We start from the raw sequence: 72,089 nt of genomic DNA, 5'->3' as shown, positions 1-72,089 counted from the left end.
TCTGAAAATAGTTGTGCAGCGACGCTCCCCATCCAACATGACAGAGCTTGAGAGGATCTGCAGAAAATGGGAGAAACTCCCCAAATACAGGTGTGCCAAGCTTGTAGCGTCATACCCAAGAAGACTCAAGGCTGTAATCGCTGCCAAAGGTGCTTCAACAACATACTGAATAAAGAGTCTGAATAGTTATGTAAGTTATGTTGAATATTTCATTATTATTTTTTACCTGTTTTTGCTTTGGCATTATGGGGTATTGGTTGAAGATTGATGAGGAAAACAACAACAATTGAATCAATTTTAGAATAAGGCTGTAACGTAACAAAATGTGGAAAAGGTCAAGGGGTCTGAATAATTTCCGAATGCAATGTATGTCTGTATCTTTCTCAAAGGCTTTTCAATTATGTTGTTCACACCATAAGAAACTTCCGATCCCTTATTGCGATCCTTCCAGCTGATTCAATTAATCAAAGCTCGACGATGAGCTGGTTATTTGAATCAGCTGTGTAGTGGTAGGGGGAAGAAAATAAAAAACGTGCACCCAGGTTGGTCAGGACCGAGTTTGGGAAACACTGCCTTATTGGACGGTAGTGTTCCATTCAGAGCCCAATGAAACTGAGCAGGAGGACTGAACTCAGCTGAGCAGGACAGAGTGAGGTCTGACCAGAGATGTTAGAGAAAGCGAGACACCCCACTTCCTCTTTTTTTCCAGGTTGGGCCACTCTGGTCTACTTATACCCCCGCCATACGGTCTGACGCGGGAAATCATGCTCAAGCAAAAGAGGGAATGACCAATTACACAGACAGGAACTTTGACTATTTTTTTCAATGGTAAACTGCTTGAGTAAGACATCTTCATTAATCCACCATGTTTGGTGTGATGCTGATTCATACAGTACATCTACATTTTAGTCATTTAGCAGAGGCTCTGATCCAGAGCGACTTACAGGAGCAATTAGGGTTGAGTGCCTTGCTCAAGGGCGCATCGACAGATTTAAACCAGCAACCTTTGGGTTACTGGCTCAATGCTCTTAACTGCTAGGCTACCTGCTGCCCTAGAGGGGTCTAGAGTGGTTATCTAGAGGGGTAACCTTCATTGTGGTGTTTTCTGGACCATCTACAACAACCATATTCTTCAAATGTGTCTCAGTAAAACATTAATCTCATAGTCAAGAACAAGAGGAAAAATTAAACCAGCTATAGTGGTCAACAAGTGTAGGTCATATGAGCATGTAGGATAACTTGAAACATAGAAAATACAATGCATACAGTTTGTTAATGAAAATGAACTCAAAGCTGAAAGTTAGGGTTAGAGGCTGGCTGGTTCCATTACTGATGGGGTTGAACCAATTATATGCATTAACCCTAGATGAGTGACAAGGGGACGCTGTTTTGAAACCATCACTCAGGCATTTTAGTACTCCTCCATAGTAAAAAAAAATATATTTTGGAAGGTATAGATATCCATTTATTAATGTCTACATTCATTTTTGACATGAACTGTATATTCTTTTTCAGACAATTTATGCATACATGTAAATTACAGTACCAGTCAAAAGTTTGGACACACATAATCATTCAAGGGTTTTTCTTTATTTTTACTATTTTCTACATTGTAGAATAAGAGTGAAGACATCAAAACTATGAAATAACACAGATGGAATCATGTAGTAACCAAAAAAATAAAAGTGCTAAACAAATCAAAATATACAGTTGAAGTCGGAAGTTCACATACACCTTAGCCAAATATATTTAAACTCAGTTTTTCCACAATTCCTGACATTTAATCCTAGTAAAAATTCCCTGTCTTAGGTCAGATAGGATCACCACTTTATTTTAAGAATGTGAAATGTCAGAATAATAGTAGAGAGAATGATTTATTTCAGATTAACATTTTTTCATCACATTCCCAGTTGGTCAGAAGTTTACATACACTCAATTAGTATTTGGTAGCATTGCCTTTAAATTGTTTAACTTGGGTCAAACATTTTGGGTAGCCTTCCACAACCTTCCCACAATAGGTTGGGTGAATTTTGGCCCATTCCTCCTGACAGAGCTGGTGTAACTGAGTCAGGATTGTAGGCCTCCTTGCTCGCACATGCTTTTTCAGTTCTGCCCACACATTTTCTATAGGATTGAGGTCAGGGCTTTGTGATGGCCACTCCAATACCTCGACTTTGTTGTCCTTAAGCCATTTTGCCACAAATATGGAAGTATGCTTGGGGTCATTGTCCATTTGGAAGACCCATTTGCGACCAAGCTTTAACTTCCTGACTGATGTCTTGAGAAGGATTTACTCCAGCCACCCGAACATGGCTTCATCCAAGTCATTCACAGGAGAAAGAGACAGAGGTTTTGCGGAAGGAGATTGGGGTGCCTTGTGAGGATCAGGCGACGAGTGGCTAATCTGCCTTTGCCATCCGTACTATCGGCCAACGTACAATCGCTGGATAATAAATTGGACGAACTAAAAACACGTACATGTATATCCTACCAACAGGACATAAAAAATATGAATAACATACAGCTGGAAGGTTAACTTCTTTGGGATAGGGGGGCGCTATTTTCACTTTGGGAAAAAATCGTGCCCAATTTAAACGGCCTCGTACTCTATTCTAGATCGTACAATATGCATATTATTATTACTATTGGATAGAAAACACTCTCAAGTTTCTAAAACCGTTTGAATTATATCTGTGAGTAAAACAGAACTCATTTTGCAGCAAACTTTCTGTCAGGAAGTGAAAAATCTGAAATCGAGGCTCTGTTCCAGGGCCTTCCTATTCATTTGCTTGAAATCTATGGATATACATGCACTTCATACGCCTTCCACTAGATGTCAAGAGGCAGTGAGAGGTGGAATGGGGTGTCTAGCTTGATCTGAGGTCGAACAAGAGCTCTTGGAATGACGTGACCCCAAATTTCCTTTGTTCAGCAAGGCGCGGGAAGGAACCCTGGATTGCCTTCTGAAAAGCTTTCGGTATAGACGGCTAATATCTCCGGCTTTGATTTTATTTGATACATGTGATAATATCATCGTAAAGTATGTTTATTCAATATAGTTTTATCAGATTATTGAACGTTTATCGGGAGATTTGGCGTTTTCCGTTCTCTGCGTTTGGTGAAGATGGACAACTTCGCGCCACTTGGCTAGCTTTGGTTGCTAATTCGACAGGAGAAGAGGACATTCTAACATCAAACAACGATTGTTCTGGACAAAGGACTCCTTGTACAACATTCTGATGGAAGCTCAGCAAAAGTAGGAACCATTTATGATGTTATTTCGTATTTCTGTGGAAAATGTTTAGTACTATTTTCCGCCCTCGTTGCAGGCGCTGTCTTGCTATAACGTAAGCTGTATGTCGTATTAAGTTGTTTTTATAATTCTAACACGGCGATTGCATTAAGAACTAGTGTATCTTTCATTTGCTGTACAACATGTATTTTTTAGTAAAGTTTATGATGAGTTCTTTGATTAGATTAGGTGAGTGTCAGAAATATATCCGGATAATTTTGTGCAGTTTGGCTACGTATTCACATTGTAAAACCACGATTTGTACCGCTAAATATGCACATTTTCGAACAAAACATATACAGTGGGGAGAACAAGTATTTGATACACTGCCGATTTTGAAGGTTTTCCTACTTACAAAGCATGTAGAGGTCTGTTATTTTTATCATAGGTACACTTCAACTGTGAGAGACGGAATCTAAAACAAAAATCCAGAAAATCACATTGTATGATTTTTAAATAATTAATTTGCATTTTATTGCGTGACATAAGTATTTGATCACCTACCAACCAGTAAGAATTCCGGCTCTCACAGACCTGTTAGTTTTTCTTTTAGAAGCCCTCCTGTTCTCCACTCATTACCTGTATTAACTGCACCTGTTTGAACTTGTTACCTGTATAAAAGACACCTGTACACACACTCAATCAAACAGACTCCAATCTCTCCACAATGGCCAAGACCAGAGAGCTGTGTAAGGACATCAGGGATAAAATTGTAGACCTGCACAAGGCTGGGATGGGCTACAGGACAATAGGCAAGCAGCTTGGTGAGAAGGCAACAACTGTTGGCGCAATTATTAGAAAATGGAAGAAGTTCAAGATGACGGTCAATCACCCTCGGTCTGGGGCTCCATGCAAGATCTCACCTCGTGGGGCATCAATGATCATAAGGAAGGTGAGGGATCAGCCCAGAACTACACGGCAGGACCTGGTCAATGACCTGAAGAGATCTGGGACCACAGTCTCAAAGAAAACCATTAGTAACACACTACGCTGTCATGGATTGAAATCCTGCAGCGCACGCAAGGTCCCCCTGCTCAAGCCAGCGCATGTCCAGGCCCGTCTGAAGTTTGCCAATGACCATCTGGATGATCCAGAGGAGGAATGGGAGAAGGTCATGTGGTCTGATGAGACAAAAATAGAGCTTTTTGGTCTAAACTCCACTCGCCGTGTTTGGAGGAAGAAGAAGGTTGAGTACAACCCCAAGAACACCATCCCAACCGTGAAGCATGGAGGTGGAAACATCATTCTTTGGGGATGCTTTTCTGCAAAGGGGACAGGACGACTGCACCGTATTGAGGGGAGGATGGATGGGGCCATGTATCGCGAGATCTTGGCCAAAAACCTCCTTCCCTCAGTAAGAGCATTGAAGATGGGTCGTGGCTGGATCTTCCAGCATGACAACGACCCGAAACACACAGCCAGGGCAACTAAGGAGTGGCTCCGTAAGAAGCATCTCAAGGTCCTGGAGTGGCCTAGCCAGTCTCCAGACCTGAACCCAATAGAAAATCTTTGGAGGGAGCTGAACGTCCGTATTGCCCAGCGACAGCCCCGAAACCTGAAGGATCTGGAGAAGGTACAGTGGGGAGAACAAGTATTTGATACACTGCCGATTTTGCAGGTTTTCCTACTTACAAAGCATGTAGAGGTCTGTCATTTTTATCATAGGTACACTTCAACTGTGAGAGACGGAATCTAAAACAAAAATCCAGAAAATCACATTGTATGATTTTTAAGTAATTAATTTGCATTTTATTGCATGACATAAGTATTTGATACATCAGAAAAGCAGAACTTAATATTTGGTACAGAAACCTTTGTTTGCAATTACAGAGATCATACGTTTCCTGTAGTTCTTGACTAGGTTTGCACACACTGCAGCAGGGATTTTGGCCCACTCCTCCCTACAGATCTTCTCCAGATCCTTCAGGTTTCGGGGCTGTCGCTGGGCAATACGGACTTTCAGCTCCCTCCAAAGATTTTCTATTGGGTTCAGGTCTGGAGACTGGCTAGGCCACTCCAGGACCTTGAGATGCTTCTTACGGAGCCACTCCTTAGTTGCCATGGCTGTGTGTTTCGTGTCGTTGTCATGCTGGAAGACCCAGCCACGACCCATCTTCAATGCTCTTACTGAGGGAAGGAGGTTGTTGGCCAAGATCTCGCGATACATGGCCCCATCCATCCTCCCCTCAATACGGTGCAGTCGTCCTGTCCCCTTTGCAGAAAAGCATCCCCAAAGAATGATGTTTCCACCTCCATGCTTCACGGTTGGGATGGTGTTCTTGAGGTTGTACTCATACTTCTTCTTCCTCCAAACACGGCGAGTGGAGTTAGACCAAAAAGCTCTATTTTTGTCTCATCAGACCACATGACCTTCTCCCATTCCTCCTCTGGATCATCCAGATGGTCATTGGCAAACTTCAGACAGGCCTGGACATGCACTGGCTTAAGCAGGGGGACCTTGCGTGCGCTGCAGGATTTTAATCCATGACGGCGTAGTGTGTTACTAATGGTTTTCTTTGAGACTGTGGTCCCAGCTCTCTTCAGGTCATTGACCAGGTCCTGCCGTGTAGTTCTGGGCTGATCCCTCACCTTCCTCATGATCATTGATGCCCCACGAGGTGAAATCTTGCATGGAGCCCCAGACCGAGGGTGATTGACCGTCATCTTGAACTTCTTCCATTTTCTAATAATTGCGCCAACAGTTGTTTCCTTCTCACCAAGCTGCTTGCCTATTGTCCTGTAGCCCATCCCAGCCTTGTGCAGGTCTACAATTTTATCCCTGATGTCCTTACACAGCTCTCTGGTCTTGGCCATTGTGGAGAGGTTGGAATCTGTTTGATTGAGTGTGTGGACAGGTGTCTTTTATACAGGTAACGAGTTCAAACAGGTGCAGTTAATACAGGTAATGAGTGGAGAACAGGAGGGCTTCTTAAAGAAAAACTAACAGGTCTGTGAGAGCCGGAATTCTTACTGGTTGGTAGGTGATCAAATACTTATGTCATGCAATAAAATGCAAATTAATTATTTAAAAATCATACAATGTGATTTTCTGGATTTTTGTTTTAGATTCCGTCTCTCACAGTTGAAGTGTACCTATGATAAAAATTACAGACCTCTACATGCTTTGTAAGTAGGAAAACCTGCAAAATCGGCAGTGTATCAAATACTTGTTCTCCCCACTGTATGTATGGAGGAGTGGGCCAAAATCCCTGCTGCAGTGTGTGCAAACCTGGTCAATAACTACAGGAAACGTATGATCTTTGTAATTGCAAACAAAGGTTTCTGTACCAAATATTAAGTTCTGCTTTTCTGATGTATCAAATACTTATGTCATGCAATAAAATGCAAATTAATTACTTAAAAATCATACAATGTGATTTTCTGGATTTTTGTTTTAGATTCCGTCTCTCACAGTTGAAGTGTACCTATGATAAAAATTACAGACCTCTACATGCTTTGTAAGTAGGAAAACCTTCAAAATCGGCAGTGTATCAAATACTTGTTCTCCCCACTGTATGTATTGTGTAACACAATGTTATAGGACTGTCATCTGATGAAGTTTATCAAGGTTAGTGAATAAATTTATATCTTTTGCTGTTTTTTTGCGATCGCTACCTTTGCGGTGAATGAATGCGGTTGTGTGGTTGGCTATTGTAGTAAGCTAATATAATGCTATATTGTGTTTTCGCTGTAAAATCTGAAATATTGGCTGGATTCACAAGATGTTTGTCTTTCATTTGCTGTACACCATGTATTTTTCATAAATGTTTTATGATGAGTATTTAGGTATTTCACGTTGCTCTCTGTAGTTATTCTAGCTGCTTTGGTGATATTTGTGATAGTAGCTGCAATGTAAAACTATGATTTATACCTGGAATATGCACATTTTTCGAACAAAACATAGATTTATTGTATAACATGTTATAAGACTGTCATCTGATGGAGTTGTTTCTTGGTTAGTGACTAATTCTATCTCTATTTGGGGGTTTTGTGCAAGCTACCTGTGCTGTGAAAGAAATGTCTGTGCTTTTTTGTATTTGGTGGTGAGCTAACATAAATATACGTGGTGTTTTCGCTGTAAAACATTTTAAAAATCGGACACGTTGGCTGGATTCACAAGATGTTTATCTTTCATTTGCTGTATTGGACTTGTTAATGTGTGAAAGTTAAATATTCCTAAAAAAATATTTTTTGAATTTCACGCGCTGCCTTTTCAGTGGAATGTGGGAGGGGTTCCGCTAGCGGGACCCGGGGGCTAGACAGGTTAAACACTGTATCGGCAGGATAGAACAGCATCGTCTGGTAAGATAAGGGGTCGCGGTCTATGTATAATTGTAAACAACAGCTGGTGCACAATATCTAAGGAAGTCTCAAGGTTTTGCTCACATGAGGTAGAGTATCTCATGATAAGCTGTAGCCCACACTATCTACCTAGAGAGTTTTCATCTGTATTTTTAGTAGCTGTCTACCACCACAGACCGATGCTAGCACTAAGACCACACTCAATGAGCTGTATACCGCCATAAGCAAACAGGAAAATGCTCATCCAGAGGCGGCGCTCCTAGTGGCCGGGGACTTTAATGCAGGGAAATGTAAATCGGTTTTAACTCATTTATATCAGCATGTTAAATGTGCAACCAGAGGGAAAAAACTCAAGACAATCTTTACTCCACACACAAAGACGCGTACAAAGCTCTCCCTCGCCCTCCATTTGGCAAAGCTGACCATAATTAAATCCTGCTGATTCCTCCTTACAAGCAAAAACTGAAGCAGGAAGCACCAGTGACTCAGTCAATAAAAAAAGTGGTCAGATGAAGCAGATGCTAAGCCACAGGGCTGTTTTGCTAGCATAGACTGGAATATGTCCCGGGATTCTGATGGCATTGATGGCATTGAGGAGTACACCACATCAGTCACTGGCTTCATCAATAAGTGCATTGATGACGTCGTTCCCACAGTGACTGTATGTACATACCCCAACCAGAAGCCATGGACTACAGGCAAAATCCTCACTGAGCTAAAGAGTAGAGCTGCAGCTTTCAAGGAGCGGAACTCTAACCCGGAAGCTTATAAGAAATCCCGCTCTGCCCTCCGACGAACCATCAAACAGGCAAAGCATCAATACAGGACTAAGATCGATTCGTACTACACCGGCTTCGATGCTCGTCAGATGTGGAAGGGCTTGTGCCCAAGAACACCAAGGTAATCTGCCTAAATGACTACCGACCCGTAGCACTCACGTCTGTAGCCATAAAGTGCTTTGAAAGGCTGGTCATGGCTCACATCAACACCATTATCCCAGAATGCTATTCATTGACTACAGCTCAGCGTTCAACACCATAGTTCCCTCAAAGCTTATCACTAAGCTAAAGACCCTGGGACTAAACACCTCCGACTGCAACAGGATCCTGGACTTCCTGACGGGCCGCACTCAGGTGGTAAAGGTAGGTAACAACACATCCGCCCCCCTGATCCTCAACACGGGGTCCCTCAGAGGTGCGTGCTCAGCCCCCTCCTGTACTCCCTGTTCACTCTTGACTGCACAGCCAGTCACAACTCAAACACCATCGTTAAGTTTGCCGATGACACAACAGTGGTAGGCCTGATCACCAACAATGACGAGACAGCCTATAGGGAGGAGGTCAGAGACCTGACCGTGGGGTACAAGGACAACAACCTCTCCCTCAACGTGATCAAGACAAAGGACATGATTGTGGACTACAGGAAAAGGAGGACTGAGCACACCCCCATTGTCATCGACGGGGGTGGTAGTGGAGCAGGTTGAAAGCTTCAAGTTCCTTGGCGTCCACATCACCAACAAACTAACATTGTCCAAGCACACCAAGACAGTCGTGAAGAGGGCACGACAAAACCTATTTCCCCTCAGGAGACTGAAAAGATTTGGCATGGGTCCTCAGATCCTCAAAAGGTTCTGCTGCTACACCGTCAATGAGGATCCTGACGGGTTGCATCACTGCCTGGTATGGCAACTGTTCGGCCTGCGAACGCAAGGTACTACAGAGGGTTGTGCGTACGGCCCAGTACATCACCGGGGCCAAGCTTCCTGCCATCCAGGACCTCTATACCAGGCAGTGTCAGAGGAAGGCCCTAAAAATGGTCAAAGACTCCAGCCACCCTAGTCATAGACGTTCTCTCTGCTACCGCACGGCAAGTGTCGTGGAAAATCATTTCAAATACAACGCTTACCAGAACTTTTAAAATCAAACATGCTCTTTATTACAACTGTACAGCCAACTGGCATGTCCCCGCGGAACACACCCCGCGGAACACACACCCACAACCTCTCAGAAGTCCAGTCCTTTATATCTCTCCCCACATAGTATTGTCCGTCCCCTATGAAGTCATTCACCACCATCTGCCTTCAATTAGTTTATAATGGTGGCAGGACCCTCTATCCCAGTGTGTGCAATTCTCTTAGGCGCCTACATGTCTAGTCTCATGCACTTAAGGGAATCAGCAGACTATATATCTAGGTGTCCAATTTCCTTTAAGCGCCTCTCTGTCTGACATGTATGTTTGTAATAGAATGGTCAGACCATATGTCTAGTGTCCAATTGCCTTTAAGCGCCTCTCTGGTATGTGTGCCTCCAGTGGAATGTGCAGACCACAAGTCCAGTGTGTCCAACTGTTTCAAGTGCCCATGTGTCTGATCAGTCCGTCAGCACAATGGAGAAAACAAGAGGGCCAGAATGTCCCCTAGTATATCTCCATTACCACAGTCTCATGATCAACGTGAACATGTGGCTCGCTACTTTAATGTTCAGCTGTCTTATGTTACTACTACACAAGCGGTAGCGGAGTGCCAAGTCTAGGTCCAAGAGGCTTCTAAACAGCTTCTACCCCCAAGCCATAAGACTCCTGAACATCTACTCAAATGGCTACCCAGACTATTTGCATTGCCCTCTCCCCTCTTTTACACTGCTGGTACTCTCTGTTATTATCTATGCATAGTCACTTTAATAACTCTACCTACATGTACATATTACCTCAATTACCTCGACTAACCGGTGCCCCCACACTTTGACTCTGTATTGGTACCCCCTGTATATAGCCTCGCTATTGTTATTTTACTGCTGCTCTTTAATTATGTTACTTTTATTTCTTACTTTTTTTGGGGTATTTTTCTTAAAACTGCATTGTTGGGCTTGTGTCACAACCTGGCCTTAGTTATCTTTGTTTTCTGTATTATTTTAGTTAGGTCAGGGTGTGACAGGGGGGATGTTTGTGTGTATTTGTCTCGTCTTGGGTGGTTGTATTGTATAGGGGGTTTTGTAGAGTTCATAGGGTTGTGTTCAGTGTAGGTGTCTAGGTATGTCTATGGTTGCCTGAGTGGTTCTCAATCAGAGACAGCTGTCTTTCATTGTCTCTGATTGGGAGCCATATTTAAGGCAGCCATAGGCATTAGGCTGTTGTGGGTAATTGTCTATGTGTAGTGTTTAGTGTCAGCACTATTTGGTTGAATAGCTTCACGGTTGTCTGTTTGTTGTTTTGTATAGTGTTCGTTTCGTTTTCGTCTTCTTAATAATAAAGAAGTATGTATTGTTATCACGCTGCGCCTTGGTCCTCTCTTCAAAGTTACGACGATCGTGACAGCTTGTAAGGTCTACACCTGTTGTATTCAACGCATTTGACAAAAAAACTTTGATTTGAACTCGGGCCAATTTCTAGCGCTCTGACTTTCTGACCTGATGATTACTTACGTCAATATTTGACCTCGTATTTTCCGAGTTTACAGTTGTTTGAACTCAGCATTAGAAATAAATGTTGAGTGGAACTCATTTAAAAAAAAAAAAAATGTATTTCACCTTTATTTAACCAGGTAGGCTAGTTGAGAACAAGTTCTCATTTACAACTGCGACCTGGCCAAGATAAAGCATAGCAGTGTGAACAGACAACAACACAGAGTTACACATGGAGTAAACGATAAACAAGTCAATAACACAGTAGGAAAAAAAGAAAAGAAAATGAGTCTATATACATTGTGTACAAAAGGCATGAGGAGGTAGGCAATAAAATAGGCCATAGGAGCAAATAATTACAATTTAGCAGATTAACACTGGAGTGATAAATCATCAGATGATCATGTGCAAGTAGAGATACTGGTGTGCAAAAGAGCAGAAAAGTAAAAAAATAAAAACAGTAAGGGGATGAGGTAGGTAAATTGGGTGGGCTCTATACCGATGGACTATGTACAGCTGCAGCGATTGGTTAGCTGCTCAGATAGCAGATGTTTAAAGTTGGTGAGGGAAATAAAAGTCTCCAACTTCAGCGATTTTTGCAATTCGTTCCAGTGACAGGCAGCAGAGAACTGGAAGGAAAGGCGGCCAAATTAGGTGTTGGCTTTTGGGATGATCAGTGAGATATACCTGCTGGAGCGCATGCTACGGGTGGGTGTTGTTATCGTGACCAGTGAACTGAGATAAGGCGGAGCTTTACCTAGCATGGACTTAAAGATGACCTGGAGCCAGTGGGTCTGGCGACGAATATGTAGCGAGGGCCAGCCGACTAGAGCATACAGGTTGCAGTGGTGGGTGGTAAAAGGTGTTTTAGTAACAAAACGGATGGCACTATGATAAACTGCATCCAGTTTGCTGAGTAGAGTATTGGAAGCTATTTTGTAGATGACATCGCCGAAGTCAAGGATCGGTAGGATAGTCAGTTTTACTAGGGTAAGTTTGGCGGCGTGAGGGAAGGAGGCTTTGTTGCGAAATAGAAAGCCGATTCTTGATTTGATTTTGGATTGGAGATGTTTGATATGAGTCTGGAAGGAGAGTTTACAGTCTAGCCAGACACCTAGGTATTTATAGATGTCCACATATTCTAGGTCGGAACTGTCCAGGGTGGTGATGCTAGTCGGGCGGGCGGGTGCAGGCAGCGAACGGTTGAAAAGCATGCATTTGGTTTTACTAGCGTTTAAGGGCAGTTGGAGGCCATGGAAGGAGTGTTGTATGGCATTGAAGCTCGTTTGGAGGTTAGATAGCACAGTGTCCAAGGAAGGGCCAGAAGTATACAGAATTGTGTCGTCTGCGTAGAGGTGGATCAAGGAATCGCACATAGCAAGAGCGACATCATTGATATATACAGAAAAGAGTCGGCCCGAGAATTGAACCCTGTGGTACCCCCATAGAGACTGCCAGAGGACCGGACAACAGGCCCTCCGATTTGACACACTGAACTCTGTCTGCAAAGTAGTTGGTGAACCAGGCAAGGCAGTCATTAGAAAAACCGAGGCTACTGAGTCTGCCGATAAGAATATGGTGATTGACAGAGTCGAATGTTGGCCGAGGCTGTTGGCCGAGGTTGGAGTAGCCAGGTGGAAGGCATTGCCAGCCGTTGAGAAATGCTTGTTGAAGTTTTTGATTATCATGGATTTATCGGTGGTGACCGTGTTACCTAGCCTCAGTGCAGTGGGCAGCTGGGAGGAGGTGCTCTTGTTCTCCATGGACTTTACAGTGTCCCAGAACTTTTGGGAGTTAGAGCTACAGGATGCAAATTTCTGTTTGAAAAAGCTAGCCTTTGCTTTCCTGACTGACTGCGTGTATTGGTTCCTGACTTCCCTGAACAGTTGCATATCGCGGGGACTATTCGATGCTAATGCAGTCCGCCACTGGATGTTTTTGTGCTGGTCGAGGGCAGTCAGGTCTGGAGTGAACCAAGGGCTATATCTGTTCTTAGTTCTGCATTTCTTGAATGGGGCATGCTTATCTAAGATGGTGAGGAAGTTACTTTTAAAGAATGACCAGGCATCCTCAACTGACGGGATGAGGTCAATATCCTTCCAGGATACCCGGGCCAGGTCAATTAGAAAGGCCTGCTCGCAGAAGTGTTTTAGGGAGCGTTTGACAGTGATGAGGGGTGGTCGTTTGACCGCGGACCCATAGCGGATACAGGCAATGAGGCAGTGATCGCTGAGATCCTGATTGAAGACAGCAGAGGTGTATTTGGAGGGCAAGTTGGTCAGGATAATGTCTATGAGGGTGCCCATGTTTACGGATTTAGGGTTGTACCTGGTGGGTTCCTTGATGATTTGTGTGAGATTGAGGGCATCTAGCTTAGATTGTAGGACTGCCAGGGTGTTAAGCATTTCCCAGTTTAGGTCACCTAACAGAACAAACTCTGAAGCTAGATGGGGGGCGATCAATTCACAAATGGTGTCCAGGGCACAGCTGGGAGCTGAGGAGGGTCGGTAGCAGGCGGCAACAGTGAGAGATTTATTTCTGGAGAGATTCTTTTTTTAAATTAGCTGTTTGGGAATGGACCTGGAAAGTATGACATTACTTTGCAGGCTATCTCTGCAGTAGATTGCAACTCCTCCCCCTTTGGCAGTTCTATCTTGACGGAAAATGTTATAGTTGGGTATGGAAATCTCAGAATTTTTGGTGGCCTTCCTAAGCCAGGATTCAAACACGGCAAGGACATCAGGGTTGGCAGAGTGTGCTAAAGCAGTGAGTAAAACAAACTTAGGGAGGAGGCTTCTGATGATGACATGCATGAAACCAAGGCTTTTTCGATCACAGAAGTCAACAAATGAGGGTGCCTGGGGACATGCAGGGCCTGGGTTTACTTTCACATCACCCGAGGAACAGAGGAGTAGGATGAGGGTGCGGCTAAAGGCTATCAAAACTGGTCGCCTAGAGCGTTGGGAACAAAGAATAAAAGGAGCAGATTTCTGGGCGTGGTAGAATAGATTCAGGGCTTAATGTGCAGAGTGGGTATGGTGGGGTGCGGGTACAGCGGAGGTAAGCCCAGGCACCGGGTGATGATAAGAGAGATTGTATCTCTGGACATGCTGGTTATAATGGGTGAGGTCACCGCATGTGGGACAAAGGAGGTGTCAGGGGTATGAAGAGTGGAACTAGGGGCTCCATTGTAAACTAAAACAATGATAACTAACCTGAACAACAGTATACAAGGCATATTGACATTTGAGAGAGACATACAGCGAGGCATAAAGTAATCACAGGTATTGATTGGGAGAGCTAGCTAAGACAACAGGTGAGACAACAACAGCTAATCAGCTAACACAACAACAGGTAAAATGGCAATGACTACGCAGAGAGGGTCGGATTAACTACACCCAGAGCCTGAGTTCGCGGCTGGGGCCGACAGATAAAAAATTAACAGAATGGAGTACCGTGATTAATGGACAGTCCAGCAGGCATCATCTATGTAGCCAAGTGATCATAGTGTCCAGGGGGCAGCAGTAGATGGAACAGGGAAGCCGCGGAGTAGTCGCCACTACGCTAGCGGCACGGCGTTTAAAGTTAGTAGCCCGGGGCTAGTGGGAGCGTCTGCCCTGACGGAGGCCGGTTGAAGGCACATCGGATGGAGTATTCATTTACATTTACATTTAAGTCATTTAGCAGACGCTCTTATCCAGAGCGACTTACAAATTGGAAAGTTCATACATATTCATCCTGGTCCCCCCGTGGGGAATGAACCCACAACCCTGGCGTTGCAAGCGCCATGCTCTACCAACTGAGCCACACGTCGGCAGACCAGTCGTGGTGCGGCGGGGCGCCGTGTCGATAGAGGATAGTTACGTGATGATATCACGTGCCCCGCGTATCTTCAAAAGTGTTCGGCAATCAATTTTTGAAAAACAACGTTTCCATCATTATTTGTCGCCAGAGACGTCACTAGAGATTCATGGATAGGGGGGCTAAGCCTCTTTTAGGGGGGTCTGACCATACTCCCCCAGGATTTGTTTTAAAGCCCCAAAAACATATTTTCATCATGTATTTTTAGAGTAACAACGGGTGTAAAATCAATCAAAATAAGGTTATTTTTGGTCAAGGTTGGCTAAAAGTATACCTGTCTCATAGTTTGTTTTAGACACTGATATAATATGACTTACTTAAATTCTATCCAAATAAAGAAATTAAAGTCCACTCTGTCTCCATCCATCCAACACCAACAAAAGGCACAAAAATGGCTGTACTATCTAGCCAAAATACTTTTGGGATGTTATTTTGAGAGAGAGAAAAATGTAAAGACATGCAGGTCATATTATGCCATTAGAATAAAATATTTATTTAAATTTCACCCTTTTGTTAATTGTTGCTCAAATTAACCCAAAAATGCAGACACATGGAACATCTTAAACAGTATCATCCACAATGGGGCAAAACTAAATTCAACTAATGAGCTAAATACAATTTTAAAAAACTAAAAGATAATTTGGAATAAAATCTGAATAAAATGTAAGATCCCAAACAAATATTACAAGCTATATTACAGAACTGCTCCTGTTTCTCTCTTTTGATGCTTATTTTGTGGGTGGATGCATCAAAGTGTACCTCCTATTTTTAAAGGTGGCAAAGCGGCCCTCTCTCTTGAAGAATTTCCCTATATCCATCTAACGTTAGTCGTTAGCTAGCCTACAGTTTAGAAATTGAGGATAATACAATGACATTGTGATCAACACTGTCACCTTTTCTACACATGACCTACTGATTGTTTTTGCAATGGCCTACTGAATGAAAGCAAATGAGTATGAAAATATATGCACTTTATGTTACGTCATCTGTCTCATTTATAGCCTGGCACGGACAGCAAAACTACATTAAATACAACGATAACTAGATATCATCGCCACATAACTACATTTTGAATTTAAAAGACACCGTTAGCTGGCTCGCAACGTCTGTTACACTGTAACTTACAAGCAGCCTCACATAAAAACGTATTGGTTAACAAAGTTTTGATTATGACCAAAGTCCATAGTGGTAAATATATTCTCTCGCTCATTCATATACATATATCCGTTCGGTCAGAGCCTTTTCTTGTTAGCTAGCCCCAGGTCCTAGTGCCCACCGTTTAAAATGTTCAAGATGCGATGGAACGGTTGACGAAAAAGAAAATACACCCCTGTCTAATGGATAAAAATGTTGTAGATCTTTAGAAACGTTATCCTATCTCTTCCATTACATGTCCCAATAAATGTCATTTTGTTGAATAAACCTGGTTTTAGGCATAATTTAAATCGCGTTCCACTGCTTAGATGTTGCATGGATCAACAAATGGTTGCGTGACACGTCCTCGACTAGGTCATTGACTGACAGATTGAGAGGATTCGATTCATCTTTCACGGGCACCCGGCTAGACATGTTTTGCACCGGATGAAAGTTTATTGCATTCGTTTTGGAACTGGGCTGCCTCCCGGATGTAAACCCGGTGCCCTGTTCAAAGCCCTTGGCGAAGTCGGCTCAGAACAAAAGTGATGTAATCAAGCATGTGGAGAATGAGTAGAATTGTGCTTTCACATGCAAAAGTGATTGATTTTAATAAAAACACTATCTGCCTTGCCAATGGAAATTAGTTTGAAAATTCAAACATATTTTATGCACCATGCTGCCTTGTAGACAACATGACCGAGAGGCGCAGATTACTGTTTGATTTGAGAAGGGCGCTCCTCCTTCACCGCTTTGGCCCAATCACGTCTTGCCATAGACTGTTAACCCACTAATCGAATCCTCCCATTGCTATAACATGTAATAATGTGGTTAGCTGATAAGTAAAATACCTATCCAGCATTGTAAGATCTGGCAACGTCTATACAGTGGACGGGACCTACGCATACACCAGTGAGTGAGTGAGTGAGTGAGTGAGTACAGTGGCTGTGTGTTTGGTCTGTATAGCCTACCAGTGCTACCTGCGGTTTGTTCGGGATACATTATTTTGTAGCCTACTGATAACAATTGTCCGCAAAACGCCTAATGGATTTTCATCGCTCAACTTCATTGACTGTGTACTTGTTGTCCATCCTTGGTAAGTTTTGGTCTTAAAAAAATTAGTGGTCTCTTTTTATAATGTATGCTCGCTTTGGATAAGTGTCTGCTAAATGACATTGTTACATATTTGCCAGAAATGTGCTTTAAAGAGGTTGTAAAAAACATTGAGTATTGTATTAGCCTATGTGCACTACATGTGTTTATTATGCGTTAATGTATATTGTTCATTTGTTAAATCTCTCACTTTGCCATGTTTTATTAAACCAGCTTCAAGCCACAGTGGGCAGCATGTTAGCTCTCGTTTATCTTTGGTTCTCCGTTGAAGTTTTGAAGAGGTGCGGAACTGTGTAGGCTACAATAGTATCGACGCACTGTCGACACGTAAATAATTCATTCTTGCAATACGGTTAACCTTTTGACGTTTGCTTTCATATAATCGAGAGATTTTTCATAAAGCAAAATATTAAATTATTACACCTTGAAAAGGGTTACACGGAACCCAAACAGGCTGCGCTCGTGCGCCATCGTGCATACATTTATTTTGTCCCCCTACACCAAAGGCGATCACAACACGCAGGTTAAAATATCAAAACAAACTCTGAACCTATTATATTAATTTGGGGACAGGTCAAAATTAAACATTTATGACAATTTAGCTAGTTAGCTTGTACTTGCTAGCTAATTTGTCCAGGGAAATAAACGTTGTTATTTTACCTGAAATGCACAAGGTCCTCTACTCCACCAATTAATCCACACATAAAACGGTTAACCGAATCGTTTCTAGTCATCTCTCTTCCTTCCAGGCTTTTTCTTCTCTTGACTTTATATTGCGATTGGCAACTTTCATAAATTAGGTGCACTACCGCCACTGACCTCATTCGTCTTTCAGTCACCCACATGGGTATAACCTGCTTCTATAAACCAATGAGGAGATGGGAGAGGCAGGACTTGCAGCGCTATCTTCGTCAGAGTAGAGGACCTTGTGCATTTCAGGTAAAATAACAATTCAATGTTTATATCCCAGGACAAATTGACTAGCAACAGCAAGCTAGCTAAATAGGACAAATTAGCTAGCAAGCTAACTAGCTAAATTGCCATAAATGTTTCATGCTTTTCGACCTGTCCCCAAATTAATGTAATTGGTTCAGAGTTTGTTTTGATATTTTAACCTGCGTGTCGTGGTCGCGTTTGGTGTAGGGGGACAAAATAAATTCATGCACGATGGCGCACGTGCGCAGCCGGTTTGGGTTCCGTGTTAGGGTTCCCACACGGCAATGTTACAGCGCCTGTTTAGGGAAGACAGAAGCAACCATCTGTTCTAATTAGCTATCTCTCGCCAAACACCTGTGTGTAACCAACAGAAGAAGGATGACAGAAAAGTTATATAACTGAAAAATACTGTAGGCTGCAACTGTGTTAAAACCGGCTGTGTATATTTAGCATTTGTGAAATTATTGTGATATGAGAGGGCTTTATCTTCTTAAAAAACATATTTCAATTGAGAATCGTTACACGTTTAGATTGAGTATTTAGCTGTTTTGTCTGCCAGAGACAGTTTACTAGTGATGTGCAGTTCGCGAATGATTCGTTCTTTTTGAATGAGTCTTTTTACTGACTCGAGGGTCATGATTTGTTTTTCTGAGTGACTTTGTTTGTTTGAACTACTAAATTCACGTTAGTGCTGGCCGCAATAAATCCTACAGCAGGATTAATACACGCTCCTCCGGCTCAGCGGCTCCAGAGACCTGCTCCGACCACCAACTGTCTGTTTATGATCTATTTTCCAGCACTCATATGACAGAGGAAAAAAAATACATGTCTAGAACTGACAATTAATCGCATGGTACAAGAATGACTATTGAATGTTATGATGGACACAGCTTTATAGAACCAAAACCTACACAGCCTCTGCTCAACAAACTAGAATTTGAGAATGAATCCTTTTGGGGGCTACAGTTCGCCAACAAATATAGTTATCACCTTGCTTGACTACGCAGACTCCTTGCTCCAGCCAAACGCCACACCACATATGGGATTACATTTTATTCTAAAGTAAGCAAGCTTGTATGTTGAATTTTGTGGTAGCACATTGAGATTCGTGGTTGCAGGTACAACTCGCAAATGTGTCATTTAATTTCACATGCTCATATCATGATGTGTGAAAAATGTAACAAAGGTCGCAAAGTTGTAACTTGACATTTCAATAGATTCAATTTGATTTGCAAGCATGCAACTCAATTTGAGCATGAATGCAACTCATTTACTAAACTTGCAACTAGTGAATCTTCTTCTGTGAATAAAAAATAAATTTGCGCATGTAAAATCTAGTGATGGGCATTCCGAGTGACCTGGCTCATTTGGCTCCATTCACGTAAAAGACCCGGCTCATTTGGCTCCCAAAAGTCTCTTCGTTCAAAATGCTTAAAAATCGACCTAGAACCATGAAAAAATTGCAGATCTCCAATGTAAAGCCCAAACGGTAGGTGTAATATAGTGATTGGACTATCGCGAGATTACCTACCTGTTAGAGTGATGAAATAACTGAAGAGAATAAAAATGGCTTTGAATTGTGAAACCTAGAAAAGTATGAGTTATTAAAGCAAGTTCTTTAATTCAACAACACAACATTTTGGTGATGAGGATTGAAGGACTGTAAACACATACCTCAAGGACATGAACAAAGCTGATTACACATTAAAACACCAACGGAACAAAAGTTAGCAAGGAACAACAAGCACCAGCACCGCAGCCGCCTGTTCTCGCTTATGCGTAGTTATCCCCGTCAATTACATTGACTCTCGGAGCAGCAGACTTGTACAGGGAATATAAAATATGGATGGAATCTTACAACTTCTTTGAAATTGCAAGTGGAACCAGAGGAGCTGTGAATGCGTGAGAAGAGCTACATTGTATTGGAGCACCCATGCAGAGAATCTTTGCCTATCTACCAGAAGAAAAAGGTACATTTGCACAGACTGTAGTCGTGCTTGATGCCCACTTTACATCGCAGAGAAATGTGTTGTTGGAAAGGCACAAGTTTAGACAAAGAGCACAGACTCTAGACGAAACTATTGATGCTTATGTGAATGCATTAAGAGAACTGGCTAAATCATGTGAGTTTGATGCACTGGGTCAGACATGTTGAGGGATCAGCTAGTGGAAAGATGTGCTTACAAAATACAGAGAAATTGCTGCAGGAAGAAGGGTTAACTCTACAAAGAGCTCTCACTGTTGCTAGAATATTTTAAGCAGCACAGGCAGAATCAGAAGTGCTTTCTGATAATTTTGGCAAGGCTAAAGACAGTCATGTTAATTTTACTGAAGGGCGTGTAAATGCTAATAAACTGAGGCAGAGCCCAAAATAGAAACAAATGCACTGATACAGAGGAATGCAATAATGACACCAAGTGTTTCAGATGTGGACTGGCAACACACAAAGCAGATGAATGTGAAGCTAAAGCAGCTAAATGCTTGTACCTTAATTAAGAAAACAGGCCATTATGTAAGGGTCTGTAGAAAAAAGTAAATCCAAAAGAACAAAAGCAAGGTGACAAATACAGACAATACTAAAACTGACAAACCAGTTGTGAATGAACCTGCATCTGACAAAGAAAAGTTTGTGTATTCAATCACGAGGGGAAAAAAACTGAATCGACAAAGGCGGAAATGATCTTTTGATACGGACAGTGGAAGGAATTTCATCAAAGAAGCCTTGTTCCTGAGAACGTTTTCACACACAGGAATGGAACTTAGAGTAAAAAATAAAAAGTGATATGCTTATGTTTAGACTACTCCACTACAGTGTGTAGGTTACTTCGAAGCAGAGCTAGTATGGAATTAAAGTGCAACAAAGACCAGATCTTCGAGATCAGAGGAAATGTAGAAGCATTGATGGGGAAAGAAACCGTGTTTTGGTGTGAAAATACTTAGCACAAAGGATAGTCAATTCAGTAAAGCAATCACCAGGTAGATTCTAGCATTGTTTCCATTGATACAGTCACAAAGATTCAGTGAATGAGTAAATAGCCCCTGTAGCTCAAGGCCTGAGATGTGTTCCTTATCCAGTGCTGGAAGCTGTCAATCAAGAACTGGAAAAGATTTTTGAAAATATCATCGAAGAAGTTACTGAAGGATCAGAGTGGATTTCCAACATTCTCCTCATTCCAAAGAAAGACATAAAAGAAGTCAGTTTGTGCTGTCATATGAGAACAACACCCAGTTCCCACAGTAGACAGTATACTGCAAGGAGCGAATGTTTGCAAAACCCGGAACTGGAGAAAAAGGATTTTGTCAGGTTTCTTGATTCTTGACAACATTCACCACACACAGAGGATCTGACAGATTCAAGCGCATCTGAGGCTTACCAGAAAGCCATGGACTTTATGCTACATGGATTACAAGGTGTAGTTTTCTGCATTGACAATGTCTTTGCTGAAAATGAACTGGAGCAGAGACTGAGGAAAGTCTTCCAAAGATCCTGAGCCAGAGGACTGACACTTAACAAGGAAAAATGCATCTTTGGACTAAAACAGATTGAAATTCTTGGTCTTGTAGTCATGGCAGAAGGGATAAAACCAGACCCACAAAGTTGAAGCCCTAGGAAAAGCACCAAGACCAGAGAATGCAAGAGAACTGCGATCATTCCTGGGGATGTGGATTTCTCATGAAAATCATACCTAACTACTCAAACCTCTCAGAAACACTACGTGGGGGGAAAAAGGACGAGTTGGAATGGGCATCTGAAACAATTAGAGAAATGAAAAGAACCCTGACTAGTGAACCATGTCTAGCATACTTCAAACTGTATGTACCAACAGTAGTGATTAGTGACTCAAGCCCAGTAGGACTTGGAGCTATATTGCAAAAGAAAAATGTAACGAGTCCATCACTTATGTTAGTCGTTCACTATCCCTGCAGAGAGAAAATACTCGTAGATCAAGCAAGAAGTTCTTGGTTGTGTGTGTGGGCAGTAGAACACTTCAGAACTGTTCTACATGGAGGCAAGTGTGTACTAAACTGATTCCAAACCACTGATCTACAGTACGCCGTGTCCCCCGAGAATTCAAAGATTTGAACTCCGACTACAACCATATGACTACAAGATTGAGCACATCATGGGAAAAACAAACATCTCAGATTCCCTATCTCGACTTCCGTTACCTGAAACTGCAGAAAATTGACATGTTGACAGTTCTGTGCAGTGCTTTCAGTTAACACAAGACTTACCTGCATTGACAATTGAGGATCTGAAGAAGGCAAAAAACTGGATAAAACCTTGACAAAGTTGATTCCATCTGTGGAAAGAGGAAACTGGCCAAATCCAGTTTGAGAGCATTTACAGCCATGCAACATATGCTCAATGGAGCTATCAACACATGATGGACTTATTCTAAGAGGACGTCAGGATTTTATTAAAAAAAAACAGATTGAGCAAGCTTTGACGATCGCACCCAAAACTAATCAAGGAGTGGTTCGTACAAAACAGTACACGAGAAGCAAATTCTATTGGCCTAACATGGACTTCGATGTTGAAAGACTGATCAGAAATTGCCCAGCATGTGTGCTAAACCAGCCACTGCACGAAGACCAACAACTTGAACTACCACCAAGACCCTGGAGCAAACTAGTTATTAACTTAGTGGGAATTATCCATAATTAATACATACTTACCGTAATTGACTATTACACCTATTACCCAGAAGCTGTTGTCATACCTGACACATCTTTAAGTACGGTGTCTGCAGAGATGTTGAATCTTTTCGCATGCTTTGGAGACCCCCTAGAGGTGGTTACAGATAATGGCAGACAACTTGTTGGATAGACTTTTAGAAATGTTCTTTGTGTGTGGGTCAAACGCATTCAAGCATCACCATATTATCCTAAGAGCAATGGGAAAATCAAAGCGACTCCATTGATATCTGAAGAAACAGCAAAAAGTGAAGGGATGAGCTTCCAAAGATTCTCCTAGCTTATCTCTGCACACCTCATCGTGCTTCAGGACAAACATCCGCCTTGCTCTTGTCTGGAAGAGACATTCAAAGTTGCCAAGTATTGAAAAGGAAAAACCAAAGACAACCAAAATCACCACAGCCTACGAACAGAAAATGAGAACAATAAGCTGACAAAACGGAGACAAAGAACACAACTCGCAAGTATGAAGAATGAAAAGTTGGATGCCAAGTTCCGAGGCACACGCTGTGTTATTGTGACAAACCTCAGACAACTAGTTTGAACTAGTGAGCGCAGAAGATGGATCTAGACTCATAAGGCTATGTAAAACACCTTCAACACACTCCTTTGCAACTTGAGTTTAGCATTCCAGAACCTGCAAATGACTTACCTGTGAACAATGGATCTTCAGAAGCTGAGACACTTCCACAGCTGGGTTATACTGAGATATCTCATGGATCTATGGACAATCTCGAATCACAAGTGACTACCATAAGTGGTAGAGTTGTGAGAAAGCCAGCAAGGTTTAAGGACATGGTAATGTAAAAAGGTCTGAAATCAAAGATGGACAAAATAAGATTAGTTTAACATTTTCAATTTGACTGTTTATTATTGTTCATCTAGAAGCACTGACATTTCTTACCTTTTTGAATGTAAAAGACAATCATATTTAATGTGTAAGCTATTGTCACAAATGTTAAATGGGAATGAATATATATATATAAAAAATATTTTTACGCACTGAAGAAATCAGTGTGGACAAGATTTAAGTGCTCTCCCCACCTAGATTCTGCAGTGAGGATTCGCCCTCTTTAGATAATTATTTTGTAACTTAACATCTCTTTTACCGATGTGATTCGGTTCCCGACCTTCACCAAAAAGATCAGTTCAAAAAGAGCTGTTAGTTTCTGAACTAGTCAAGTCTGCACGCTCAGTTTTGACACATGTTGTAAATCCGGCTTTGCACAATTGTTTTTCCACAGAAATGTCTTTCTGCTAGAGTGACACATGTCTCTAGTGTTGGCAGGGCTTTTTCTTCTGACCAATCAACTGAGGTGTTGTCATTCTGCGCCTGAGTTCATTTTGCATGGCCAGGTGACCCGGCTGGGTGGAGTTTGTACATTTTTAGACCATTTCATGGGGATTACAGCGGGTCTCCTTATCTCTCTCTCGTAGCCATTTAACATGTATGTAAACACTCAAATTCATACAAACTACTACGGACTTAAGGACAGAATTTACATTCTGTTCACTTCTCCTATTCTTCAGTCTTGTCTGGGATATATATTTTAGTTAGCACACCTGTGTGGTGTCTTTATATACATTAATACAAATGTATTCACCCTGGACATGAGACTTGCTTTGACAAAGGAGTACGCTGCCCAGCCTTACATAATTAGAAAGAGGAGATTATCATGTTTAAAATGGTGTCCAATTAGAAAAAATCCAAATATACACATTGAGAAATATTTGGCGAAATAGACAGACATACCTATATTTCACTATAGTAAACAATGGGACGACCTCCAAGTACCATGAGTAATTTTTTTGTTTACATTTTAGCTACCAGCAACGTGGGCAGGTCTCATTGCCAACAATAGCAAAGCAGGCATTGTGACGTAGAACATTAAGCTGGGAATAGAACGTTCGGAAGGAGAGTTGGTGCCACGGTGCTCAATAGAACTAATAGGAGTTGGCAGGGTGAAAAATGCCCTAAAATAAGGCCTGTTTTGTCATGATTACTTCAAAACTATGGCAAGCAGCTGGGACATATGGTAAAATAATGAAACTGGGCTCCACGGCAGATGCAATGAACTAGTTTTCATCAGAAAAAAGCATTGTTAAAAATGTCATGTCCAGCCTACCTGTGGCTTCAGGATATTCGTTGTGGGAAATGTGGGGACCCGGTGTCCAAATAGGCTACACGTAGCTATGTGTGGAAAACATTTCATCACAGGTAAGTGATTTTTAACTTTTTAGTAAAGTCGGTTTATAACGCAACTCCCTACTTGCAGCTGTGTAGTCTGTTTTGTGTTCTTGGCTAGCTTAATTTTACGGTTGGTAGCTAGCTAGCATTCACTCACTTTTGGTGCATTCACGCACCGTCATGAAAATATTACGTTTTTCTTAGTGAGAACACTCGGGAGCAGGCAATGTTGAATTTAATCTTTAGATATTGTACTTTGCTTAAATGTAGGTTTGTAATTGACTAAACAAGCAGACAAATAAAATTGCGTTCGGAAAATGCCAAATATTTGCTGTGAGCCAATGGGGTAACCTAGGTAACCACAGTTGTTTTCCCACAGGCGGGCGGGGCAGCGACATTCTATCTGCATCTATGGTTGCCGAAATAGACAGGTTTGATTTTGGCAGAGGGCACTGATTGATCTGGAGGTAAAGGTCCTGCCCCAAAGCCGTTGTGTATTTTCTCTTGGAGACAAATTTACAAGCACAAACTGCTGTTACACCTGTGCAACCACAGATTTACAACTACAAACCATTTTGGCACAAGTTACATTTGTGTCAACTCCGGGCGCTCATATTTGACATGGGCAACAAACAAAAAAATGTATTCACAGAAGGTTCACCAATCGAAAGTGCAGTAAATGAGTTGTGACGCATGTTTGTTGTTGAATGCTGTCGAATGCCGAAACCTGAACTAAAGACCTCGGTTTAAAAGCTGACAGTGCTATTTTATTTTGAATCCTGTGGCTCCGTTGGGCTAAATTGCTGTGAACGTTGCTATCTGTCCTGGAATCCTGCCAGATTCCGTATAGGGGGAGAGACGCAAAAACCCAGCAAGCCTAGCTGGCTCGGCGGTCTCAAATGGAGGCCGCTATTGAACGTTTCCAGCGTTGCAGGAGCTGTGTTTGCTTTGCTTTGTTCCGGGACAATGTGGACCGCGCTGACTTTCAATGTAGCAACTGCTTGCTTGCGAAGGACTACAGGAGCAAAGTAGCTACTCTTAGCAAGCAAGTAGCAAACCTACATAAGCTACTGGGGAACCCACGCCCACCTACTTTTTCTTCCACCCCAGTAGCCAGATACTGCTCTGGTCTGATGGAAGTTGTGTGTCGGCTCTCCACAGCCGACTGGCCGTTGCTCGGCAGGTTTTCATCCACGAAGGGGTCTCCCCCTTCCCTGGAGAACGGAGATGTTCTCAACCCAACCAGCCATGGATGTACATCACTCGCCATGGAATTCGAAGAAGGCGTCCTCTGGCAACGGGGGTCTCCATGGAGATGTTGAGCTCGGAACTGACCGGCGCCTTCTTCCTTGGTGGCTTCCCAATCAAGATCGGATCCGGAGGTACCTGCGTCTTCGTCCTCGGTTCTGTCTCCCCCTCCGGTGGCTTCTACCTCGGGTTCAGATCCTCGGAGCTCCCAGCCTCACCAGACCGTGAGGCTGCCTGAGATACCGGCCCATTCAACATCACCAGCTGTCATCATAGGCAGCTCTGTGGTGAGAAAAATTTCAGTCCCCAAGGCAAAAACCTTGTGCTACCCAGGAGCACGAGTACAGGACATAAGGCTGCTTCCAACTGTTCTACCACAGATGCCGGGAGCTGCCGCTGTCATAGTCCATGTGGGGTCAATCGACATCAGGAGGGCTAGCTCGGAACATTTGAAAATGGATTTTAAAGAACTGATTTTAGCATTAAAACTGCCAATAATTTCAGGTCCAGTACCATCGTTGGGCCACGGATGTGAAAGATTCAGCAGACTGCTGGCATTACACATCTGGCTAAAAGACTACTGTATCTCTGCTGAGTCACTTTTATTGATAACTTTGACACCTTCTGGAAACAGAATATACTCTACAGGAATGACAGTCCGATCCTGACCCACCAAATTTGGTCTTGTTATTAATAACTTCACCATGCTCAAAGGGAAATTCAATGTATGCTTTTTTTTATTTTCACCCATTTACCAATGGTTGTCAGTCTTTGCAAGGCATTGAAAAACCTCCCTGGTCTTTGTGGTTGAATCTGTTTTGAAATTCAATGCTTGACTGCGGGACTATCTGTATGTGTGGGGTATAGAGATGAGGTAGTAATTTAAAAATGTGAAACCCTATTGTTGCATACAGTGAGTCCATGCAACTTATGTGACTTGTTAAGCAAGTTTTTACTCTTAAACTTATTTAGGCTTGCCATAACAAAGGGGTTGAATTCTTATTGACTCAAGGCATTTCACTTTTAATTAAAATCTCAATTTGATCCATTTTAAATTCGGGACAGTAACACAACAAAATTAGGAAAAAGTCAAGGGTGTGAATACTTTCTGAAGGTACTGTGTATGTGTATATATATATATGGCAATATACATTTTTCAACCCTTTTCCATCTGAAATATCTGGAAGAAGTAAAGGCTTTGCTTTCTGGTAAAACTGATGGAAAAGGGGTTCTTAGAAAACAAAATCTAGCAGAAAAGTCTTAAGATATATAATTTTTTATAGTTTATTCGCCGTTAGTCAGCACCTCCACACAATTTTTCTGGGTGTGCGCCAGCTCATGTTTTTTATTATACTATTTTCTCTCGCTGATAGCACCCCAACAAATCAACTCCCTAGCCAACATGGGAACTGAACCAAACTCAAACAATACCCAATAAGCCTTGTTGTTGATGGCTGTATTCAAAGAGACATTTTAGTAAGTCTCTATTTGAACGGCCAGAAGGTACTTGGGAAAATATTTTTAAAGAATTCCAAGACTGTTCATTCAAGAACTAAAGCACATTGTCACTTTAAGTGAGTATGTTTGAAATGGAGTTATCCCACACCGACTACGTTGGCAAAAAGAGCCTTCAATTGGCCAACGCACTGAAGAGTTTTGTGAACGATGGTGTGCTATACTTATGTTCATTGGACCTGATGGCTCTGCTCATTGAACATCTTTATTTGTTTTTTACCGAGATCGCAACCTCAGTTAAATTCACAGCATGCTCTGAGACGAGCTTAATGACGATATCAAACTGGATGATCTCATTAAGAGTAATGCAGACCTTCAGACTAAGATTGCAACTGAACTAAAGGAGAGGAGAAATTAAGAAGTATAAATGCAATTTGGAAGAAAGGAACAATGGACTAATATTCCTCTGGCGAGATCCTGAGCACAAAAAAACACATAACGGGAGGAGACAAGCCGATGACAGACGCAGAGTTCCTCTGTCAGACCAACTATCCACAGACAGCGCTAACTCTGGCTCCTCTACCAAAGGTGAGCGAGCGTTTTTTCTACAACAGAGGGCGGGGACACCGAGGGAAGAAATCCACTACCACCCCGCGACACCTACCAATTAAGATCCAGGGTGGGTCCCCAGTCCAACAGGAGCTAAATGTCTTCAACTTATCAAGTAAGACTCTGACATCAGCTCACCTTACTGTTCTCAATAAGGGGTTATCATTTGTACCCATTGCATACATTAATGACTTTGACGTCCAGATCTATTCAAGTTTTTCCGTAATCTGAAATTGTGTGTTCTTTGATAAGAGTGAAACTTACATGACTCCAGTTGAAATGTCATTCTCAGTGAGATGTATACATAGGTCTACCACGCTAATCAATAAACGTATTTGTCCTACCGTGAGTCGAGGAGAATGAGCCATTAACCAATCTGAGGCACCCGACAACATATCGAGTAAAAAGTGCATTCGTACCCCCCCCCCCCCCCCCCAAATGCAATGCGTCCATAGAAACCTTCTGTAGGATTGTTGAAAATGATGTAGGTGACTACTGAAAGGAAAACAGGTTATCATAGGATTTGTTTTTCTGAGGAGAGAGTGGCTCTTAAGGACTTAGTCAGATCCTTTGGTTATCATAAAAAAATGTGACGGAGGAATTTGTATACAAATACAAATGTGACTGTGAATGAAAGGTGACTTCTATCGTAAACTGAATTAATCAAGAAAGCTAAGATAACTGAGCTAAACGACTACCCCCCCCGTAGCACTCACTTCCGTCATCATGAAGTGCTTTGAGAGACTAGTCAAGGACCATATCACCTCCACCCTACCTGACACCCTAGACCCACTCCAATTTGCTTACCGACCCAATAGGTCCACAGACGACGCAATCGCAACCACACTGCACACTGCCCTAACCCATCTGGACAAGAGGAATACCTATGTGAGAATGCTGTTCATCGACTACAGCTCAGCATTTAACACCATAGTACCCTCCAAACTCGTCATCAAGCTCGAGACCCTGGGTCTCGACCCCGCCCTGTGCAACTGGGTCCTGGACTTCCTGACGGGCCGCCCCCAAGTGGTGAGGGTAGGTAACAACATCTCCACCCCGCTGATCCTCAACACTGGGGCCCCACAAGGGTGCGTTCTGAGCCCTCTCCTGTACTCCCTGTTCACCCACGACTGCGTGGCCATGCACGCCTCCAACTCAATCATCAAGTTTGCGGACGACACTACATGGTAGGCTTGATTACCAACAACGACGAGACGGCCTACAGGGAGGAGGTGAGGGCCCTCGGAGTGTGGTGTCAGGAAAATAACCTCACACTCAACGTCAACAAAACAAAGGAGATGATTGTGGACTTCAGGAAACAGCAGAGGGAGCACCCCCCTATCCACATCGACGGGACAGTAGTGGAGAGGGTAGTACGTTTTAAGTTCCTCGGTGTACACATCACGGACAAACTGAATTGGTCCACCCACACAGACAGCGTTGTGAAGAAGGCGCAACAGCGCCTCTTCAACCTCAGGAGGCTGCTTGTCACCAAAAGCACTCACAAACTTCTACAGATGCACAATCGAGAGCATCCTGTCGGGCTGTATCACCGCCTGGTACGGCAACTGCTCCGCCCACAACCGTAAGGCTCTCCAGAGGGTAGTGAGGTCTGCACAACGCATCACCGGGGGCAAACTAACTGCCCTCCAGGACACCTACACCACCCGATGTCACAGGAAGGCCATAAAGATCATCAAGGACAACAACCACCCGAGCCACTGCCTGTTCACCCTGCTATCATCCAGAAGGCGAGGTCAGTACAGGTGCATCAAAGCGGGGACCGAGAGACTGAAAAACAGCTTCTATCTCAAGGCCATCAGACTGTTTAACAGCCACCACTAACATTTAGGATTTTGCAGGATTTTGTTCCAACTAGGCACCACACCTGACCAACTGAGCTAATTGATCAGTTCAGTGATTTCCTAACACACCAACACTCCAGGACCAGGATTTCCTACCACTGGTATAGAATAATACCCCAAAATGCGAAGGAGGATATTTAAAATGTTCTACCTTGGTGTACAAATTCAGGATACATCATGAGAATGACATACAGAAATGCATAATTATGAATTGTACAGATCAGGGACCCATGGTGTAATTTTGTTATCATTCTCTTCCTGGATGTTAATCCACTTCGATTACTGTTCAATAACCCAAATAGATTTTTTTTTCAAACTCAAGGTGTCATATCATAGCTGACACCCCATTCTTTCTGCAGACATTTTTGAATCTTAATTCAGAGTAGATACAGTATTTACTAGAGCTTTTGAAAAACTTTTACCGTAATTCTGTTACCCGACTTTACAACTGCACTCTTCTGTGAGGTAAATGTGTTTTTGTAAAGTAGTCGTAGAGTTGTATGGCTTGTTTAATTTGGCAATCAATAGTTTTTGTTTGGCATACTTTTAAAGTGAAAAATCTGTCATTCTGTTACTGTGGAATTGCCCTAGAGCATAATAGAAACAGAATGAATGTATTCGTACTAAACTACCATAGGCTGTGATTTAAACGGGATGTAGAGGAGTTAACCTCTCTAGGGTATGTGGGACGGTAGCGTCTCACCTCGTCAACTGCCAGTGAAACTGCAGGGCGCCAAATTCAAAACAACAGAAATCCCATAATTAAAATTCCTCAAACATACATGTATTTTACACCATTTTAAAGATACACTTGTTGTAAATCCAGCCACAGTGTCCGATTTCAAATAGGCTTTACGACGAAAGCAAACCAAACGATTATGTTAGGTGAGTGCCTATTCACAGAAAAACACAGCCATTTTTCCAGCCAACGAGAGGAGTCACAAAAAGCAGAAATATAGATAAAATTAATCACTAACCTTTGATCTTCATCAGATGACACTCATAGGACTTCATGTTACACAGTACATGTATGTTTTGTTCGGTAAAGTTCATATTTATATCCAAAAATATCCACTTCCTGGTTGGATTTTTTTCTCAGGTTTTTGCCTGCCACATGAGTTCTGTTATACTCAGACATCATTCAAACAGTTTTAGAAACTTCAGTGTTTTATATCTAAATCTACTAATAATATGCATATCCTAGGATTTGGGCCTGAGTAGCAGGCAGTTTACTCTGGGCACGCTTTTTATCCGGACGTGAAAATACTGCCCCCTACCCCAAAGACGTTAATGGCGGCTTTACATGCTCATTGGGAAACAGGGAAGTCTTACATTGTCTTCCGACAGGTGGTGTCACTGCCACGCTTGTCTCTCAACTGGAATCGCTGTGCTATCTGACGTAAGACAATGAAGTCCGACATGATTGTGTTGAAGTGCTTTTGATGTTCGAACAATTCTTCAACCAATAAGATGTTATCTAGCTTGATAGGCTAGCTAACATTACTAATAATACAGATAGAGAGCTTGCTTAATCTTGACAATATGATCAGAGTAGCTACATTATCCATATTGAGGTTTTAATTGTAAAAAACAGATTTGTCATCTTTTGGTTTAAAAGGTCAGTGGTGAAAAATTGCAACTCTGGCCCACGACTTGGAGAATTGTTTCGGTTAAATGTCCCACTTGGAACTAGGAGCTTCCGATAATGCCTATAGCACGTGAACGCAACATAAGTAGGTCTAGTTGGGCTTGATAAGGTGATGCCATAATGTCAATAAAGACATCTTTAAATTAAACAAATCCAATTAGCTCTGTAATAAGCCTTCATAATGCCTATAATAATGTGTAGCTAATATACTGATGTGTAAGCCTAGAGGTGTAATCTGCGATTGCTACGTACTGTAATTTGTTTTGATATATTCATTGATTCTAAACGAATATAACTGATACCTCATGAACTTAGTTCAGCTGCCTAACCTCATCAGAACCCAAAATTATAAGCTTGTTTTACTCAATTGTTCTGTCAATTTGTAAACAAACATAGCTACACTACTCCAACAGCTTGGTGTCCCTCTTAGTGAGTGTACCCATATTCAGAGAACACTGTTTGTACCAGCTGCACTTTGCTCTTCTGAAATCTGAGATGTCTTTGATTACAGTATTTTTTTGTTTGTTTTGGAGACATGAAAATCAAGCATTGTTTTTGTTTCCTCAGGATATTGTGCTGGTCAAGATGTGTTTCCACCTGGACCTGTGAATGGAACATTGGGAGGAAATGTGATTTTCAAAACCACCATCAATCCAACCACACTTCTTACAATCCTCTGGACTTTTGGTGAACCCTCTGTCACCGTTGTTGACTTTGTCAGTTCTGCAGGTTCTGTGATCGGAGTGGGATATGTTGGTAGGATCAGTCTGGACAATAGCACTGGATCTCTGGAGCTCAGGAAACTGACCCTGATTGACAGTGGGACATACAGAGTGAACCTAAGAACGGCTGCTGTTTCTCAGGCGGGATCTACTTCACTGATTGTCTATGGTGAGTTCCAAATGTTGCAGGGTAAGGTATGTACATAATGTTACATTCACTAACATTACATCCACAAACTAACATTTGTTACCTACCCTCACCACCTGGGGGCGGCCCGTCAGGAAGTCCAGTACCCAGTTGCACAGGGCGGGGTCGAGACCCAGGGTCTCGAGCTTGATGACGAGTTTGGAGGGTACTATGGTGTTAAATGCTGAGCTGTAGTCGATGAACAGCATTCTCACATAGGTATTCCTCTTGTCCAGATGGGTTAGGACAGTGTGCAGTGTGATTGAGATTGCGTCGTCTGTGGATCTATTGGGGCGGTAAGCAAATTGGAGTGGGTCTAGGGTGTCAGGTAGGGTGGAGGTGATATGGTCCTTGACTAGTCTCAAAGCACTTCATGATGACAGAAGTGAGTGCTACGGGTCGGTAGTCGTTTAGCTCCATTACCGTAGCTTTCTTGAGAACAGGAACAATGGTGGCCCTCTTGAAGCATGTGGGAACAGCAGACTGGGATAAGGATTGATTGAATATGTCCGTAAACACACCAGCCAGCTGGTCTGCGCATGCTCTGAGGACGCCGTCTGGGCCTGCAGCCTTGCGAGGGTTAACACGTTTAAATGTTTTACTCACGTCGGCTGCAGTGAAGGAGAGTCCGCAGGTTTTGGTAGCGGGCCGTGTCAGTGGCACTGTATTGTCCTCAAAGCGAGCAAAGAAGTTGTTTAGTCTGTCTGGGAGCAAGACGTCCTTGTCCGTGACGGGGCTGGTTTTCTTTTTGTAATCCGTGATTGACTGTAGACCCTGCCACATACCTCTTGTGTCTGAGCCTTTGAATTGCGACTCTACTTTGTCTCTATACTGATGCTTAGCTTGTTTGATTGCCTTGAGGAGGGAATTGCTACACTCTTTGTATTCGGTCATGTTTCCAGTCACCTTGCCCTGGTTAAAAGCAGTGGTTCGCGCTTTCAGTTTCGCGCGAATGCTGCCATCAAGCCACTGTTTCTGGTTGGGGAATGTTTTAAAAGTTGCTGTGGGTACGACATTGCTAATGAACTCGCTCACCGAAACAGCGTATTCGTCAATGTTGTTGTTTGACGCAATGCGGAACATATCCCAATCCACGTGATCAAAGCAATCTTGAAGCGTAGAATCAGATTGGTCGGACCAGCGTTGAACAGACCTTTCTGTCTATAGGCCGGAAGCAACAAAATGGAGTCATGGTCAGCTTTTCCGAAAGGAGGGCGGGGGAGGGCAATAACAATGATCCAGGGTTTTACCAGCCCTCGTTGCACAATCGATATGCTGATAGAATTTAGGGAGTCTTGTTTTCAGATTAGCCTTGTTAAAATCCCCAGCTACAATGAATGCAGCCTCAGGATATGTGGTTTCCAGTTTACATAGTCAAATAAAATTTGTTCAGGGCCATTGATGTGTCTGCTTGGGGGGGAACATATGCGGCTGTGATTATAATCTAAGAGAATTCTCTTGGTAGATAATGCGGTTGTTATGAGAATTATGATCACACCACGTCTCGTTAATAATAAGGCATACCCCCCTGCCCCCCGAATACAAAGGTCCACATTTGTATTCAGCGCATGTGACAATGTTTGATTTATAGTGGCCACTATAATAGAGAAAGAAAATTTATATTTCTACTTTTTAAGACATTTTTCCCCCCCAAGTGCAATATTTATATTGTGTGTGTGGTCACAAGCGTTCTATGGCTAATGCAATATTAATGTATTGTTTTTTTTCTCTGGACTTCAGTGTCGTTTGCAGTAAAGTCTAGGCAACAAATAACATTCGATTGCTTTCCTTACATTTTCTAACCACTTTTACACACACATTATTTTACACACAGTCACATAGATCATATTCTTTGTTTAATTAGTTCATATGTATTTCAAGGATGGATTTAGCCTCAGTCACTAGAAATTAGCATTTTTAAGCTGATATTTATTTTTCTGTATTTTATTATTATCCCCCCCTAGCAGGGAGTTTTTTGCATTTTTCAGTGCAACAAAAAAAGTAACACCTTTTTTGTCCCTCACCAGTTTGCATCCCTGTTGGAAGCATGCATGGAGATTTTTCTGTAGCCTGTGTGGCTGACACAGGCACACATAATAAATCCATTAATAGCGGTAGCATTAATCTCACCATTTGAATTTCACTACCGCTGTTTTTACGAGAAAGTGACCAAAAACCAGGTTCTTTTTTATTATTATTTTTATGAAGGATTTGTATGGAAAGCCAAGTTGAAGCCAACATTAGACATCCTCATAATAACTGCACACGGTTTTACCGCAACAGAGTAGGGAACACCCTTCAATGAAACAGTGGAAAAAACAGAAGTGGCCACATCTCTCTCAAAAACGGACCAAAAATGAAATCACAGATAATTATAAGGGAGCAGGAGAATTTATAAATTGGCTTCAATAATTAAAATTACTTTTGTCGTGGAAATGTAGTACTAAGAGAGACTTTCTCATTTCTTCCAGCAATCATCTTTATTTAATATTGATTTTATTATTGCAATAATGAAACCGTCGATCCCACACTCTGAAGTGTGTGTGTGTGAGAGAGACAGACTCATACTAACTATAGTTCATAAAACAACCATTTGGTGCATAAATATAACAATCTTGTAATCCTGTTGCCACACTTTTCAATCACCAAATTAAGAATGTCAGACTTTCAAGGTAGGCCTATTCCAGTACTTGAATTTCAAATTACATTTAAATTATGCTACTTCAAGATCCTTGTATTGTTTGAAAAACGAGTTCATTGACACACCGGTGTGACAATGGAAGTAACCTAATAAAATAATCCCCATCATCCGTCAGTTTAGGCTAGAGAAATGGGCTGCGTCTCAATCCGCCACATCTGTGGTGGAAGGTGGACGAGCTACAGCGGTGTTTGCAGACCATGAGACATGCTGAAAATTGGTCTTCTCACAAAAAACGGCTGTAGCATCCAAAAAGTTTGGCCTACTAATGTGTGAGGGGAGGTTCTCACAAAGACGATGTTGTTCTCCGTTTTGCTCTATGTCCCCCACAAGTGTCACAGGACTAGGTAACCAGTACCGGTTAAATAAAAACTTTCTGAATGCACTTTATTTTTTTTACTTAAAGGGTCCTAAAATTCCAAATCAGATAGCTAAAAGATTCATACTATGACCATCTTAAAACAATTACGATGCATTCGGAAAGTATTCAGACCCTTTGACTTTTTCCACATTTTGTTACATTACAGCCTTATTCTAAAATGGATGAAATTGTTTTCTCATCAATCTACACACAATACTCCATAATGACAAAGCAAAAACAGTTTGTGCAAATGTATTAAAAATAATAAAACTGAAATCACATTTAAGTAAGTGTTCTTTACACAGTAATTTGAAGCACATTTTGGCAGCGATTTCAGCCTCAAATCTCCTTGGGTATGACGCTACAAGCTTCGCACACCTGTATTTGGAGAGTTTCTCCCATTCTTCTCTGCAGATCCTCTCAAGCTCTGTCAGGTTGGATGGGGAGTATCACTGCTCAGCTATTTTCCAGAGATGTTCGATCAAGTTCAGGTCTGGGCTCTGGCTTGGCCACTCAAACATTGAGACTTGTCCCGAAGCCATTCCTTCATTGTCTTGGCTGTGTGCTTAGGGTCGTTGTCCTGTTGGAATGTGAACCTTTGCCCCAGTCTGAGGTCCTGAGCGCTTTGATGCAGTTTTTCCATCAAGGATCTCTGTACTTTGCACCATTAATCTTTTCCTCGATCCTGACAAGTCTCCCAGTTCCTGCCGCTGAAAAACATCACCATAGCAAGATGCTACCACCACCATGCTTCACAGTAGGGATGGTACCAGGTTTCCTCCAGACTTGATGCTTGGCATTCAGTTCAAAGAGTTCAATCTTGGTTTCATCAGATCAGAGAATCTTGTTTCGCATGGTCTGAGAGTCTTTAGATGCCTTTTGTCAAATTCCAAGCGGACTGTCATGTGCCTTTTACTGAGGAGTGGCTTCCGTCTGGCCACTTTACCATAAAGGCCTGATTTGGTGTGTGTGCTGTAAAGATGCTTCTCCTTTTGGAAGGTTCTCCCATCTCCACAGAGGATCTCTGGAGCTCTGTCAGAGTGACCATCGGGTTCTTGGTCATCTCCCTGACCATGGCCCTTCTTCCCCGATTGCTCAGTTTCGCTGTGTGGCCAGAATGATTGAGGCCACTGTGTTCTTGGGGACCTTCAATGCTGCATACATGTTTTTGGTACCCATTCCCAGATCTGTACATCAACACAATCCTGTCTCGGCTCAACGGACAATTCCTTCGACCTTGTAGCTTGGACATGCACTGTCAACTATGGGACCTTTTTATATAGACAGATGTGTGTCTTTCCAAGTCATGTCCAATTAATTTAATTAACCACAGGTGGACTCCAAGTTGTAAAAACATCTCAAGGATGATCAATGGAAATGATGCACCTGAGCAAAATTGAGTCCCATACAGATATATACACACACACGATAACATACGCACTATACACACACATGGATTTAGTACTAGTGGTGGAGTAGGGGCCTGAGGGCACACAGTGTGTTGTGAAATCTGTGAATGTAATGTTTTAAAAATTGTATAAACTGCCTTAATTATGTTGGACCTCATGAAGAGTAGCTGCTGCCTTGGCAGCAGAAATGCAAATTGTCTTCACTTTGTCGTTTAAGGGGTATTGTGTGTAGATTGAGGAACATATTTAATCAATTTTAGAATAAGTCTGTAATGTATCAATGCGGAAAAAGTTGTGTTGTGACAAGATAGGGTTGGTATACAGAAGATAGCCCTATTTGGTAAAAGACCAAGTCCATATTATGGCAAGAACACCTCAAATAAGAAAAGAGAAACGATAGTCCATTACTTTAAGACCTGAAGGTCAGTCAATCTGGAAAATGTCAAGAAATTTGAACGTTTCTTCAAGTGCAGTTGCAAAAACCATCACGCGCTATGATGAAACTGGCTCTCATGAGGTCCGCCACAGGAATGGAAGACCCAGAGTTACTTCTGCTGCAGAGGATAAGTTCATTAGATTTACCAGCCTCAGAAATTGCAGCCCAAATAAATGCTACCGAGTTCAAGTAACACACACATATCAACATCAACTGGTCAGAGGAGACTGTGTGAATCAGGCCTTCATGGTCGAATTGCTACAAAGAAACGACTACTAAAGGACACAAATAAGAAGAAGAGACTTGTTTGGGCCAAGAAACACGAGCAATAGACATTAGAAATCTGTCCTTTGGTCTGATGAGTCCAAATTTTTGGTTCCAACCGCTGTGTCTTTGTGAGACGCAGAGTAGCTGAACAGATGATCTCTGCATGTTTGGTTCCCACTGTGAAGCATGGAGGAGGAGGTGTGATGGTGTTGGGGTGCATTGCTGGTGACACTGTCAGTGATTTATTTAGAATTCAAGGCACACTTAACCAGCATGGCTACCACAGCATTCTGCAGCGATCCAATCTGGTTTGTACTGTCCCACTATCATTTGTTTTTCAAGGGGACAATGACCCAAAGCACACCTCCATGCTGTGTAAGGGCTATTTGACCAAGAAGGAGAGTGATGGAGTGCTGCATCAGATGACCTGGCCTCCACAATCTTTTTTTTAAAGTAACCTTTTATTTAACTAGGCAAGTCAGTTAAGAACAAATTCTTATTTACAATGACGGCCTGGCCACATCTGCAGTCCTCATGCCTCCTTGCAGCATGCATAATGCACATTCATGCAGATGAGCAGGGACCCTGGGCATCTTTCTTTTGGTGTTTTTCAGAGTCCGTAGAAAGGCCTCTTTAGTGTCCTAAGTTTTCATAACTGTGACCTTAATTGCCTACCGTCTATAAGCTGTTAGTGTGTTAACGACCGTTCCACAGGTGCATGTTCATTAATTGTTTATGGTTCATTGAACAATGTATCGCTCTTCTACCTCGTCCTCCTCCTCAGACGAGGAGCGGAGAGAAGGATCAGATGACCAAAATGCAGCGTTGTAATTAGACATGATATTTATTAAACAAGGACGAAAACGAACACGAAAATATACTTGAAGAATTTACAAAACAACAAACGACTAGACTGACCTGAACATAAGAACTTACATAAAACCGAAGAACGCACGAACAGGAAAATAGACTACACAAAAACCGAACGAAAAAAACGAAACAGTCCCGTGTGGTGCAAACAGACAGACACGGAAGACAACCACCCACAACAAACAATGTGAAACCACCTACCTTAATATGGTTCTCAATCAGAGGAGATGAAAACCACCTGCCTCTAATTGAGAACCATATCAGGTCACCCATTTACCAACATAGAAACACATAACATAGAATGCCCACCCAAACTCACGCCCTGACCGACTAACACATACAAAAACAACAGAAAACAGGTCAGGAACGTGACATAACCCCCCCCTCAAGGTGCGCACTCCGGACGCACCACCAAAAGTCTAGGGGAGGGTCTGGGTGGGCATCTGACCACGGTGGTGGCTCAGGCTCTGGGCGAGGTCCCCACCCCACCATAGTCAATCCCAGCTTCCGTATCCCCCTCCGAATGACCACCCTCCTATTCCACCCACCTAATTTAAGGGGCAGCACCGGGATAAGGGGCAGCACCGGGATAAGGGGCAGCACCGGGATAAGGGGCAGCACCGGGATAAGGAGCAGCACCGGGATAAGGGGCAGCTCCGGACTGAAGGACGGCGGCTCCGGACTGAAGGACGGCAGCTCCGGACTGAAGGACGGCTGCTCCTGGCTCGCTGACGGCTCTGGCTGCTCATGGCTCGCTGACGGCTCTGGCTGCTCATGGCTCGCTGGCGGCTCTGGCAGATCCAGGCTGACTGGCGGCTCTGGCAGATCCAGGCTGACTGGCGGCTCTGGCAGATCCAGGCTGACTGGCGGCTCTGGCAGATCCTGGCTGACTGGCGGCTCTGGCAGATCCAGGCTGACTGGCGGCTCTGGCAGATCCAGGCTGACTGGCGGCTCTGGCAGATCCAGGCTGACTGGCGGCTCTGGCAGATCCAGGCTGACTGGCGGCTCTGGCAGATCCAGGCTGACTGGCGGCTCTGGCAGATCCAGGCTGACTGGCGGCTCTGGCAGATCCTGGCTGACTGGCGCCTCTGGCAGATCCAGGCTGACTGGCGCCTCTGGCAGATCCTGGCACGCTGACGGCTCTGGCAGATCCTGGCTCGCTGACGGCTCTGGCTGCTCATGGCTCGCTGACGGCTCTGGCTGCTCATGGCTCGCTGACGGCTCTGGCTGCTCATGGCTCGCTGACGGCTCTGGCTGCTCATGGCTCGCTGACGGCTCTGGCTGCTCATGGCTCGCTGACGGCTCTGGCTGCTCATGGCTCGCTGACGGCTCTGGCTGCTCATGGCTGGCGGCTCTGGCAGACCCTGTCTGGCTGGCGGCTCTGGCAGACCCTGTCTGGCTGGCGGCTCTGGCGGACCCTGTCTGGTTGGCGGCTCTGGCGGACCCTGTCTGGTTGGCGGCTCTGGCGGACCCTGTCTGGTTGGCGGCTCTGGCGGACCCTGTCTGGTTGGCGGCTCTGGCGGACCCTGTCTGGTTGGCGGCTCTGGCGGACCCTGTCTGGTTGGCGGCTCTGGCGGACCCTGTCTGGTTGGCGGCTCTGGCGGACCCTGTCTGGTTGGCGGCTCTGGCGGACCCTGTCTGGTTGGCGGCTCTGGCGGACCCTGTCTGGTTGGCGGCTCTGGCGGACCCTGTCTGGTTGGCGGCTCTGGCGGACCCTGTCTGGTTGGCGGCTCTGGCGGACCCTGTCTGGTTGGCGGCTCTGGCGGACCCTGTCTGGTTGGCGGCTCTGGCGGATCCTGACTGACGAACGGCTCTGGCGGATCCTGACTGACGAACGGCTCTGACGGCTCGGGACAGACGGGCGGCTCAGATGGCGCTATGCAGACGGATGGCTCAGATGGCGCTGGGTAGACGGATGGCTCAGATGGCGCTGGGTAGACGGATGGCACTGGGCAGACGGATGGCTCAGATGGCGCTGGGCAGACGGATGGCTCAGATGGCACTGGGCAGACGGATGGCTCAGATGGCGCTGGGCAGACGGATGGCTCAGATGGCACTGGGCAGACGGGCAGCTCTGGCCGGATGAGGCGCACTGTAGGCCTAGTGCGTGGTGCCGGAACTGGAGGTACTGGGCTGGAGACACGCACCATAGGGAGAGTGCGTGGAGGAGGAACAGGGCTCTGGAAACGCACTGGAAGCCTGGTGCGTGGAGTAGGCACTGGTGGTACTGGGCTGGGGCGGGAAGGTGGCGCCGGATATACCAGACCGTGCAGGCGTACTGGCTCCCTTGAGCACCGAGCCTGCCCAACCTTACCTGGTTGAATGCTCCCCGTCGCCCGCCCAGTGCGGGGAGGTGGAATAACCCGCACCGGGCTATGTAGGCGAACTGGGGACACCATGCGTAAGGCTGGTGCCATGTATGCCGGCCCGAGGAGACGCACTGGAGACCAGACGCGTTGAGCCGGCTTCATGGCACCTGGCTCAATGCCCAATCTAGCCCTACCAGTGCGGGGAGGTGGAATAACCCGCACCGGGCTATGAACACGTACAGGAGACACCGTGCGCTCTACTGTGTAACACGGTGTCTGCCTGTACTCCCGCTCTCCACGGTTAGCCTGGGAAGTGGGCGCAGGTCTCCTACCTGCCCTCGGCCCACTACCTCTTAGCCACCCCCCAAGACATTTTTGGGGTTTCTTCACGGGCTTCCGTGCTAGCCGCGTACCTTCATACCTCCGATCTTGGGCTCTCGCTGCCTCCATCTCCTCACGAGCGCGGCGATATTCCCCAATGTGAGCCCAGTGTCCTTTTCCCTCCATTACTTCCTCCCATGTCCAGAATTCCCGTGTAGTGGACCACTGTTCGTAGTCCCGCTGCTTGGTCCAGGTTTGGTGGGTGGTTCTGTAACGCTCTTCTACCTCGTCCTCCTCCTCAGACGAGGAGAGGAGAGAAGGATCAGATGACCAAAATGCAGCGTTGTAATTAGACATGATATTTATTAAACAAGGACGAAAACGAACACGAAAATATACTTGAAGAATTTACAAAACAACAAACGACGTAGACTGACCTGAACATAAGAACTTACATAAAACCGAAGAACGCACAAACCGAACGAACAAACGAAACAGTCCCGTGTGGTAGACACAGACAGACACGGAAGACAACCACCCACAACAAACAATGTGAAACCACCTACCTTAATATGGTTCTCAATCAGAGGAGATGAAAACCACCTGCCTCTAATTGAGAACCATATCAGGTCACCCATTTACCAACATAGAAACACATAACATAGAATGCCCACCCAAACTCACGCCCTGACCGACTAACACATACAAAAACAACAGAAAACAGGTCAGGAACGTGACAAACAAGCACGGGAAACAGTGTTTAAACCCTTTACAATGAAGATCTGTGAAGTTATTTGGATTTTTATGAACTATCTTTGAAAGACAGGGTCCTGAAAAAGGGATGTTTCTTTTTTTGCTGAGTTTATACGATATAACGTCAACTTACACTGCCAAAAATGCAAGGACAGAAAATTCATGTTTTTTCACACGATTTTTGACAAATCTGTCAAGACACCAGCCGTGATAAAGGTTTTAAATCAACCCGTGAATTAAATTTAATATACAGTAGCTATGATCCTACCTTATATCTTAATGTAATGACAAACAAATTGGCTGATTATTATCAATGATGTATCAACAGCTGTAACAAGTTGTCCAGTGTAGGAAATCCTCACTGGTACCCTAGTTTATATAGAAAGACGCCTAATTCAAAACAACGCTGTACTTAACTCAGGAAGATCGAAATGCTTATATTCCCATGAAACTAATCAAGGTCAAATGGTTGGCATGCAGATTCTGCATGGATGTTTCACCGGTAAAACTTGAAGAATTATCATTCACAATTGACAGTGAGAAATGTGAAGGGAGGGTGACCACAAACATTTCTGTGTAAAGTAGAGGAAAAGAAACGTGCACAGAGCGTGATGTGGATCTTCATCTCTGGGGAAGAGGTGGGCCGAAAAGTCCGGCCATTTTAGAAAGCACAGTAAACCAATGGCAGGTCAGTCCACCAACGCACTCTTTTCACCACCACGTTAAAATTAACTGCAGCTATCGGGCAAAAAATGCAATGTTTACCTCTGCCACCTTCTGGTTCGTGGGTGTTGAATTTTGGGTGACTCACCAGCAATGTGTGTTTGGGGGTGCTTGGCATTTCCTCATTCAAACAAATGACTGGCAACAGTATTTTATATATAGCCACATTTTATATGACAGCCAACAGTATTGTGAGGGTAGCAGTGCTGTTTTCAGGTTACTGTTACAATGTCACAATCATGGCTTTAGACACCTTGGAACACCTTGCTTTAGACACAGGCATTTGTACTGACACAAACACGTTGATAGATGTCATCTACTCTCTCACCCACAGAGACCATTTCAAACGTGACCCTGAGGGCCAACGTCATTGATCTAATGGAACTGAATGACACTGTCATTTTCTCCTGCTCTGTGTCCTCTGGCTCCTCCCCCTTCTCTTACCGCTGGCTGAATGGCAGCTCTGAGGTCACAGCCAGATATGGAATTCAGCTTGGTGATGGAGGCCGTACTCTCACCATAGCCAATGTGACCCGGTATGACCAGGGGCCATACAGGTGTATTGTGTCCAACCCCGTCAGCAGTAAACCCAGCCAGAATCTAACCCTCATCATCAGCTGTGAGTCGCAAACCAGCATGTCTAATATATCTGTATGCAGAGAAAGTATTTATGTAAACGTTGTTTACCTTTCACCATGTACTTCGCATACAGTGCTGTAGTTATATCTTGATTTTGTTTTCTGCAGTACTTGTCTGCTTAAGAATAACTACACATATTGCTAATTAAATCAGATTCTTAGGTTACAATGTTATTGCCTGTTCTGCATATCACTAACACCTGCTTATGAATGCAGTCCTGTGGCATGTCTTAATGTTTTATCACTTCTTCCTTTTGGCTCTAAGCTGTTGCTTATATTTCTATTGAATCCAGCTTGCCTACTGTATGTGTTGGGTGGCTAATTGCTGGTGATGGGACATTTTGAAGCTAGATAGATAGATGGATGGATAGATACACACACTAATGATAACATGACACATCTTAAATGGGTCTCTTGAACATGTTCTAAAAAGTATAATTACATCACGGTCAACCTCCCCTCTTTAATGCTGGTGTTGAACATGGACCATTCATTACAGATGGTCCAGAAAACACCACAATGAAGGTGACCCCTCTAGATGTACTGTATGGATCAGGGTCAAACCTCACACTGTCCTGCTCAGCTGAGTCCAGTCCGTCTGCCCAGTTTCAGTGGCTTCTGAATGGAACACTGCTGTCCAATAACGGAAAAGAACTCAGGCTGGAGAACATCCAGGCCAATCAGAGTGGTAGCTACAGCTGCTGGGCCCATAACACCAGAACCCTGAGGTACCAGATATCTGAGCCCTCTGACATCACTGTGCTGGGTAAGTGGTAGAGAGGAAATGGAGACAGTTATGAGAGGAAAGAGAGACTGGCTCTGGGGTGCTATGGCTGAACTGACATAAATGTTTAAGTTTTGTTCTCAAGACCTTTGCAAGGTCTTTAAGTACACCTTCCTCGATGTGCAGGGGTACGAGCCCTGGTGTACTGGACACCCCCGCAGCCCCTGCAAGGTGGGAGGGGGGGTTGTGTCACGAGCTCTGGGAACCCTTGCGCCTGTCATCGATATCATTAAAATGTAATCCTCATAAATGATTTTGACAGTAAACCTCCAAAATGTAATTAATAAACTGTTTCAATTTCCATATGTACTAGGAAGCTAAATGTTTGTTTCTTGGACTTCAGGAATGTGACACAGTGCTTTGGGTCTTGAAAAATAAAAATAATAACTGATTGAAAGTGTAAGGAGCAAACAAATGCCATGGTCAAGGCTACGATGGCGCCAGTGCAATGAGAGGAGCTTACTCGTGTTCAAAAGCTCATATCAGACAGAGCCCAATGCTTTTTATATACTGTACTTAGTTCAACATGAGTTTTAGTTTAGAAAATGATCTCTTGGCAGAAGCAACAGTTTGATTACCGTAGCAACATCATGAAAACTGGGCAGAAGGGAGGAGTGCTTCAAATACAACAGTTATACAACATCTTTAACCTCTTGACGCTAGAGGTCAGATTTCTTTTTTAAAATAACGTTCCCAAGGTAAACAGACTATTTCTCAGGTCCAGTTCGTAGAATATGCATATAATTTACAGATTAGGATAGAAAACACTCCAAAGTTTCCAAAACTGTCAAAATATTGTCTGTGAGTATAACAAAACTGATTCTGCAGGCAAAAACCTGAGGAAATCTAACCCAGAAGTGATTTTTAATATTTTTTTTCATCTGTGTTTCCTTGCCCGTCTTTCTTCCATTTAAAGAGGTATCAACCAGATTCCTTTTCCAATGGCTTCCTCAGGCTGTGACCAGGCTTTAGGCATAGTTTCAGGCTTTTATTTTGAAAAATGAGCGTGATTTTTCAAAACTAGTCAGGTGTCCTTTAATTAGCTCTCCATTTTCTTTCTCTCTTTTATTGAATAGGTTACGGTCCGGTTGAAATATTATTGATTATGTTTGTTAAAAACAACCTGAGGATTGATTATAAAAAACATTTGACATGTTTCTACGAACATTACGGATACTTTTTGGAATTTGTCGAAACGGAACGAGGCTTTGGTTTTCTGAACATAACGCGCAACCCAAACGGCGTTTATTTTGTTATAAAATTAATATTTATCGAACAAAAATAACATTTATTGTGTAACTGGGAGTCTCGTGAGTGCAAACATCCGAAGATTATCAAAGGTAAGCCATTAATTTTATTGCTTTTCTGACTTTCGTGACCATGCTAATTTGGGGCTAGCTGTTCCAGCATTGATTGATACACTCACAAAAGCTTGGATTGCTTTCGCTGCAAAGCATATTTTCAAAATCTGACACGATAGGTGGATTAACAACAAGCTAAGCTGTGTTTTGGTATATTTCACTTGATTGTATGATTATAAATATTTTTAGTAATATTTTGCGCCCTGCAATTCAGCGGTTGTTTAGGAAAATGATCCCGCTAAAGGGATCCGTAGCGCAGAGAAGTTAATTGACCCTCTCATTCTCCTTAATTGCCATCCTCAAAATGTTACGGAAAGAGATTAACTGTATAGGAAGCTCTTGGGACAGGTCATCTGGATACTGGACTGATGCAAACAGATTATCATATTTAGCGGACAACAGTTCTTGAGGGCTTAAAAAAAAAGGTAGTTTGCCATTTTTTTTGCAAACTGGTAATCCACCGTTTGAGTTGTGTGGTTGCAGTATCTACAGTCCCTTATCTCTGGTATATCTTGTGTAGTGGAAATTCTAATCAAGTGAGAGAGACTGTAATTTCTTTAACCAATCAATCTTTATTTGATATCGATATAATTATTGCAATAATGGAGCTGGTCAAAGAACCCATGTAGGTGATTCATTGAGAGCCCAATGATCCGGGGTTGGGTCTTGCCTTATATAGCCCAACCTTGTTACATTTCCTTAATCAACCACAACTGTCTCAATGTGTCGAACCAACCGATATCTACTGGATGAGGTGGCCAAATATTCGGAGTCCTCTGTGTTTTCCTGTGAGTACTAAGAACTATTTGTTCTTAGAATAAAGGATAAGGAGAGACTATGATTGAAACAGAGACACCTCGTTACAAACATGCATGTTTCAGAGTACAGAGAGTGGGGTAAGAACACGAGATGTGGATTAGGTACAGAGTTATGTGAAAACAGCAATTTACACAACCAGAGTAACAGGATTGTACACACCTATAATTTATATAAACCTTGAAGTAATGCTAATACAAATGTTTTTTTCACATTCCCCTCAAGAGACTCCGTTTCCTCTTTAAAAATGGAAGGGTACGGCCTCCCGGGTGGCGCAGTGGTCTAAGGCACTGCATCGCAGCGCCAGCTGCGCAACCAGAGACTCTGGGTTTGCGCCCAGGCTCTGTCGCAGCCGTCCGCGACCGGGAGGTCCGTGGGGCGACGCACAATTGGCCTAGCGTCGTCCGGGTTAGGGAGGGTTTGGCTGGTAGGGATATCCTTGTCTCATCGCGCACCAGCGACTCCTGTGGGGGGCCGGGCGCAGTGAGCGCTAACCAAGGTAGCCAGGTGCACGGTGTTTCCTCCGACACATTGGTGCGGCTGGCTTCCGGGTTGGAGGCGCTCTGTGTTAAGAAGCAGTGCGGCTTGGTTGGGTTGTGTTTCGGAGGACGCATGGCTTTCGACCTTCGTCTCTCCCGAGCCCGTACGGGAGTTGTAGCGATGAGATAAGATAGTAATTACTAACAATTGGATACCACGAAATTGGGGAGAAAAGGGGATAAAAATTTTAACAATTTAAAAATAAAAAAAATTATGTAAGGGTACAAAGATTACATAATTATTGTTAAACATACATTTAAACAAACAAAATACATCCTTCTGGTGCCTGACATTTCATCCATGGTAAACAGCCTTCCTTTTCAAAACGCATTCAATCTGGATCAGAAAATGGAACATAAAAATAAAATCACACACAAGCTTCATTACAGCAAATAGGACAATCATCACACTGACAAAGAGCACCGTGATAGGGGTCAGCATGATGAAAATGTCTGTCTCCCCTAGAGCCCTTCCTACACCAGTGACAGAGTCCCCTCTTTGGTCACTTCTTACACACAGAGTGGAACATGAGCTCTATATCTGGGTCTATATGCTCAGGATTGGTGTCCTCATCAGAGAAGTAGTCAGGGAAATCATTCAGTTTCCAAATCAATCAAATGTATTTATAAAGCCCTTCTTACATCAGCTGATGTCACAAAGTGCTGTACAGACACCCAGCCTAAAACCCCAAACAGCAAGCAATGCAGGTGTAGAAGCACGGTGGCTAGGAAAAACTCCCTAGAAAGGCCAGAACCTAGAAAGAAACCTAGAGAGGAACCAGGCTATGAGGGGTGGCTAGACCTCTTCTGGCTGTGCCGGGTGGAGATTATAACAGAACATGGCCAAGATGTTCAAATGTTCATAGATGACCAGCAGGGTCAAATAATAATAATCACAGTGGTTGTAAAGGGTGCAACAGGTCAGCACCTCAGGAGTAAATGTCAGTTGGCTTTTCATAGCCAATCATTCAGAGTAGCTCTACCACTCCTGCTGTCTCTAGAGAGTTGACAACAGCAGGTCTGGGACAAGGTAGCACGTCCGGTGAACAGGTCAGGGTTTCATAGCCACAGGCAGAACAGTTGAAACTGGAGCAGCAGCATGACCGGGGACAGCAAGGAGTCATCAGACCAAGTGGGAGAGGGAGAGAGGGAGAATAATAACCCAATTAATTATCCAACCCAAATTTAGAATGGCATTGCTCAGTGATTCACGTTGGTTCTATCACTCAAAGTTAAAACCCTCAACTTAGCACACATTGGCACTAGCAGTGTGTACATTTAACATTCAGTATAATTATCCATAATTCTAGCATTAACTTTCTCATCACGGTGATAATTACAGGTCATTATTTCAATGCATTCGTAGTATAAATTACTATACATTTTGCAGTGTGTAGACCTCTACAGTCAACGTGATACCCCAATATGGGCAGTTGACCAACCCCTCCCTCCCCGGCACTCAACCTTTGGCGTCTTCATTTTCTTCTTCAGATAGCTTTACAGTTTTGTATTCCCAATGGCACACATGTTCAAAGTGGATGGCCATTGATAATGTCTCTCACCTGAGCTGCCACTGTCCTTTACAGTCCATTATGTCTTGTCAACCAGTATACCATCAACATGAGAGAAGTTTGGAATGGATCTCTCTCCATGCTCACTCCACGTGGACTCCTGTCGCACTCCTGAGAGAACAGGCAGTTGATAGCATCGACTGTATACTGTGTACAGGTTGCTGGCTCAGACTCAGGTCACAGTCGAAGTGGTGAAGGGCCATACTGAACGCCATTACTTCAGCCGGTTAGAGGGGGTTTAGGTTCACACTGTTCTCGGTCAAATTGTCCCTTTCATGCATCTAGATACCATCTGTGGTCACCTTCGCCATAACCTTGAGAGAGGGCAGATCAGAACAACAGTTTAGTTTAGGGCATTTCTGACTCAAGAAATCCAGACAAATTATTTACTGTATGACAAATTATTACGTCTACCAATATTCTTAATACAAATTTCTAAGACACTAAGACACCCCCATGATATCGACAACCTCACTGCAGAGTTACAGGGTCAAGGAGTTAGACGGCTAATTCTTAGGGAGAAATCTCAACCATCCAGCAGACCCAATCTGGTGAGATTTATATTAAAGCAAGACAGAAACAGAACAAACAGCCATACACTTATGAATATATAATTTGATACCCACCTCAGGTGATATATATACAATGGGGAGAACAAGTATTTGAAACACTGCCGATTTTGCAGGTTTTCCTACTTACAAAGCATGTAGAGGTCTGTCATTTTTATCATAGGTACACTTCAACTGTGAGAGACGGAATCTAAAACAAAAAGCCAGAAAATCACATTGTATGATTTTTAAGTAATTAATTAGCATTTTATTGCATGACATAAGTATTTGATACATCAGAAAAGCAGAACTTAATATTTGGTACAGAAACCTTTATTTGCAGAGATCATACGTTTCCTGTAGTTCTTGACCAGGTTTGAACACACTGCAGCAGGGATGTTGGCCCACTCCTCCATACAGACCTTCTCCAGATCCTTCAGGTTTCGGGGCTGTCGCTGGGCAATACGGACTTTCAGCTCCCTCCAAAGATTTTCTATTGGGTTCAGGTCTGGAGACTGGCTAGGCCACTCCAGGACCTTGAGATGCTTCTTACGGAGCCACTCCTTAGTTGCCCTGGCTGTGTATTTCGGGTCGTTGTCATGCTGGAAGACCCAGCCATGACCCATCTTCAATGCTCTTACTGAGGGAAGGAGGTTGTTGTTGGCCAAGATCTCGCGATACATGGCCCCATACATCCTCCCCTCAATACGGTGCAGTCGTCCTGTCCCCTTAGCAGAAAAGCATCCCCAAAGAATGATGTTTCCACCTCCATGCTTCACGGTTGGGATGGTGTTCTTGGGGTTGTACTCATCCTTCTTCTTCATCCAAACACGGCGAGTGGAGTTTAGACCAAAAAGCTCTATTTTTGTCTCATCAGACCACATGACCTTCTCCCATTCCTCCTCTGGATCATCCAGATGGTCATTGGCAAACTTCAGACGGGCCTGGACATGCGCTGGCTTGAGCAGGGGGACCTTGCGTGCGCTGCAGGATTTTAATCCATGACGGCGTAGTGTGTTACTAATGGTTTTCTTTGAGACTGTGGTCGCAGCTCTCTTCAGGTCATTGACCAGGTCCTGCTGTGTAGTTCTGGGCTGATCCCTCACCTTCCTCATGATCATTGATGCCCCACGAGGTGAGATCTTGCATGGAGCCCCAGACCGATGGTGATTGACCGTCTTCTTGAACTTCTTCCATTTTCTAATAATTGCGCCAACAGTTGTTGCCTTCTCACCAAGCTGCTTGCCTATTGTCCTGTAGCCCATCCCAGCCTTGTGCAGGTCTACAATTTTATCCCTGATGTCCTTACACAGCTCTCTGGTCTTGACCATTGTGGAGAGGTTGGAGTCTGTTTGATTGTGTGGACAGGTGTCTTTTATACAGGTAACGAGTTCAAACAGGTGCAGTTAATACAGGTAATGAGTGGAGAACAGGAGGGCTTCTTAAAGAAAAACTAATAGGTCTGTGAGAGCCGGAATTCTTACTGGTTGGTAGGTGATCAAATACTTATGTCATGCAATAAAATGCAAATTAATTACTTAAAAATCATACAATGGGATTTTCTGGATTTTTGTTTTAGATTCCGTCTCTCACAGTTGAAGTGTACCTATGATAAAAATTACATACCTCTACATGCTTTGTAAGTAGGAAACACTGCCAATTTTGCAGGTTATCAAATACTTGTTCTCCCCACTGTATATATACACTGCTCAAAAAAATAAAGGTAGCGGTCCTGCTGCTGGGTTGTTGCCCTCCTACGGCCTCCTCCACGTCTCCTGATGTACTGGCCTGTCTCCTGGTAGCGCCTCCATGCTCTGGACACTACGCTGACAGACACAGCAAACCTTTTTGCCACAGCTCGCATTGATGTGCCATCCTCGATGAACTGCACTATCTGAGCCACTTGTGTGGGTTGTAGACTCCGTCTCATGCTACCACTAGAGTGAAAGCACTGCCAGCATTCAAAAGTGACCAAAACATCAGCCAGGAAGCATAGGAACTGAGAAGTGGTCTGTGGTCACCACCTGCAGAACCATTCCTTTATTGGGGGTGTCTTGCTAATTGCCTATAATTTCCACCTTTTGTCTATTCCATTTGCACAACAGCATGTGAAATTTATTGTCAATCAGTGTTGCTTCCGAAGTGGACAGTTTGATTTCACAGAAGTGTGATTGACTTGGAGTTACATTGTGTTGTTTAACTGTTCCCTTTATTTTTTTGAGCAGTGTATATAGAAGTATGAAATTTCAACCAATTTGGAGTAGTTTCAACCATTACCATCATTGCTTTTTTTCCATTTACAGGCAGGCATGTGAAAAAAAATCTATTTTCATATTTAACACATCAACTCACATCGACTCACACATGACTCACATGACTCACAAGAAACATCTGTCTGCAAAAGGCACATTTCTAAGTATGCAACAGGTCAAATATCACTGTCTTCAGCAGTAAAGGGTAGCTGTCTGTGTCATTGTCCAAATCACACAGGACTATTGCTAAATTATAAACTGTTTCCTAATCATTAGTGTTTACCCAAACTATAAAATTAAGTAATTATAATTGGAAATTGTCAAACGTCTCTTACAGCCCGCTCTAGCCCAGCGGGCACCATATGCTTTCGCTAGCGGCTTATCTAATTGTCAGTCTCAAAGCTCAATCCTTCTATTCATTATTTAACCTTGTATTGAAACCTCAGCTTGTCCTCAGGGACAATGCAAATAGTCTGGGTAGCCATTAGATTAGCTGTTCAGGAGTCTTATGGCTTGGGGGTAAAAAGTGTTGAGAAGCCTTTTAGTCCTAGACGTGGCACTCCGGTACCGCTTGCCATGCGATAGTAGAGAGAACAGTCTATGACTGGGGTGGCTGGGGTCTTTGACAATTTTTAGGGCGTTCCTCTGACACTGCCTGGTGTAGAGGACCTGGATGGCAGGCAGCTTAGCCCCAGTGATGTACTGGGCCGTACGCACTACCCTCTGTAGTGCCTTGCGGTCAGAGGCCGAGCAATTTTTCCCACAATTTAAATTTTTTTAACCTTTATTTAACTACTTACTTATCTTGCCAATGAAAAATGTGGGTAGAAGCTGTTAAGAAGCCTTTTAGACCTAGACTTAGCGCTCAGGTACCACTTGCCGTGCGGTAGCAGAGCAAACAGTCTATGACTAGAGTGGCTGGAGTCTTTGACAATTTTTTGGGCCTTCCTCTGACACCGCCTGGTATAGAGCTCCTGGATGGCAGGAAGCTTGTCCCCAGTGATGTACTGGGCAGTACGTTCTACCCTCTGTAGTACCATGTGGTCGAATGCCAAGCGGTTAGCATACCAAGCGGTGATGCAGCCAGTCAAGATGCTCTCGATGGTGCAGCTATAGAACTTGAGGATCTGAGGACCCATGCTAAGTCTTTTCAGCCTCCTGAAGGGGAAGAGGAGTTGTCATACCCTCTTCACGACTGTGTTGGTCTGACCATGATAGATCCTTAGTGATGTGGACAACGATGAACTTGAATCTCTCGACCCGCTCCGCAACAGGCCTGTTTCCTGTAGTCCACGATAAGCTCCTTTGTCTTGCCCACATTGAGGGAGAGGCTGTTGTCCTGGCATCACACTGTCAGGTCTCTGACCTCCCTATAGGCTGTCTCATCGTTGTTGGTGATCAGGCCTACCATCGGCAAACTTAATGATGGTGTTTGAGTCCTGCGCAACCACGCAATCGTGGGTAAACGGAGTACAGGAGGCCACTGAGCATGCACCCCTGAAGGCCCCCGTGTTGAGGATCAGCGTGGCGGATGTGTTGTTGCCTACCCTCACCATATGGGGGAAGTCCATGATCCAGTTGCAGAGGGAGGTGTTCACTTCCAGGATCCTTAGCTTAGTGTTGAACTTGAAGGGCACTATGGTGTTGAACGCTGAGCTGAAGTCAATGAACAGCATTCTCATGTAGGTGTTACTTTTGTCCAGTTGGGAAAGGGCACTGTGGCGTGCAATATAGATTTGTGTCATCTTTGGATCTGTTGGGGCGGTATGCGAATTGGAATGGGTGTAGGGTTTCTTGAATGTTGATATGAGCCATGACCTTAATGTTGTTGGGCACAGGGACTATGGTGGTCTGCTTGAAACATATAGGTATTACAGACTGGGTCAGGTTGAAAATGTCAATGAAGACTCTCGTCAGCTGGTCAGAGCATGCTCTGAGTACGTGTCCTGGTAATCCGTCTGGCCTTGCAGCCTTGTGAATGTTAACCTGTTTTAAAGGTCTTACTCACATCAGCTATGGAGAGCATGATCATACAGTTACCCGAAACAGCTGGTGCATCACACACAGTTCAGTGTTTAGCTCGTCTGCTAGGCTCGCATCAATGGCCAGCTCTCGGTTGGGTTTCCCTTTGTAATCCGTGATAGTTTGCAAGACCTGCCACCTCAACATCAGAGCCGGTGTAGATTTTAGTACTGTGTTGACGTTTTGACTGTTTGATGGTTTTTCGGAGGGCGTAGCGTGTTTTCCTTCAGTGGCAGCTCTAGCCTTTAGCTCAGTGAGGATGAATCAAGATGTTGTCATAGCTTTGAGAGCTCTTCTGCACCTATTACACTTCTAAACTTAATAATTCATATTTATGCACATTTTTTATATACTATGTGTGGGCCTTTACTTACTTTATCGTACACAAAGTTTAACATGTTGCATTTTCATTTCACTTGTGCTTTGTGTTTACAGGCAAGTGTTACTGTGACAAAATAAAACAATCTACATTATAAACTGGGTGGTTCGAGCCCTAAATGCTGATTGGCTGACTGCCGTGGTATACCACGGGTATGACAAAACATGTATTTTTACTACTCTAATTACATTGGTATGCAGTTTATAGTAACAATAGTGCACCTCGGGGGTTTGTGGTATGTGGCCTAAGAACAGTCCTTAGCCGTGGTATATTGCTTAATTGTAATCTAGGCTACAATCTGTTTTATCAATTCATATAATTTATATAACCATTTTCCTTCACAGAACCAATATCTGGTGCTAACATCACAACTACCCCAAACTCTTCAATCATCGAGGGGGGCTCTGTGACCTTAACCTGTAATGCTTCTGGCTCCATCGTCACCAGAGAGTGGATGAAAGATGGTCACCCTCTGTCTGCTGGTGGCAACATAATCATCTCTGAGGATAAGAGAGTGCTGTCCATAAACCCTGTGAAGAGAACAGACACTGGAGAATACCGGTGTAGAGTCAGCAACCCCATCAGCACCGCTAATGCTAAACACGGTCTCATTGTAAACTGTAAGTAGGCCTACTCTGCTATAAGCCTGGGGTTACAATTCCTGTTTTTTAACCTTTTTTGTTGCATTTAATATCTGACAGTCAGTGTAAATGCTGGATATGCAAGATATAATTTTTTTAATATATTCTTTATTTAATAAATAAACGTCCGCTCACTGTCAACTGCGTTTATTTTCAGCAAACTTAACATGTGTAAATATTTGTATGAACATAACAAGATTCAACAACAGACATAAACTGAACAAGTTCCACAGACATGTGACTAACGGAAATGGAATAATGTGTTCCTGAACAAAGGAAGGGGGGGTCAAAATCAAAAGTAACCGTCAGTATCTGGTGTGGCCACCAGCTGAATTAAGTACGCCTCCTCATGGACTGCACCAGATTTGCCATTTCTTGCTGTGAGATGTTACCCCACTCTTCCACCAAGGCACCTGCAAGTTCCTGGACATTTCTGGGGGGAATGGCCCTAGCCCTCACCCTCCAATCCAACAGGTCTCAGACGTGCTCAATGGGATTGATCCGGGCACTTCGCTGGCCATGGCAGAACACCGACATTCCTGTCTTGCAGGAAATCACTCACAGAACGAGCAGTATGGCTTGTGGCATTGTCATGCTGGAGGGTCATGTGAGGAAGGAGGATGTCTTCCCTGTAATGCAAAGCGTTGAGATTGCCTGCAATGACAACAAGCTCAGTCTGATGATGCTGTGACACACCGCCCCAGACCACGACGGATCCTCCACCTCCAAATCGATCCCGCTCCAGAGTACAGGCCTCGGTGTAATGCTCATTCCTTCGACGATAAACGCGAATCTGACCATCACCCCTGGTGAGACACAACCGCGACTCGTCAGTGAAGAGCACTTTTTTCAGTCCTGTCTGGTGTAGCGACGGTGGGTTTGTGCCCATAGGCGACGTTGTTGCCGGTGATGTCTGGTGAGGACCTGCCTTACAGCAGGCCTACAAGCCCTCAGTCCTGCCTATTGTGGACAATCTGAGGACTTATGGAGGGATTGTGCATTCCTGGTGTAACTCGGGCAGTTGTTGTTGCCATCCTGTACCTGTCCCACAGGTGTGATGTTCGGATGTACCGATCCTGTGCAGGTGGTGCTACACGTGGCCTGCCACTGCGAGGACGATCAGCTGTGTGTCCTGTCTCCCTGTAGCGCTGACTTGGGCGTCTCACAGTACGGACATTGACATTTATTAGTCAGTAGAAAGGCCTCTCTAGTGTCCTAAGTTTTCATAACTGTGACCTTAATTGCCTACCGTCTGTAAGCTGTTGGTGTCTCAATGACCGTTCCACAGGTGCATGTTCATTAATTGTTTATGGTTCATTGAACAATTATGGGAAACAGTGTTTAAACCTTTTACAATGAAGATCTGTGAAGTTATTTGGATTTTTACTAATTATCTTGGAAAAACAGGGTCCTGAAAAAGGGATGTTTATTTTTTTGCTGAGTTTATATATATTTATTTCTATATGTGATATTTCATCTTTTTGATGTCTTCACTGTTATTCTACAATGTAGAAAATACATAGAAATGTCCTTATTTCTTTAAGAACAGCACATTTCTTTAGTCCATTTAAAATAAGTGAAATACGGTGTAGACATTTTGTGTTGTAAATGACTTTTATAGCTGGAAACAGCTGATTTGTAATGAAATATCTACGTAGGCGTACAGAGGCCCATTGTCAGCAACCATCACTCCTGTGTTCCAATTGCACGTTGTGTTAGCTAATCCAAGTTTCTCATTTTAAAAGGCTAATTGATCATTAGAAAAACCTTTTGCAATTATGTTAGCACAGCTGAAAACTGTTGTTCTGAATTAAAGAAGCAATAAAACTGGCCTTTAGACTAGTTGAGTATCTGGCGCATCAGCATTTGGATTCGATTACAGGCTCAAAATGGCCAGAAATAAATACCTTTCTTCTGAAACTCGTCAGTCTTTTCTTCTGAGAAATTAAGGCTATTCCATGTGAGAAATTGCCACAAAACTGAAGATCTCATACAACGCTGTGTACTACTCCTTTCACAGAACAGAGCAAACTGTCTCTAACCAGAATAGGAAGAGGAGTGGGAGGCCCCGGTGCACAACTGAGCAAGAGGACAAGTACATTAGAGTGTCTAGTTTGAGAAACAGATGCCTCACAAGTCCTCAACTGGCAGCTTCATTAAATAGTACCCGCAAAACACCAGTCTCAACATCAACAGTGAAGAGGCGACTCCGGGATGCTGGCCTTCTAGGCAGAGTTCCTCTGCCCAGTGTCTGTGTTCTTTTGCCCATCTTAATATTTTATTTTTATTGGCCAGTCTGAGATACTGAGATATGGCTTTTTTTTCCTTTCTTTTTTTTGCAACTGCCTAGAAGGCGAACATCCCGGAGTCGCCTCTTCACTGTTGACGTTGAGACTGGTGTTTTGCATGTACTATTTAATGAAGCTACCAGTTAAAAATCTGCCGTTTCAAGCTACAATAGTCATTTACAACATTATCAATGTCTATACTGTGTTTCTGATCAATTTGATGGTATTTTAATGTCAAAATGTTTTGCTTTTCTTTCAATAACAAGGACATTCCTAAGTGACCCCAAACTTTAGAACGGATGTGTGTGTATATTAGAGGTCGACTGATTAGGATTTTTCAACGCCGATACAGATTATTGGAGGACCAAAAAAAGCCGATACAGATTAATCGGTTGATTTCTATATATATATATTTGTAATAATTACAATTACAACAATACTGAATGAACAAATAAACCCTTTTATTTTAACTTAATGTAACACATAAATAAATCTATTTAGTCTCAAATAAATAATGAAACATGTTAAATTTGGTTTAAATAATGCAAAAACAGTGTTGGAGAAGAAAGTACAAGTGCAATATACGCCATGTAAAAAAAGCTAACGTTTAAGTTCCTTGCTCAGAACATGAGAACATTTGATGGTGGTTCAATATTCCCAGTTCTTCAATATCCCCAATTAAGAAGTTTTAGGTTGTAGTTATTATAGGAATTATAGGACAATTTCTCTCTATACCATTTGTATTTCATATACCTTTGACTATTGGATGTTCTAATAGGCACTATAGTATTGCCAGCCTAATATCGGGAGTTGAGAGGCTTGAAGTCATAAACAGCATTGCTAAGAGCTTCTGGCAAACGCAGTAAAGTGCTGTTTGAATGAATGCTTACGAGCCTGCTGCTGCCTACCACCGCTCAGCCAGACTGCTCTATCAAATCATAGACTTAATTATAATAAACACACAGAAATACGAGCCTTTTGGTCGTTAATATGGTCAAATCCGGAAACTATAATTTCAAAAACATGTTTATTCTTTAAGTGAAATACGGAACCATTTTGTATTTTGTCGAACGGGTGGCAACCCTAAGTCTAAATATTACTGTTACATTGAAAGCCTTCAATGTTATGTCATAATTATGTAAAATTCTGGCAAATTAATTACGGTCTTTGTTAGGAAGAAACACAGTTCGCAACGAGCCAGGCAGCCCAAACTGTTGCATATACTCGGACTCTGCTTGCACTGATTGCAAGAGAAGTGACACAATTTCCCTAGTTAATATTGCCTGCTAACATGCATTTATTTTAACAAAATATGCAGGTTTAAAAAAAAATATTGGAAAACTGTTGGAAAACCATTCCAGGTGAAGCTGGTTGAGAGAATGACATGCGTGTGCAAGCTGTCATCAAGGCAAAGGATGGCTACTTTGAAGAATCTAAAATATTTTGATTTGTTTTACACTTTTTTTGGTTACTACATGATTCCATATGTGTTATTTCATAGTTTTGATGTTTTCACTATTCTACAAAAAATAGTAAAAATAAAGAAAAACCCATGAATGATTATGTGTGTTCTAACTTTTGACTGGTACTGTGTATGTGTGTATATATGTATGTATATATATGTATTATATATATGTATTATATATATATATATATATATTATATATATATATATATATATGTATTATATATATATATATATATATATATATATATATATGTGTGTATATATGTTTGAGTGTGTAACATCACACTGATTACCAACTAATGAACACATGGCTACCTCTAATTGGAACTGGTGATCTGTGTTACAGATGGACCTGATGGTATGGAAATAATGGGTCCATCTGAAATAGAAGTAGGACAGAAGATTACATTGACCTGCTCTGCTGACTCCATACCGACTTCTAGTTACACCTGGGTGCTTAACGGGACAGAGATACCTGGACATTCACCTGCGTTCACTAAAGAGAAGAGTGAATACTCTGACAGTGGGGATTACACCTGTACAGCAACAAATAATGTCACTGGAAACAAAACATCTGTGGTCCATAAACTGTCAGTAAAAGGTAAAGTTAGCAGAAGCTTTTATGACTATGAACGAAGTAAGTCGATAGTAATTACATTTTTAAGAATCTCCAACTTGCATAGCATACAGTAGGCTGTTTCACATTGTAAATATGTATACTGCTGTCGTTTTGACACCATAGAGATATCTATTTTAAAACCTGCTGCTGATATGCTATGTAAGAATGTTCCATTTAGAAAACTTGATGCCAGATTCAATCGTATCTGTTTTGCATTTCAAACTTGTTTAGAAATAATGCCATTAGGTGTATTTGTTGTAATTGTTACCCAGATGCACTGTACGGCTTGTTCACTGTGTGTAGCGTTTCTCTCATCTGTGTATGGTTCTCTCCCTGGTTTCTACAGCGGAGGGCTCTCTATCTCAGGGTCTGTCTGCTGGTGCCATTGCTGGGATTGTGATTGGAGTATTGTTGGTTTTGGGAGTGGCAGTTGGTGTGGCGGTCTACTTCATGAAGATAAAGGGGTGAGGGAAGATTTTTTTAAATTTATTTTTCTTTCTGAAATGACAGTTTGAAATCAGATTTACTTGATTTAGATAAATAATGACTACAAAGTATTCTTTATCAACTTCTTTTATGAAAAAGTTTTACAATTGAATCCATTTCACTTAAGTATATCACTTACTGTATTCTTTGTTTTGGTCTTGGGGCTTCAGCTTGTCTCCCATACCAACAGCCTGAAATGTGGGTCTGTGCATACTTACTATCTGTCCCACATATCCTTTCTCTGTATGGTGTCTTTGGGTTAAATTGATTGGGTTAGCTTTGAAATAGCTTTCATAGCTAAATGCTGTTTTGTCAGATAACCAAATAGTTAGCAGTTGTTTTAAGATACCATACAGTAAATCAATGAAGTCTCATTTGTTTCTTGCTCAATTCTCTGTAGTATCACCCACCTGTAAATCAGTCTATCTATGGCATAAAGCATTTGGTAACCAACCTAAGGGCCAAATCGGAGGTGTATAGTAAGGCTCAATCTAGAAACGGAGTATAACAGTAGTAAACATGTATATTGAAAAACAGCGCAGGCCCAATAGTATTTGAAGGAGAATCAGTTCTAAATGCCACTGCAATTTTCTATGTGGTTAATGGTTTACTAGTCAGAACCCACAGATGGAAATCACAACTGTATGCAGTATTAACAGGAAGAAAGGGGGAAAGTATTAGCTTTGTGGCATATGTCCTTGACCTCTGACCCTCAGGTTTCCGTGTCTCTCTGACCCATAGCTGAAACTAAAACAAATGTTTGTAAATGATAAGTCTGCCTGTATCCTAATGTACTTTAACTCATGGAATGTATGTTTTTTAAATTTGTATTTAACCTTGATTTAACTAGGCAAGTTAGTTGAGAACAAATTCTTATTTACAATGAAGGCCTAGGAACCATGGGGTAACTGCCTTGTTCAAGGGCAGAACGACAGATTCTCACCTTGGTGTTTCGAACTAGCAACCTTTCTGTTACTGGCCCAACGCTCTAACTCCTAGACTACCTGCCGCCCCAAACCTGTTAGAGGCCATGGAGAGATTTCTAAAGTTGGGTAATCAATTATGAATTTCTGTGTTTTCACCATTTGTTTAGAGACCATTTACTGTGATAGAGCCCTCTCCAAAGTTGTCTCTGTTTTAACTCCAAGGTATGGCTTTTCAAGTAACCAAACACACATTTCTGGAATCAGATATGAGATGAGTTATAATAAGAGAGGGGTTCAAAATAAATAGTAAAAAACATGTGAAGTCTGTGTAAAGGTCAATTGAAGGGCAGTTGACCATTTCCTAAAGGTCATTATAGATGAATAACAACCAAAGTATTGCTCCGCCGCGTGAAGAGGAGATATTCTGTTGTTTACAGTAAAATGAGTTGATAATCTGATAACAGATTGACCCTCCCTGTATTTGGCTGGCAGGGCTGGTTGTCAATGGTTGCTATGAACAAATGTTATTCTACAGAATTTGTTGGTGGTTCAATGTTGAGCACTTGCCTCATCTAAATTAGCTACATGTGTCTCTGCAAATAATAATTTCCTAAAGATACTGACTGCTTCCTAATTTACATTTAGTTTCTTCAAGAAAGAATCCTCCAGGAGTGTTGGCAACAGTTAAGTATGAGTTCTGTGTCTCACATGCATCTATTGATTTAGTAAATGAATAATTGATGTATATTTCTACGTAATGACCTTCTGGTCTCCATCTACTTCTGCTCTGTCTACTAACAATCTCTAATAGTCAGTTGATCTCCATATCTCTACCCACTGGTTGAATCAATGTTGTTTCCACGTCATTTCAATGAAATAACATTGAACCAATGTGGAATAGATGTTGAATTGACTTCTGTGCCCAGTGGGTCTGTTCCCAGCTCTAAATAGCTAATTTCCTCTGTCTACGTAGGCAAACAATCTCTCTGCTCATGCTAACCATAATCTTCTACACAGACACACAAAATATGAACTAACGATAACCTACTAATCTTAAGCATTATGCCTGTAATCTAAGGCAATGCTTTCAATGAAGGTGTGCGTATAGACAATCAAAGTTGATCAGTGCTTCATGATTGTGAAGCCTATATGCTGTAAAGTACAGTCCCATCTCTAACTGCTGTTTGTGTGTCATCTCAGCAGGTAACAGCTCTGCTAACGGAGGGGGACCAGGAGGAAACCAGGTACTATGCATTTAACTGTCAAATATTTCTCTTTTCATAGCTTCCATAGTACATTTGTTTATCTGGTATGGATGTCAAATCAAATCAAAGTTTATTTGTCACTTGCGCCGAATACAACAAGTGTAGACCTTACAGTGAAATGCTTACTTACAGGCTCTAACCAATAGTGCAAAAAAGGTATTAGGTGAACAATAGGTAGGTAAAGAAATAAAAACAACAGTAAAAAGACAGGCTATATACAGTAGCGAGGCTACATACAGACTCCGGTTAGTCAGGCTGAGGTAGTATGTACATGTAGATATGGTTAAAGTAACTATGCATATATGATGAACAGAGAGTAGCAGTAGTGTAAAAGAGGTGTCGGTGGGTGGGACACAATGCAGATCGCCCGGTTAGCCAATGTGCGGGAGCACTGGTTGGTCGGCCCAATTGAGGTAGTATGTACATGCATGTATAGTTATAGTGACTATGCATATATGATAAACAGAGAGGAGCAGCAGTGCAAAAAGAGGGGTTTGGGGGGTTGGGGGGGCTCACAATGCAAATAGTACGGGTAGCCATTTGATTACCTGTTCAGGAGTCTTATGGCTTGGGGGTAAAAACTGTTGAGAAATATTTTTGTCCTACACTTGGCACTCCGGTACCGCTTGCCATGCGGTAGTAGAGAGAACAGTCTGACTGGGGTGGCTGGGGTCTTTGACAATTTTTAGGTCCTTCCTCTGACACTGCCTGGTGTAGAGGTCCTGGATGGCAGGCAGCTTAGCTCCAGTGATGTAATGGGCTGTACGCACTACCCTTTGTAGTGCCTTGCAGTCAGAGCCCCGAGGAATTGCTGTACCAGGCAGTGATGCAACCAGCCAGGATGCTCTCAATGTTGCAGCTGTAGAACCTTTTGAGGATCTCAGGACCCATGACAAATCTTTTTAATTTCCTGAGGGGGAATAGGCTTTGTCGTGCCCTCTTCACGACTGTCTTGGTGTGTTTGGACCATTCTAGTTTGTTGTTTATGTGAACACCAAGGAACTTGAAGCTCTCAACCTGCTCCACTACAGCCCCGTCGATGAGAATGGGGGCGTGCTCGGTCCTCCTTTTCCTGTAGTCCACAATCATCTCCTTAGTCTTGGTTACGTTGAGGGATAGGTTGTTATTCTGGCACCACCCGGCCAGGTCTCTGACCTCCTCCCTATAGGCTGTCTCGTCGTTGTCGGTGATCAGGCACTCCGACACTGTTGTGTCGTCTGCAAACTTAATGATGGTGTTGGAGTCGTGCCTGGCCATGCAGTCGTGGGTGAACAGGGAGTACAGGAGGGGACTGAGCACGCACCCCTAGGGAGCTCCAGTGTTGAGGATCAGCGTGGCAGATGTGTTGCTACCTACCCTCCTCACCGGGGGTGGCCCGTCAGGAAGACCAGGAACCAGTTGCAGAGGAAGATGTTTAGTCCCAGGATCCTTAGCTTAGTGATGAGCTTTGAGGGTACTATGGTGTTGAACGCTGAGCTGTAGTCAATGAATAGCATTCTCACATAAGTGTTCCTTTTGTCCAGGTGGGAAAGGGCAGTGTGGAGTGCAATAGAGATTGCATCATCTGTGGATCTGTTTGGGCGGTATGCAAATTGGAGTGGGCCTAGGGTTTCTGTGATAATGGTGTTGATGTGAGCCATTACCAACCTTTCAAAGCACTTCATGGCTACGGACGTGAGTGCTACGGGTCTGTAGTCATTTAGGCAGGTTGCCTTTGTCTTCTTGGGCACAGGGACTATGGTGGTGTGCTTGAAACATGTTGGTATTACAGACTCAATCAGGGACATGTTGAAAATGTCAGTGAAGACACCTGCCAGTTGTCCGGCACATGCCCGGAGCACACGACCTGGTAATCCCTCTGGCCCCGTAGCCTTGTGTATGTTGACCTGTTTAAAGGTCTTACTCACGTCGGCTACGGAGAGCGTGATCACACAGTCGTCCAGAACAGCTGATGCTCTCATGCATGCCTCAGTGTTGCTTGCCTCGAAGCGAGCATAGAAGTGATTTCACTCGTCTGGTAGGCTTGTGTCACTGGGCAGCTCACAGCTGTGCTTCCCTTTGTAGTCTGTAATAGTTTGCAAGCCCTGCCACATAAGATGAGCGTCGGAGTCGGTGTAGCCCTGTATTGACGCTTTGCCTGTTCGATGGTTCGTCGCAGGGCATAGCAGGATATCTTGTAAGCTTCCGGGTTAGAGTCCCGCACCTTGAAAGCGGCAGTGCGAATGTTGCCTGTAATCCATGGCTTCTGGTTGGGGTATGTACGTACAGTCACTGTCGGGACGACGTCCTCGATGCACTTATTGATAAAGCCAGTGACTGATGTGGTGTACTCCTCAATGCCATCGGAAGAATCCTGGAACATGTTCCAGTCTGTGATAGTAAAACAGTCCTGTAGTTTAGCACTTTTTTATAGACCGAGTCACTGATGCTTCCTGCTTTAATTTATGCTTGTAAGCAGGAATCAGGAGGATAGATTTGTGGTCGGATTTACCAAATGAAGGGCGAGGGAGAGCTTTGTACGTGTCTCTGTGTGTGGAGTACAGGTGATCTTGAATTTTTTTCCCTCTGGTTGCACATTTAACAGGTTGATGGAAATTTGGTAGAACTGATTTAAGTTTCCCTGCATTAAAGTCGCCGGCCACTAGGAGCGCCGCCTCTGGGTGAGTGGTTTCCTGTTTGCTTATTTCCTTATACAGCTGTCTGAGTGCGGTCTTAGTGCCAGCATCTGTCTGTGGTGGTAAATAAACAGCCACGAAAAGTATAGCTGAAAACTCTCTGGACAAGTAGTGTGGCCTGCAATTTATCACAATATACTCTACTTCAGGCGAGCAAAATCTAGAGACTGCCTTAGATTTCGTGCACCAGCTGTTGTTTACAAATATGCACAGACCGCCCCCCCCTCGTCTTACCGGAGTGTGCTGTTCTATATTGCCGGTGCAGCGTATATCCCGTTAGCTGAATATCCATGTCGTCATTCAGCCACGATTCCGTGAAACATAGGATATTACAGTTTTTGATGTCCCGTTGGTAGGATATTCGTGATTGTACCTCGTCTAGTTTATTGTCCAATGTTTGCACGTTGGCGAGTAGTATTGATGGTAACGTCAGCTTTCCCACTCGCCTTTTCCGGGTCCTGACCAGGCATCCGGCTCTTTGTCCTCCGTACCTGCGTCGCCTTCTCTTGCAAATAACGGGGATGATGGCCCTGTCGAGTGTTTGGAGAATGTCTTGTGCGTCTTGCTTGTTGAAGAAATATCTTCGTCTAATCCAAGGTGAGTGATCGCTGTCCTGATATCCAGAAGCTCTTTTTTGCCGTAAGATTTTTTGCAGAAACATTATGTACAAAACAAGATATAAATAATGCGAGAAAAAAACCCATAATAGGACAATTGGTTGGGCACCCGTAAAACTGCTGCCATTTCTTCCGGCGCCATTTTAATTATGTAGGCTAATATGTAATACCAATGTTTACTACATCCATTATTGACATACTGCAGGTGCACAGATAAGCGACTGGCCTGGTTTTATTATTTTGATTCTGCCATTTTGAGTACAAACAGCTGCACACTGGGCTACATGTACTGTCTCATAGCCAGACAAGCTATCAGAGATCCTGATCACAGTAGTAAATATCAGCGTTGTGTAAGACTGAAAAGAATAATGTAATGACGATAATCACCGATAGCCTTGTCACAGTGTAGATAAAGATGGGTCAATATAATAGTTAGCCTAACTATTACAATCATATATATGTTATATGTCTCCTGGCGTCTACTAACAAACAGTCTGGCCTTTGTCCAGGTTTATAACCTCATGTCATTATAGTGATGAGTACACTTCCAGGCAGGGGCAGTATGCGTGGTCTGTTTACTGTAAGGCTGAGGGACTTTGCTCCAGGAAGAGAATATTGTATTGAGCTTACACACCTTTTTATTGTGAAGTATTTAAAATAGATAAAACGGTTTCCTTGGCCACTCAGTTCAGACAAACATACTTCTGTCAAGTGCCACAAGCTCTGTGTCATTTTGGCTGCAATTGAATCTCTCCTGAAACTCAACCGAAAGAGATATGAGGAACTGTCTTTGTAATCAACACCACTGACCTCTTTCAAGATAACAATAGAAACACGCCAACCTGTGTATAAAGAACTGGTCTGGTAACTGGTTCACTAGCTGTGTGACAAACCTTCACTCCTGACACGCAAGGCTAGTAATATCCACATAGTTTGAGGGGTTATTTCAAGCTCCCTGCCCTCAAGAAGTACGATAAATAACCAAAAGCAAGTTGACTGAACTAAGTCTTTGTAGTTTTCCACTGCTCTGGTGCTTATAGCTCTAGATGTCAGGCAATATAAGTAGGCACCTGAGTTTTTCCTGGTCAGGTCATGGTCAGGACTTAACAAGGACATGTCTCTCCTCTCTCCTCCTAGGACCTGAACTATGCAGACATCACACAATTCCAGAAGAGGGATGGTGGGTCAGTTCAGCTGGGGAACCTGGGTACTTCCTCCACAGAGTACGCTCAGGTCCGAGTCAACAACCGGCCTGGTCAGCCTGCCGAACCACCCACCTACAAATCCCACCATTCCTAGGTGAAAAAGCCTGCCCTAAAGGCTGCCCCCGACGCTGCATCCACCATCTACTCAGACGTTCGAAGGAACTGACCACGCCTCCCTGTCAATCATCTGGACCAGTTGGGGTCAGTCAGGGCGACCAGACCTGTTCAGACATGGTCAATGAAGCCCCACAACCTTCTCTGTGTCTGTGCCAACCAAATGTTTTCTAATACTGTATCCCTTATTAGGCCTTACAGATCCCTGGACAAACAAAAATATCAGTTGACCCCTTAGCTATTATCAATTGATTGGGTGCTCATCTGTTTTATAATTTGCGCTCAACTAAATAGTAAAGAAATTATATTTTATTGATAATGTCGTAATAGATCATCAAATCGTGATGGATCGTGAATATTTGTATGACACAAAAAATACAGCTACATACACAATGTGCCATAAACCCTCTACAGCAGGGATCATCATCTAGATTCAGCCGCGGGCCAATTTTTGTTGTTGTTGAGTGGATGGTCTGGGGGGCGGGAACATAATTATAAATATTTTGTAGACTGAAAATGTCCTTCAAGAAGCCCAAACAGATATAATGTTTGACTAAAACATAATAATTTCAAACCTTGCTTACATTTATTTGTGTACAATCATGTGTCTCTCTATAATGCTTAGGAATACTTGGGAACAGATTTCTTAAATTGAAATCACTTGGAGCGGATTCCTGGTGTTTTTCCTGTCTTATGTCCAACAATGAAACTACAAATTTATAAAATTTAAAACATTTGCTTGGAGGGCCAAATGAGACCACCTGCGGGCCAAATTCGTGGGAGGTTCTACCTAATATCATATGGAATTGTTTTAAGATGGTCATACTAAGGATAGTTTAGCTATTTGAGTTTGAATTTTAAGACTGCTTAAAGATAGTCTCTCTTACTGCTCTTTTCAGTTCTAATACATACTGTTGAGGTGACTGGAGGCCTATTATACCACAAATTGGGAAAAGCATTAGCATGCATCCCATGGTTTAGCAGAATAGCAACATAGAGGAACACCATCTCTCAGGGTGACGTGGGTACCATTGCCCTGGTCATTTGAATGTACGGTGTACATGATACCTTTATGTACTGTTATATCATAAAAGGGAAATTAAATAACCCTGTGTGCAGTATGTGTAAAGGATCGATACTATGTTTGTTTTGTTTATTAGCAATATATGGCTCTCTCACAGTTGCTTTGTTTCTCTGGTTATATTTTTTGAGTGTACAGGATGTACATTCAGGAATTATTTGTGTTAATAATTTCCCTATGGCTATTTGATTATTAAAACAACAATAACAAGATAGGAATTAAAGATACTATATTACTTATTTCTGACTATCTTCTCTGTAAGTTGAAATGAACGAAACCAACAATGGTTATGTCGGTGACAAGGCTCAGTGGCACATCTATCATAGAACGAGCTGTATTTTTGCTTGTCGACAACATAGTCCCAACCATGCCATGGGAAGTTGTTAAACACTGCACTACCCATTTAGCTTTAATAATAAAGCTGTATTTATTATTAAGGACATTTTCTACAATGATGCTTTAACCTGAAACTTCCTTCAGCAACTTATATCAAATTGTGTTGGTCACATAGACATGGTTAGCAGATGTTATTGTAAGTGTAGCGAAATGCTTGTGCTTCTAGTTCTGACAGTGCAGCAATATCAACAAGTAATCTAACAATTACACAACTACCTACTATAGTTTTATGTTTAAATTATTAAATGAATGTACAGTGTGTGAGAAAACGGGCTTGATTTACAGTAAGATACATTTGTTAATCTTTATAATTGCCCGCTTTATTCTGGTTTGTTGTGGTTCAAAGCATTTGTGGTATTTGTGAATCCACCTATGTTTGAGTCATTATGTATTTTCAGCAAAAATAGTGTCTGTATGCTTAAGCGTTGTTTATTTAATGTCAAATGTACTGTACATGATTTAGTGCCATATCTACTCCCAAACCAAACATTCCAGTCTATCTACTACCAAACCAATCATAGAGTCGTTATGTACAAACACAGGGGAAGGCACAGCATGTGTAGTGTTATACTCCAACATCAAAGGCCCTCTCGTTCAACCCTCTCAATACACTTAGTAGTTCCTTTATACTCATGAATCCATTGGTTCCTATGATGTAAATGTGGGCTTGTCATTGAAGTTTTACTTTTCCTCCTGTTGACTGGTACTGTACATACAGAACATGATTATTATGCATAATGAATTTTAGACTTGTCTGCCTTTAAAAAAAGAGGAATACAACTATTTGTTTTGAAATAATTGCACTTTTATGGAAGAATTAGAATTTTTATTCCAATAAATTATATTTGCTGTAACATGGCCAAAGTTTCTGGATTGGATTGGCAGGGAATAAGCACATGGGGCTCTGTTTTCAATTTGCTGGGTAGTACAGAAAAGTTACTTTCAGACTATTTTGGGTCTAAATGGTTTATACTAAAGAACATATCAGTAACATATTCTACATTTGCATAATAACTGTAATGAATGAGGTCCATGTATAATGTTAAAGCACTTGTCTCTTTTAACAGTGTAATATTTCTGGAACTTCCTTGTTGAATATTTTAAAGGGCAATTCTTTTAAAGGGCAATTCCGCCACTTCAATCACATATTTATTATCTCCAGCACCAAACCAGTATCAACATATATCAAAACCTATGAAAGGTCCTAAAAAATGCTTCTTTGTGACATCACTTGGGAGAATTCTAAGTTTCTGGCAAGGGGGAGGGTATTTTCTTGCTCCAACGTCGCCTCAAATTTCACATGGTTTGAAAATCACTGTTTGAGGATGTCATCGGGTAGACTTTTTAACTTAATATATTTTTGTACAGAACTTAGAAATGTGACGTTTTCACATATGTAGACACTGGTATTGTTCTGGAGATAATGAAAATGAGGTTGAAAATTGGTGGAGTTGCCCTTTTAACAATGTAATTCTTCTGGAACCTTCTTGTTGAATATACACCGGCGCACACACACACACACCCTCTTTATTTCTTTCCCTCTCACATGAGTTTGGATATGTTTTACATTCATTAGTAAAGTGAATCTGTCTCTGAAGCACAAAGATGCAGGTATACAGTACATTCAATTTGACATTGGGTTTCACAGAATGCAAATTAGAGGTCGGACATGTGACTGTAGGGGAGAAGGCTCATGAACTATTTTGAAAGGGAAACAAAATGCTAATGTTTTTGTGTGTATTTCTATCCATATATATGTTGACTCATACAGGTCGTCACCATAGCAGAGTGTTTGTTTATTTCTTTTTTGCACTATCAAAGCTCATTAAAGATTGAAAAAAACAAAATTTATGCAAATAGAGTTCAGTTTTAGTGCTCTCTTCATTCGGGGCCTGTAAAACACACCAGCCACCCATCAACCTCATCTAACTCAATTTAACAATGTATCCATTTAATCCTTTATAGACTAATCTTTTTATACTGAACAAAAATATAAACGCAACATGCAACAATTTCTAAGAATTTACTGAGTTACAGTTCATATAAGGAAATCAGTCAATTGAAATGAATTCATTAAGCTCTAATCTATGGATTTCACATGACTGGGAAGGGGTGCAGCCCACTGGGGAGCCAGGCCCAGCCAATCAGAATGAGTTTTTCCCAACAAAAGGTTTTTATTACAGACAGAAATACTCCTCAGCATCCCCCACCCACCGTCAGACAATCCCACAGGTGAGGAAGCCGGATGTGGAGGTCTTGGGCTGGTGTGGTTACACGTGGTCTGTGTTTGTGAGGCTGGTTGGACGTACTGCCAAATTCTATAAAACAACATTGGAAATAGCTTATGGTAGATAAATGAACATTCTGTTCTCTGCCAACAGCTCTGGTGGACATTCCTGAAGTCAGCATGCCAATTGCACGCTACCTCAACTTGAGACATCTGTGGCATTGTGTTGTGACAAAACTGCACATTTAAAGTAGCCTATTGTCCCCAGCACAAGGTGAACCTGTGTAATCATCGTGCTTTTTAATCAGCTTCTTGATATGCCACACCTGTCAGGTCGATGGATTATCTTGGCGAAGGAGAAATGCTCACTAACAGGGATGTAAACTCAATTTTTGGGAAATTTCTGGGATCGTTTATTTCAGCTCATGAAACATGGGATCAACATTTTACATCTTTGTGGGCTATACTCGGCCTTGTCTCAGGATGGTAAGTTGGTGGTTGAAGATATCCCTCTAGTGGTGTGGGGGCTGTGCTTTGGCAAAGTGGGTGGTGTTATATCCTGCCTGTTTGGCCCTGTCCGGGGGTATCATCGGATAGGGCCACAGTGTCTCCTGACCCCTCCTGTCTCAGCCGCCAGTATTTATGCTGCAGTAGTTTATGTGTCGGGGGGCTAGGGTCAGTCTGTTATATCTGGAGTATTTCTCCTGTCTTATCCAGTGTCCTGTGTGAATTTAAGTATGCTCTCTCTAATTCTCTCTTTCTCTCTCTCTCTCGGAGTACCTGAGCCCTAGGACCATGCCTCAGGACTACCTGGCATGATGACTCCTTGCTGTCCCCAGTCCACCTGGTCGTGCTGCTGCTCCAGTTTCAACTGTTCTGCCTGCGGCTATGGAACTCTGACCTGTTCACCGGACGTGCTACCTGTCCCAGACCTGCTGTTTTCAACTCTCTAGAGACAGCAGGAGCAGTAGAGATACTCTCAATGATCGGCTATGAAAAGCCAACTGACATTTACTCCTGAGGTGCTGACCTGTTGCAACCTCGACAGCTACTGTGATTATTATTATTTGACTATGCTGGTCATTTATGAACATTTGAACATCTTGGCCATGTTCTGTTATAATCTCCACCCGGCACAGCCAGAAGAGGACTGGCCACCCCTCATAGCCTGGTTCCTCTCTAGGTTTCTTCGTAGGTTTTGGCCTTTCTAGGGAGTTTTTCCTAGCCACCGTGCTTCTACACCTGCATTGCTTACTGTTTGGGGTTTTAGGCTGGGTTTCTGTACAGCACTTTGAGATATCAGCTGATGTAATAAGGGCTATATAAATACATTTGATTTGATTTGATACATGTTGTGTTTATATTTTTAAGTTCAGTAACCATATCAAAATTCACATCAATAACGAAAAGCAAAACACAATCCCGGTAAACAAACACATTCAGTAAAAAGGTCCTCAATCAGCCTTTTGAATTTCCCTAGAGATACCTATTCATCCAATTTTAGAGAGCTTTGGAGATTATTCCACAAGTAAGGTGCAAAAAAAGTAACTTTCATACCATACTTACAACCAATAATACAGTGGCACAGGAGGTATAAACAATACTGTCATACTGTACAGTTCTCTACCTGTGGAATCACACCTGGAGACAGTGGATCAAACTGTTTAACAGTATGAAGGTTGTAAAACAAGGATATTGGTGTAATTTTTTTGGTTCAGTTCTGGTTTTGTTTTCTTATTTTCAGAAGGCCAAATTGCATCGTGGGTTTCAGCAGTGAAAAACAGTTTGCGGAACTATTTGTGGCTTTTCATGAGAAGAGACAAAAGTAACATTCTTGACCAAATATACATGTGCCCTTTATATCAGACCCATGGACAGGCAGTTACTGAAAGTGTAGTTGGCGTAGCAGTCGGATGTGTGTTTGTCTTGTCTTGGCTCGTGTAAATAGTCGTTTTCCTCATTTTTTCGTATATATTTTAATCTCACTTTCCATCTACGAACTGAATATACTTTCCTGCAACCCGCCTCACCCAATGTGGTACGGACCTGCTATTTTTACTAGCTAGTAGTCAGTTAGCCACTGATAGTGGCCTTCACCGTTAACTTGGACACCAGCCAGCTTCAGCTCGGCCAATACCTGCCAGTTTGCACAACGCGATATCAACCCAGAGCATATCGGACAGTTTTTTCTCTACCACATCACCGGATTCCTGCTGCAAGCTCTGGACCATTACACCGGATCAGCGCAGCTAGCTAGCTACAACAGAGTGGCTACTGCTGGCTAACGCGTCTGTCCCGAAGCAAGCACCAGTTAGCCTTGAGCTAGCCTCGAGCTAGGCCCATCTCCCGGCTAGCCGAAGAGGTCTAC

General features: G+C 42.9%; 1 protein-coding gene across 4 annotated transcripts; it reads left to right on the top strand.

Annotated features, from left to right (window-relative positions):
• Nucleotides 1-16,834: 16,834 nt before the first annotated feature.
• Nucleotides 16,835-68,348, top strand: LOC129856989 (carcinoembryonic antigen-related cell adhesion molecule 5-like). 4 transcript variants are annotated; one of them, XM_055924827.1, is made up of 10 exons: nt 16,840-17,083; nt 32,315-32,638; nt 43,138-43,422; nt 43,941-44,207; nt 54,058-54,333; nt 58,457-58,711; nt 59,076-59,193; nt 60,787-60,824; nt 61,345-61,385; nt 65,836-68,348. In XM_055924827.1, exons 1-10 carry the CDS (start codon nt 17,032-17,034, stop codon nt 65,995-65,997), a joined length of 1,818 nt encoding a protein of 605 aa, XP_055780802.1. In that variant the 5' UTR covers nt 16,840-17,031; the 3' UTR covers nt 65,998-68,348. The 4 variants fall into 4 exon arrangements, with proteins under 4 accessions (XP_055780803.1, XP_055780802.1, XP_055780801.1 ...); XM_055924826.1 differs by having other exon boundaries at nt 61,342-61,385; XM_055924828.1 differs by lacking the exons at nt 60,787-60,824; nt 61,345-61,385; nt 65,836-68,348 and adding an exon at nt 59,386-60,779 and having other exon boundaries at nt 16,835-17,083.
• Nucleotides 68,349-72,089: the final 3,741 nt, after the last annotated feature.

The sequence above is a fragment of the Salvelinus fontinalis genome, chromosome 6 (assembly GCF_029448725.1).
Source record: "Salvelinus fontinalis isolate EN_2023a chromosome 6, ASM2944872v1, whole genome shotgun sequence".
Taxonomy (NCBI): Eukaryota; Metazoa; Chordata; class Actinopteri; order Salmoniformes; family Salmonidae; genus Salvelinus; species Salvelinus fontinalis.
This window is presented reverse-complemented; position numbering and strand designations above follow the sequence as displayed.

Excerpts from the sequence above, each read along its gene's own strand:
- LOC129856989 (XM_055924826.1), top strand. The coding sequence starts at position 17,032 with ATGGATTTTCATCGCTCAACTTCATTGACTGTGTACTTGTTGTCCATC. Across the intron at positions 43,423-43,940 it reads TCTAACCCTCATCATCAGCT|ATGGTCCAGAAAACACCACA; the intron begins GTGAGTCGCAAA and ends CATTCATTACAG. Across the intron at positions 44,208-54,057 it reads CTCTGACATCACTGTGCTGG|AACCAATATCTGGTGCTAAC; the intron begins GTAAGTGGTAGA and ends TTTCCTTCACAG.